Source organism: Peromyscus leucopus, chromosome 10, assembly GCF_004664715.2.
Source record: "Peromyscus leucopus breed LL Stock chromosome 10, UCI_PerLeu_2.1, whole genome shotgun sequence".
Classification (NCBI taxonomy): Eukaryota; Metazoa; Chordata; class Mammalia; order Rodentia; family Cricetidae; genus Peromyscus; species Peromyscus leucopus.
In genome coordinates, this window is record NC_051071.1 from 54,660,560 (window position 1) to 54,732,648 (window position 72,089).

Here is a 72,089-nt window from a genome sequence, read left to right on the forward strand (position 1 = left end):
TGTTCTGTGACAACGTCTCATGTAGCCCAGGCTGGCCTTAAATTTTTGATGTAGCTAAGGCTGATCTGAGACTTCCGATCCCCCTGCCTTGATCTCCTCAGTGTTGGATTACAAGTGCGCACCACCGGTCCCAGTTTGTGTTGAACCCAGGGCCGTGTGCATGGTAGGCATGAACTCCTCCATCCAAGCTCTGCCTCCATCCCTGCAGCTGTGTGACAGGTGGGGTGAGTTGTCAGAAAGGGTATATGGCCCATTTTGGAAACTGAGTCATCTTCTTTCCATGTGTATTCTGAATCGCCATTGGTAAAAGTTTTCTGCAGAATGTGGTATCTTTCACAGAACATACCATTTTAATAGTCAGCTATCAATTCTTTCTTTTACAAATCATCTTTGTTGTCATATCTAAGAAGTCATTGCCAGGTGCAGGAGCACATAGATTTTTGTTATCTTCTAGATGTTTTATAGTTTTGTGTTTCCCATGCAGCTAAGTTAACTTCCCAAAAGACTGCAAGGTCTCTGCTTACACAATTTTTTTTTTTTTTTTTTGGTTTTGCAAGTTGGATGTCTAATTGTTGCAATACTCTTTATTGGAAAAAGATTTTTCCCCCACTGGATTTATTCATCTTTCTGTCTTTTGAGGGCTGGTACCACACTGTTTTGATCACTATAGCTTTATAATACAATTTAAAATGAGGTTGTATCAATCCCCAACGCCACAGTTAGATATATCATACCACCAAGTAAGACCTCCAGGGCCTGGAATGAGTTACATCATGTTGAGTCATTCACCAAAGAGATCCCATGGACCGCCCTTCCCCTGAAACTTCACAGGCTATTGCCAAGGTTACTCTCCTATTGCTGAAGACAACACTTGCCGAGAAGTGGAGCTGGTACCAAACTAGAAGCTTCCCTACTGACTATTGTTCATGATGCTGGAAGCTGTTGTGGCACTTGAGGAGAACAGTAATCATCACTATCACCCAGATGCAAACACTGTGATGTACAACAACGTCTTGCCTGCAAGACATACTAGAACAATCGTGGCCCAAGTCTGATCGGAGCAACCAACCACTTTTTGATTACCTTCAAAGCCCTCTTCATGAGATGGAACTCATACCTGACACTGTAAAGAAGAACCTGAAACCAGATCGATCATGGGTCTAGTGCAGTGGTCTTCAACTTTCCTAATGCTGCAACCCTTTAATACAGTTCCTCATGATGTGGTGACCTCCAACTATAAAATTATTTTTGTTGCTACTTCCTAACTGTAATTGTGCTACTGTTTTGAATTGCAATGTAAGTATCTGTGTTCTTGGATGCTCTTAGGTGATCCCTGTGAAAGGGTGGTTCAACCCCCAAGGGGTCATGACCCACTGGTTGAGAACCATTGTACTAGAGGATCATAGCAACAAAATGACTCCTAATGACATTGTTATACCCGTGGATCAGTGCATCATTCAGCCCTCATCAGGGAAGCTTCTTTTTTTGCTGTGGATGGGAAATAACAGAGAGACCCACAATGGTCATTATGCGGAGAGTGAGAGACTTTGGAGCTCGCTGTCCTAAATGGGATGTCTTCATCAAACCCCTTTCCTGAAGGCTCCAAGATCTTGTGAAAGAGGAGTCAGAAAGATGGTAAGAGCCAGAGGCCAAGGAAACAGTGTCTTCCAGACCCAACAGACCTGATGCACTCATGAATGTGGAGACTACGGCAGCATGCACAAGACCTGCAAAGGTCATGAGGGGTCACAGCGCTGAGAGGGTGATACAGCGGAGACCGGCTTCCACCCCAACCGAGAGATTATTTGCAATTGATACCTGATGGGCAAGGGGAAATTAGTATTCTCCAATGGAGTCACTAGGTATATCAACCACACTCCAGGGTAAGTTCCATGCCCTGGAGTAGGTGGCCAACACAAAACAAACTCTAGTTTTTGTTTGTTTACTTTGTTTTTTTTTTAGAATTTTTTTTGGTGGGGGAAAGAACGTAAAGTTGGGTGGGTAGGGAGTCAGGGGAGGAGCTGGGAAGAGCTGTGGAAGGGAAATATGACCAAAATATATTGTATGAAAACATTTTTGAATAAAAAGGATTTTATTTTATGTGTGTAAGTGTTTTGCCTGTATGTGTTTATGTTTACCATGTGCATATCTGGTGCTCGAAGAGGCTAGAAGAGGGCATTGTATCCCCTGGAACTGGAGTTTGGGATGGTTGTGAGCAGCCATGTGGGTGCTGGGAACAGTCCATGACAAGTCTTTATCCATAGACTCCACGGGAGAAGTAAACAAACCCACACTCCAGGTGCTCTATCTGAAAAACGGGTGGGGGACTATTTAAAGTAATAGTTTTTAAAATTTATGTATGTATGTATGTGAGCACGTATGTAGGTACTCAGAGGAGATCAAAGGAGCATTAGATCCCCTGGATCTGGAGCTACAGGCCTTTGTGAGCACCTGACGTCGGTGCTGGGAATTCTGGTCCTTCGAAAGAGGAGCCGAGTGCTCTCAACACGGAGCCATCTCTCTAGCCCTGTAGGGGTTTTGTTTGTTTATTTGTGTGTTTTACTATGAGTATGTGTCACTTTTTTTGTTTTGTTTTGTTTTGTTTTTCGAGACAGGGTTTCTCTGTGTAGCTTTGTGCCTTTCCTGGAACTCACTTGGTAGCCCAGGCTGGCCTCGAACTCAGATAAAAGTACTTCCTCCGTGAATGCTCGCTCTCAAAAACCTCCACCAGCATGATATACAGCTGCACCCCTTCCAGAAACATCCAGGTGAAGGCTGCCAAAAAGAAGAAATGCAAAAGGGCTGCAAACACCGCACAGGGGATTGGTTGGTTTCTTTTCTTTTCTTTTCTTTTCTTTTCTTTTCTTTTCTTTTCTTTTCTTTTCTTTTCTTTTCTTTTCTTTTCTTTTCTTTTCTTTTCTTTCTTCAGTTTTCAGGGCAGTTTTAAAGGCATCTGGTGGTGCACGCCTTTAATCCCAGCACTCGGGAGGCAGAGGCAGGTGGAGTATGTGTCACTTTTTAAATATGCCATTTTTATTTAAGCCTTTGAGAATTTCAAAAGTGCATACAATACATTTTGACCACATTAACCCCCTGCTTCCCAGATCCCCATTCATATTAACCCTCTGCCTTCTCCCCCAGCCTCTTCTAGGCTGTAAAGTAAGCTATAAGCAGTACAACTGCAGTCTATGGTGCGCACTGAGGCACTCTTGCATTAGCTATGGGCTATTCAGAGAAGAAACTGAGGCAGGCCTGGCACCAAGACTCGTGTCCCTGGTTCACTGAGACCTGACCTTTGCCGAGTCATTTGATTTTCTCCAAGCAGAGGCCTCAGGGTTGAACCCCGTGACCAGGTATAGATGGTTAAAAGGCCTCCTGTGCATTCTGAAATGGTTACAGGATTCCCCCTGTATCCCATCCATCATACTCCTGGCCATAAGCATCTGGATCCACAGGACCGGGCCAGGAAGTAACCACTTGCACAGACGTTTAGAATAAAAAGATAACAATTAAATTATTGTATGGTTGTTTGTAACATCTATTTATATAGATGTAATATATATTTACACACACACACACACACACACACACACACACACACACACACACACACACGCACAATTTGGTGGCCTGAGGTAAAATTTTAAATAGTCCCCCCAAGCATTTTCCTGGTTAGGTTCTGACTGCTTAGGCAGGGAGACATCTGCTCACAGAACAGATACCACTGCCCAGAGTGAAAGCTCAAACAGTTCCATCTGCTTTCCTGATGGGAGGGGAGGGAGGGAAGGGAGAGAGCAGAGGCCACACAGAGCACGCAGGGAGCCATGGTGGCAGTCTGCAGTGGGCTCCTGCTTGCAATATAAATGGGCAAGCCTGTCTGGCTAACAAAATGAGAAGGATGCTCCTAGCATGCAATAATTGTCCTTTAAAACATTCCCTTGCAAGTATTTTTTGTGGAGGGGTACCAACCTTTTAATACAAGCAGTTCTCTGAGATTGAGACGTGGCGTACGTTTGAAACAGTCTCTGTATTAGAGTTTAGGATTATGGGGGGCCGGCAAACTGCTTCCTTTTTTTTTTTTTTTTTTTTTTTTGAGACAGGTTTCTCTGTGAAACAGTTCTGGCTGTCCTGGAATTCACTCTGTAGCCCAGGCTGGCCTCAAACTCACAGAGATCCGCCTGCCTCTGCCTCCCGAGTGCTGGGATTAAAGGCGTGCACCACCACCACCCAGCCAAACTGCTTTCTCTTGATGATTACAGTACACTACTGTGTACTAGTTGGATTTCTGCTTATGGCGCGTCTCAGCCATGTTTTTCTGATGCCCTCGTTCTGGACAGCACTGTGGGCATGCCATCGTAACGTTCTAGAGCAGCCAGCATCTTTGGCGGTAATGCCTCCCTATACTACAGCCAAAGGCTGGTAGAAATTAAACACCGTAGAATTAACATCCCAAGGAAAGCGACTGTGGCTGAGCATTTGCCTAGTGTGTGTGAGGCCATGGGTGCAAGCCCAGTGTGAAAAAAAATGGCACTATGCAGAGAAGGTTCTGGTAGCATTCTTAACATGGCGACATGAGTAAGCCTTTAAGAACCCTCAAAAGGGCCGGGCGGTGGTGGCACACGCCTTTAATCCCAGCACTCGGAGGCAGAGCCAGGCGGATCGCTGTGAGTTCAAGGTCAGCCTGGGCTACCAAGTGAGCTCCAGGAAAGGCGCAAAACTACACAGAGAAACCCTGTCTCGAAAAACCAAAAAAAAAAAAAAAAAAAAAAACAACAAAAAAAAACAAACCCTCAAAAGTTCTTGGAGAGCCGGGCGGTGGTGGCGCACGCCTTTAATCCCAGCACTCGGGAGGCAGAGCCAGGCGGATCTCTGTGAGTTCGAGGCCAGCCTGGTCTACCAAGTGAGTTCCAGGAAAAGGCGCAAAGCTACACAGAGAAACCCTGTCTCGAAAAACCAAAAAAAAAAAAAAAAAAAGTTCTTGGAGAACCCGGCGTCTTTTTTTTTTCAGATAGGGAAAGGGGCTTGGCCCTCAAAGTTAGAATTAGCCTCCCAATATTTGTCAAGTGAGACTAACTTCCGCTTCCACAGCAAACCTGCCTGGAGACCCTCAACAGCTGGAACCACAGCTGTTTCTCCCTCTTCAAGTTGCTTCCTCTCTAGCTCCTCAGATGACATGGATTTGGCCCAAGCCTTGTTCCATCTCAAGGCCCTGAACCAGGGCGTGTGTGTGTGTGTGTGTGTGTGTGTGTGTGTGTGTGTGTGTGTGTGTGCAGACCCAGCACCTCCCAGGCAGGTTCCTAGACTCTACTTTATCAATAGCTCAGACTCTCCTCATCCCCACAGACAGGTACAGAAGCCTTGTGGGAAAGCGGCATCGTGATTGACAAGACAGACTCACATGAAGAAGCTGCAGAAACAGTTGGAGATGTCTGTGTTAGTGGCTTAAGAGCTGGGAGTGGGTAGCTGGCAGGGGTGGGGAGAGATCTCACTTGTGAGGTTAGTTCAGGCATCAGACTACTACAACAACTTCCGTTCTAGAAAGCATTTGAATATACTTCTAAGGAAGCACAATTAAAACAAACCTGCCTAGATGACTCCAAAGAACAGGTGTGAGGGGCAGACAGAGAGTTCCAGCGCTCTAGACAAGTGAGGGGAGGTAACTGTTGTTGGGATACTTCAGTTGGCTTCCTGGGACCCAAGGAAAAATGGGAGATACTCAGAAGAATTTAGTCAGCTGGCTCTCAGGGACGGGCTGAATCGTTTTATGTTTGTTCAGCTTAGTGTATAGCATGAACTTGGGCAGGTTCTGGAATTTTATGAGTCTTGTTTTCCCATATCATAGTAACTTTTTTTAAATTAGAAGATTGCTACTTTTCTTCCAGTGTAATTTCCTGGTCAGGCTAATGATGCTTGGAAGAAATGGCTTCCTTCCTACATTTTACCAGTGTCCTTATCAGAAAAGTTATAGTATCATAGATTTAGGGGACTCACGAGACCACCCTCCATTTATGTCTCCTTAAGGAGAAAGGTGGGTTTGGAAAGGCCCCAATCATTAACAATTTTTAACTATCATATTCCACATAGTAAGTATCTAGTTTGGGCTTTGACATTCTGTAACTGAAGTTTTCCTGTGTCCTGCCCGGTCCCCAGCTGTTCAGACCCAGGTAAACACACAGAGGCTTATATTAATTAAAACTGCTCAGCCATTAGCTCAGGCCTACCACTGACTAGCTCCTACACTTAAATTCAGCCCATTTCTGTTAATCTATATGTTTTACGTGGCTTTATCTGTGTGCCATTACATGCTGCTCCCTGGAGGGTGGGCTGGCATCTCCTGACTCAGCCTTCTACTTCCCAGAATTCTCCTTGTCTGTTTATCCCACCTATACTTCCTGCCTAGCTACTGGCCAATCTGCTTTTTATTTATCAACCAATCAGATTTATTTATTTATCAACCAGAGCAACACATCCACAGCATACAGAACACCCCACAGCAACATTCTTCTGTAGTTGCAGGAAAAAAGATATACCCAAAATTTATCAGAAACCAAAAGGTAATGAGCACAAAACATTAAATCCCACAATCAACGCAATTATTCACGTTTGTGATTGAGTTGAATGTGCTTCTGCTTTGCCAGCTGGACACAGACATAGACACATGAATATACACAAGCAGTCAGACACACACAGTGCAGACACACACACACACACACACACACACACACACACACACACACACGAGTTCAGCCAGACACACAACCACACAACCACAGTGCAGTCAGACATACCACCACACAGAGTGCAGACACACAAATATAGACACACACACACACAGAGATACACTTACACATATTCACACAGACCCACATAGACATATTCATACACACCAAGACACACATATAGACACACGTTCAAACACATCAACAGTCACACTGATACATACAGACACATACCCACACAAGACAGACACATATATAAACACATATTCACATATATAAACAGACACACTCACACAGATACACACATTCACACACATAAACACTCTCATATGTAATAGACACACACAATCATATACACAGATGCACACCCACATAGAAACACGAACATACATGCAGACACACATTCTCACACACAGACAGATAAGCAGCCACACACAGACACACAAATGCATATACTCATACATTCTCACCCATAAACGCACAGACAGACTAGAAAACACAGTAGGCATCCGCACCGCTGGGCTCCCCATCTCAGTCAGATCTGAGTTTTTCCCTAGAATTGGATGGAAGCGAACGTGCCTTAAGCCTCACTATGAAGACTAAATCTCTGATTACTAGAAATATCCATTGTACAGTTCCCCTGGTTTTGTTCTTCCTGCTTCCACCCACTCCATCCCACGTGCATTAGTGATACCGATTTTGAGGCAGTCTCTTTGGCACAGGCTGTCCTCGAACTCACCATGTATGGAAGGATGCTGAGCTTCTGATCCACCTGCCTCCACCTCCTCAGTGCTGGATTGCAGGCATGCACCATGAAGCCTGGCGTATGCAGTGCTGGAGCTCAAACCCAGGGCTCCCTGCATGCCAGGTGAGTACTTTGAGTGTACCCTGGTCCCTCATTAGCGGGATTCTTAAACATTCCTGTGTTTTGACAGATATTTATTTTTATACCAAGAACAGGGAGGGGAAATGCCATGAAACAAAATTAATCTCCATTCCGTTGTGTGTGTGAAAGGAGGATGAATGTGGACATCAAAGCTGTGGCTTGAAACCATGGTTTAACCCAATTTGTTAAACATTGACAACTGTTAAATACAAGGATTAGGGCACTTTATTCCAGGCATGTTTTATCCCACCCTGCTTATTTAATCAAAGATGCAAGCATGCCCCCCTTTCCATAACAACTTTACTTACTTGCATTTTTAATTGACAAAACAATGCAAGTCTGATGTTTTCTGTGCATGTGTTCCTGTCTGTGGAGACGGAGGTCAGCCTTAGATGTTGTTCCTCAGGTGCCTGCTCTTGTTTTGAGACAGGCAGGGTCTGTCACTGGCTTGGAGCTTGCCAAGTAGATTAGGCTGGCCTGCGAGCCCTGGGAATCATCTATCTTTGCCTCTCCAGTGCTGAGATGACAAGCATACTCCCCCATGCTTGGCTTTAAAAGTATTTTATTTTTGTCCAGCAGGGGTGGTGCATGCCTTTAATCCCAGCACTCAGGAGGCAGAGGCAGGCGGATCTCTGTGAGTTCAAGGCCAGCCTGGGCTACAGAGTGAGTTCCAGGACAGGCTCCAAAGCTACACAGAGAAACCCTGTCTCAAACACACACACACACACACACACACACACACACACACACACACACACACACAGAGTTTTAAAAAGTATGTGTATTTGAGTGTGTCCATGAGTGGGTGTGTAAAAGTGAGTACTGTGCCCACAGAGCATATCAGATCTCTTGGAGCTGGAGTTACAGGTGACTGTGAGTGGCCTGATGTGGGTACTGGGAACCAAACTTGAGTCCTCTCCAAGAGCAGCAAGCACTTTCAAAATCTTTCCAGTTTGTCCCACCCCCAGCCCCCTAAAGGCAGGGTCTTGCCGTGTTGTATGGCATATTTCTTTAACATTGTTAGAGTTTCTATTGCTGTGAAGAGACACCATGACCACGACAACTCTTATAAAGGAAAACATTTACTTGAGGGGGTGGCTTACATTTTCAGAGGGTTAGTCCATTATCATCATGGTGGGACATGGTGGCATGCAGGCAGACATGGTGCTGGAGCTGAGCGTCCTACATCTTGATATGCAGGTAACAGGAAGTGGTCTGAGACACTGGGTGTGGCTTGAGCATATGAGATCTCAAAGCCCGCCTCCACAGTGACACACTTCCTTCACCAGCCATACCTTCTAATAATGCCACTCCTTTTGGGGACCATTTTCTCTCAAACCACCCCAAACACGAAGGCCACTTCTTTCCTTGGCCTCCTGGTATGAACACAGACTGTCTATGAACAATAACCTCCCCAATACTCATACACGTTTGGAATTTTTGAGGTCCAGCCTTGGGGGAGACTTACAGGTAGGTATTGTTTCACCAGCCTCATAATCACCACACCCTCACCTCAAGTGATGAAAGTCTTCAAGAGAATATCGTTGAGGACTGAGGGGCCAAAAGCAGCCCAGCGGAGTCAGTCTCCTGCCTCCGCACACTGGAGCTCCTCCAAGCACCAGCTTCCTCATCCACACAACGGGACCAGGACATGAATTAGGAAGACTGAAGGAATGATGAAGACCCAATGATCCAGAAAAGTCAACCATTCCAATGACTAAAGGCCAAGCGACTCTCGGGTGCAGAAACCTTTGAGTCACCTGCCTCGCCTCTTGTCTGTGTCTTCTTTTTCCTCTGCCTCACTGTGTTGGGGGGCGGGCACAGGGAGGGTGGGGCGCTGGCCGGATACAGCGGGCTGTTCACACCGTGAGGTTTCCAGTGCGTTCAATTAGAGATGGGAAGGAAAGGGTGGTTGCGAGTTGATCCCCAACCTGGCTCCTTCCTCGCCCTTGCTCCTCAGATGGCATGGAGATCGGATTTCCCAGCAGGGAGCCCTCTACAATTTCAGCCCCACCGCCAGCCTCGCCCCTTCCAGCTGCCGGTGCCCTCCCAGTCTGGCCAGCGAGTTGTGAGGAGTTTCAGGCCACCCCGCGCTCACCCTCTACTAAAGTCCTGGATTCAAATGTTCTCTGTGCTGCCGGTTGAACACCAGGCGTGGTCTCACTAAGACAGGCTAGGTGAGGTCTGACCCACAGATTTTGAAGTGGAGAGAGAAAGGTGAGGAGAAAGTGACCCAGCCAGCATTTGGTAGCACACCACACCATACAGGAAGCGAGGACGTAAGTGGCCGGGCTGTGGCCATGTTGGTCAAACTTAGCTTGTCTCCGACAGTCCCAGACTTTTATGACTCCTTTCCCCTGCTCAGGACAATTTCACCTTTGGAAACAAGTTACCAGGGGAACAGGGGGGCTTTCTCATCATTAGATCCTCATCATTCTTAACAGTTACCCAGCCATTGGCTTACACCAGTTTGCCAAGTTATCCTGAGGCATGTCGGGCTCTGGACAAATACGCTGCGTGGGTGTGTAACCAATTTCAAAGGGATTGTATCGTATTGGGTTCCTTCATTGGGCCAATGGTGTCCTGAGCAGCACTAAGCTGTGCCTGTCCGGAATTTTGACTATTCTGGGCACTTCATGGAAGTGTCATTGTGTAATAACTGGTCTTTTGTGTCTGACTTTGCTCACTTACTGTATTTTGAAGGTTTATCCATGTAGTACAGTGCCGTCAGCGCTCAGCCTTTAACTAACAGTCAATGTACGGAGACACACACATTTACTGCGTCACTTGGGCCTTTGTATTATTTCTACTTTTAACCACGGCATACGTAACACTAGGAACACCTGTGAACCTATTTGATTTTCTTGGGGTCTGTGATGGTTACTATCAACTAGAAACACCAAGGGAACTAAGTTCTGGGCATACCCTTGCAGGCAGTTCTGAGCTCCCCTCCAGGGGTTAGATACTGGGATCCCAATTCATCTCTGCCGGAGGTGGCTACCCTGTTTGTCCATGTCACTTGCTTAAGGCTCTTCTTCCTCCAAGGAACCATTTCAACATGTTAACTGACAATTACCATAAATGTAGTCCTCATCCTGTTGGGTATGGGGGGGGGCTCTTTCTGTTCCCATGAATCCTAGGACCCCTTGGCAGTTAGCCTGGCGGCAGCTGCCTACTACTTGCCAACCAGAGCTGGGCTCTCTGCATCCTAACAGTCCACTCCTTTATTGAACCTTTAAGTCTTAAAAGTTTCCTGTTTTATAGTTCGCAGTGTCTATATTTGTTGTTGTTGTTTTTCGAGACAGGGTTTCTCTGTGTAGCTTTGCGCCTGTCCTGGATCTCGCTTTGTAGACCAGGCTGGCCTCGAACTCACAGAAATCTACCTGCCTCTGCCTCCAGTGCTGGGATTAAAGGCTTGAGCCACCACCACCTGGAGTGTTCAGAATTTATTTTGTTTAAGTTTCAAGTATACTATTCTGCTGCTACTGTAAGGGGAACTGCTTAATTTTCTTCTTAGACTGCCTATTGCTTGTGCCTAGAAGTAATGCGTATTTGTACTGGATTTTAAAACCTGTAACCTGCTCTGTTTTCTTTTAATCAGGTTTATCCACAGATGTGCCGCTATCTTCCATCCTTTCAGTGCTAGAGAGCACCTTTCTCCCCATTTTGACCCATGTTCCAATTCTAACCAAAATTACTTCGACTGAAGCATTGTTTTTCAGACAACATTATTGGCTAAAATTTTGAACCTTAAGGGCAAAAGTAAAATGAAACTTTAGCTTTTGACATCATCTGGCTCATGAAATAACACTTGTCCAATCTTGCATTTCTGTAATGGTGGTCAGGCCTACTTTCCGCAGTAACTAAGGGGGAAGCCACCACCATGTCCCTGTCTAGCCACAGCCAATTTGCTTCTGTGCTCCGCGCACTGTTCAAATACCACGCACAGGAAATATCTGCAGATTCGGAGTTGTGAGTTTCAGCTCTACGGGCTTCCTGAGAGCATGTGTTCTTTCAAATCACACGTCACTTCCTCCCTGCCCTCCCACTTAGTAGGTCAGATGAATTTCTGGTTACTTCCCTGGCATAACGGACTAGAGGACGTTTTAAAATGACATTTGTTTGTTTATTTAATGTGTGTGGATATGCACATGCTACGGTATGCATGGAGGCCAGAGGATAGAGATCATATGGGAGTTAGCTCTCTCCCTCCTTTGTGCAGGGCTAGAGGATCAAACTGGATGTTTTTTAGGCTTGGCATCAGTCACCTTTACCCGCCAAGCCATCCTGCTGGCTTTTATCTAGGTGTTCAGCATAGGACATTCCTTGCAATTAGAGACAAGCAGGAGAGCCTTAGCTTCAGGGGGAAGGGACTCTCAACAGGCAACCAGGAGCATTTAGAATAGAACAAAATGAACTGTCAAGAGGCAAACAGCAAGCCAGGGGCCGGGGTGGTGGGGGTGGGGTGGGGCGGGGTGAGGGGGGTGAAATGGCTCAGTGGCCAAAACATTGCTGTGCAAGCAGAAGGATCTGAGTTTAGATCCCCAGACTTCAACACAAATGCTGTGTGTGTGGTGGCTTGCCTGGAATTCCAGGTCTGGAAGGCAGAGGTAGGGGATTCCTACAGCAATGGCCAGCAGGCAGGCCACATTGATGTGCTCTGGGATTGACTGTGAAACCCTGCCTCAAAAATAATATGATAGAGACCCAGAGGAGGATTCTTGAGATGCATACAATGTTCACACACGCCCACACACGAGGACGTCTACACACATGCAAACATACTACGCACACACAGCCAAAAAGAAAAAAAAAAAGCAAGTTAAAACATCTGACAGATAACCTGACATTTATTGTGCAATTTTATCCCCAACAGAACATGTGGCATTCTAGAGGTATATGAGGTAAGAAAATCAATATTCCAATTAGAACACCTGAAATAATTAGCTCTAGTAACAAATGTCTCTTATAATTAAAAATATTGAATGCTTAAAAAACTCTTATAACATTTTAAGTTCCTAAAAGAAATGGCCTAACACTTAAAAAACAACTTACTCTTCTATATAAATTGTTCACAAAAGATTTTTGCTATTCTATATTATACTATGTATTTTTAGCTTTATTCACATATCCCTAGTGTGTGAATTCTACACAGTACCATCCAATAGAAAGTATTCAGAGAAGCCACAGGACTCCAACAATAAAAATATCAGGATCAATGGGTTTATCACAGTTTCTCCACAAGGATTCATCATAGAAAATAGAGTAAAGGCAACTGGCCCCAGGGTTAGCTGCTACATGCCATTCTGTGGGGGAGCAACATGGAGTCGAGGCAGGGGCAGGCTGGACAGTGACCAAGTCCCTGCCCACCTCCAGCAGGCCTTGCTCCCAAGAGGCACACGCCGGGCCCCTCGTGGCTTTGGCATGCTCTCAGAGGATGTTAAAGCTAAAACTTCGGGGGCAGACTCAACAGGTCACTATATTCTTGAGACAGTCTCTACAGTTCTCACAGTGGCATCGTCAGTTAAAGCCGCCCGTCCCACGGAATCACTGAGTGTCCCCAGGAGGCTGCGAAACCAGCCACACACAGAAATACCCAGGGCCATCACCAGGCACTCCCCGAGATGCTCTAGTGTGTATGGGGAACCTAGAACACCAGTGGAAAGGAGCCAGACTTCTGATGTGTCCATTTCCTTTGAGTTTCTGGTCTCCCTCACAGGATGTTACCACGACTCATGCCAGCCCTGCAAGAACTCCTGGAGGCCTGGGCTCCACATACTTGTTATTTAAGCACCTGCATGCTTCCAGTGTAGATTTAGTGATATAAATACCAGCTTTTCCTCGATAGCATCAGGGAAAAAAAAAAGTTCACTCCCAAGTGTTGGCACACATTGAGAGCAATGCTTGATTAGGGCAAACAGAAAGGGTCATTCTGCTTACTGAGCTCAGAGTGACCTCCAGGGAGCGCCCTGGGCAGCTGTGCAGGTTATAAGGAAGGATGCATTAAAGTGCTTATCGAAGCTACTAGCACACAGGAAATCAAGAGTTACACTTAGGTCGCTGTAGTTAACTACTGCCAGGGGAGTGCTTTCCAACGGGACCCAACCGCTCTACAACATGCGGAAGGAGGCACACCGGGCCACCTGCACCGGCGCGACTGTTCCGAGTGACCCAGGTGTGAGCGTGGGTCTCGCTAGCAGATGTCCTTCCGTTGCCATTTGGGAAACCGTGATTCAATAAAAGCACAGCCCTTACAGCAGCCATGGAAGCTCAGAAGCAAAGTTTTTGGTAATCTACTGCCTTCAATAGTCAAGGGTGACAAAGCCAGTCACTAAATATGAGAATTCCAGTTCTCAATATTTCCCAAAATTCAATACACTATGGAGAGTGTGCAAGAGGCCTCTAATGTGTAAATGCATCAGCTAAAATTTTAAACTTCACTTTTAAAAAAGCGGTGATGAGTATTATTTTTGTCCTCCATGTTGCTGATGTCAATTCTTCCCTCTCCTGTAAACACACACACACACACACACACACACACACACACACGCCCCCTGGCTGATAATGCAAGTAGTTTTGTGATCAGCTAAGTGACATTTTCCTCCAGTGTTTCAAGTGTTATTTTTATCCAGTACTTATACGACTGAAAGAAGTCACCACTGTGTTTACAAAAATACATCATAATGACACACACTGCTGTTTCGACACATTTGCATTGGAGTTGTGACTCAAGCATCCCTCCTGACGTGTTTGCCAAGCAGCTTTGGCAAGCGTCGCCACAATAAACACATACCAGCAAGACTCACTCCGTATGTGCAAAACCATTTTCTATTACATTTCTCCAGATTCACATGTGAAAGCTGTCACAAATGAACACAGACCTGTACTGTGAGACGGTACAGCACTGACTGAGGAAACTATACATTTAAAACCTTTTCTAAAAGTCACCAAAAAAAGGACCTTCAAACCAAAAAAGATAACTGTCTATACAGAAACTAAGGAGGTAGTCGGTGGGTGTCAGGGTTAGACTAGCACACTACTGAATGTTTAACCCCCTTCACCAAAAAAAAAAAAAGAAAAAGAAAAAAAAAAACAGAACTCAAATGAGTGAACACTTGTGTTCTGGACGTGGTTCACATCTTCCCACGGAGCTCCACCCACTTTCTCAGAGGTACAGAAAAGAGGCACAAATCATTAAATGGCAGAGATACGTAGAAACCACAAGCCTGCAGATTCCTAAGTTTGAGTTATTGTTTAGACTTTGTGTAAACATCTAATAGTTCAAGAATCACTACTGGACTGAATAATGATAAAGTCCTATTGCTATCAGGGACCATAACCTGATGCCAGGTAGAGTAGCTGTGTCAAATACAATTGCAATTACATGTCTCCTTATCATCCTGATGGGGTCAGGGATGACACATGGACCACCCGCTGACTACAGCTGCAGTGGTGACATGCATCCCTCAACACCTCACCAAGAGAGGACAGCACTCTCGGGCTCCTATGTTCCCCGCTACCTTCTTAGGGAAGCCTCATGAAACACATGGTCAAAGTCCCCCAAATGCTGTGATGGACAAGGAATAGGGTTAAGGCCCGGCACACACACTTTCAAGCAAAAAAAAAAAAAAAGCTACAAATTGAAACGCTTCAGTTTTTTTGATACCATGAGAGGCTGAACAGTGCACCCACAAAGAGGCTGGTGAGACAATGTGACCTTATCAAATCCTTGTAGAACACTGCTCCCCTCTACAGGTTCTTGGTCCCAGTCCCTGACAGGTCATCCCAGGGTCAGCCTCCTCTTGGCAAGATCTGTGCCTGGGGCATCAATCACCGAGAAGCAGGCATTTTAATTTGGAAAATGAAGAATACACCATGACGATGTCACTATTAACTACGGAGCTTCTTCTGAGAGCCGGGACACTGGACCTACCTCATCACTGACAGGAAACGGCACATTTAGTCACGCCAGCCTGGCAACCACATTCTTCTCACCGATGAAATGGCGCAGCTGCATCCTGAGCTGTTTTTAACTCAAGTCTCCTTCAAACCAACACTAAATGACTCAGGGTAATTCTAAGAGTCGACAGAGGGCTAAGTTTTGTGTTGGGAGAGCAATGTGTCTGACTGCCAGAATGACGTGGAAAACCAAACCAAGTTGACAGACAACCTCCTCAGACCTCCAAACACTAAATCAAAGGCTTGCGGAAAATGAGAGCAGCCTGATCCATGGTGAGTTCTGAACCCCTGCCAGAGATGGCACCTTTTGCAGGCTGATTTAACACTCAGGTGACCACCCAGGAAACCATCATGACCTGAGTAGCACCCCAGCCTTAAATGGAAGAGGCCAGCAGAGTGTTGAGACAGGTCTCAGGGACCACCTGTTGGTATCAGGCAGTGGACCAAGCTAAAGAAAACAGCAATTGCATAAAGAGAGGCAGGAAAAACAGACACCTGACTGGGGCTGAAGACTGACTGCAGGTCCTGGGCCCAGGATACACATGGAAACTGGCTGCAGATGCCGAGGAGGTCAGCGCTGCGGTTCTTAGCGTCCTCATGCGCACAATGGCCGGCATCACGCCACCGTTTCAGAACTGGTTACTTGTGGGCAACTGCTGACAGAGCGTTCACTGGGAGAACGAAGCGGCTCAGGAGCAAGGGCGCCCTTTCAGGTGGCAGAAACAACAGCCTGTCTGGAGGTTCCCGTCCCGGCCCCACAGCTGCGGTGAGACAAAGGCTCAGAGGTGCCCCAAATGCTCCCGTCACCCCTAGTGACAACCTGCACCACGGCGGCGGGATCCAAGACAGTGCACAGAAGGTGTGTATGGATGCCTCAAACTCACAGGGGAAAGATACAGCCTGCAAGTGTGCGTTCCTTAGAAGCAGCTGCTAACCATGGCTGCTGTAGCAAGGATCATGTACCCAGGAGGAAAAGGAACTGCAGCCCAGTGCAAAGGGGAGATGGGAAGGCAGATGAGGCGATGGCGGCCTCCCCCAAGGCTTTATGGCATTGGGAGTTTCCTAGGACAGATTTCCCAGACCTCTGATCACACATTAAGAAATACCCCCTTCTCTTGGACTGCCAAAGACACTGCTCTCATCCACTGTAAATGTCAGCTCACTTGCTCAGTTTCTTTTACTTCTAAACTGCTCAGCTGATTTGTTCAAAATCTGATGCTAAATATTGAATAGAAAAGATATGTGATTTATTTTGGCAAAAACAGCCTCACCAAAAGTCCTTTTCTAAATGGATACAGACTGAATTTCTATCCCCTTTTCAAAGCCGTTCACTGTGCTTGTAGATGACATTCACAATCTTCAGTGAATGCTGCCCATTTAGCTCTTGGGTCCACTTGTTTGGTAAAGTGAGTCCCACCCTTATCAGAAAGGATTATAGCACCTCTGTAGCCTTTGCTGGGAAGTGGTTCCCAGGGTACCACTAACCTCGCATACATTTCCACAGATTAACCAGGGAGGCAGAACAGTAACTCAGAGCTTAGGCTGCAGAGGACTCGTGGGGAGAGGAGAGGCACAGCTGGATGAGGCGTTTTCATCCATGACAACGGAAACAGAAGTGTCACCTATTCTAAAGCTCCACTCAGTCCAGAAAGCAAGTTTCAGAGAAATCCCGGACCAGCCATTGCAGTTGTCAGAACGGCCTTGACGCTGCATGTCCACAATGCCAGACCCCTGACCAGCAGCAGATGCCATCAGTCATGCCCTGTGCTTGAAGATCTTACCAAAGGGCTAGCTAGTGCACATTCTCACTGAACCCGCTACCCTGGCATTTTGTCGACCAAGTATGACTTAAGGCTATGGATGCTGTGCATCAAGGGACTTATGAAACGAGGGATCTGAAAATGGTTTAGATCCTTTGGATGTTTCCTAAAGATATAAAGAAAATCTGCTTGTAAACCACAGAAACCAGGCTGCCTTTCTGATCAACACAGTGAGTTTTGTCTATAAGATAACAGAAAAATAGCTGACCTCCACTTAACCATCCATAGACATGGCCTCTGTTCTCTGGCTTCTAATCAGTAAGTTGTGATATATGGAAGCTTACAGTGTCATCAATCCTGTGTCTTTGGAAAATCGAAACAAGACTTACTTGAACTAAGTGAGAAAATGCTTGTTGCTTGTCCCTTAGAACAACTCTGTGTCTTCCCTTCCCCCATGCGCAGGGACACTAACTGAACCTTCCCAGGAGACCAGCTCTGCTCAGGAGGCCAGGCTGACCTGAAGACTCGGGACAGAAGACATCCTCAATGTCTAGCGAGTAAAGACTTTATGTCAACTGTACCTTTGCCTCTGTGATAGAATACACCCCAAATCTACTGCAGGTGCCAGAGACTTCCTAAAGACCCCTCAAGTGGCTTTCTATCTGGGAACCGTGGCAGTGGGTCACAGTCTTAAGCTCGAGACTTGTGAAGTATGACAGAGGAACATGCTGTGGACGCTAAGGTAACGAGGAAGTGCACATTCACCACTGGAACTGAAACAGAACAACACGGAACGCCGCTGCGCGGGTGGGAGGATTCTGTCCGCTAGTCCCCCGATCCATCCTGGGAACTCTTGTTGAAGACCTCATCTTGGGAAGCCTGGTGATCCATTCCTTCATAAAACGAGCCGCCGTTGTGCAGGAAAGTCCCCACTGCCCGGCCCTGTCGGGCGTGACCCACGGCGTCACTGAACACTTTGTTTATTTGCTCCTCGGAGGGCATCCACCAATCGGGGTTGGAGGTACAGTGCATCCTAATGAATTCTGTGGGAATACAAACAACAGTGAAGGAGAGAAGGAAACAGCTGGCTGTTCTGTTGACAGATGATGACGGACAGAAAGGCTGCTGAACCCATATGAGGAGTCCTATCGGACAAGTTACGTGGGGTCCAGGGCAATGCCAAGACTGTCACTCGCTACAACCAACCTACAACACCCCCACCCCCACCCCCGCCAGAGCTCCCCTGTGCAAGGGCAAAAGCCACCCTAAACCTCTAGGGAATATCTGCTGTTGAAGACAAAGGTATCTCCCTTAACTGCTCTTTGCCCAGCTTTTGATACGGATCCCGGGGATGAACTCGGCCCCTCAGGCTTGTGCGGCAAGCGGTTTCCCCACTGAGAACCATTTCCCCAGAAGGGATATGGTGGACCTGAGTTTGCATCGCTTTGGCTGCACAAGTAAGGAGCCCAAGCCCAGCACCGCCTCTTGGTGAGCAACTCCACCACCTTTGATGACGCTGGGGAATGGGGAATCAGCATCGATTAGCTAAATGACAGAGATTCTGGAAATTTCCATCAGCTGGTCACGCTAAACAAGTGGGATTTTCCTACTAAAGCCCACGGCCTTGCTTTACAGCACAGATGCTAAGTCAATGGTGGTGGTCTGGTGGCAGTGACGTCCCCAAGCAGGGGGCCCTTGCATAGGAGTCATGTAGGATGACTGAGAGCCATGCATGCACCAACCCTTCAGTCCCTGCCCAACAGGAATCTGTGGGGTGAGCCAAGGATGCCTAGCTGCCTCCCAACAGGAAGTGTATACTTTGACAGCAGGGATCACAGAGCTCCAATGTCTAAGAGAAGGCTGTGTCCTGGGGTGAGTAGAGGCAAGCCTTCCAATCGTTAAAGCCTTAAGAGTGATCTATACCTACCTACCTACCTACCTATCTAATAGACTGTGACTTTCATTAGGAAAAATTTAGATTCCTATCCAGACTAAATCAACACGTCTTTCTAGTCAATAAAATTAGTCCTCAGCTATGAAGGGTCTTGTGGTGTGTTTTTGGCTCTGTGTTGCAGGACAGACAGTGTTCTGGTGACCCTACCATGTTTCTACTTGTCTGTGTCTGCTGAAACCTGTTCCATCCACTGCTAGTCCTCCAACCTTTGCCTGACCTGCAACTGTGGAGACCAAAGCAGTCACCTAAAATACTGACAAGACTGTGTCAGCGAAGCAGAATTTTAACAGACGCTTAAAAAAAAACCTAAAAAGGGTTTATGGGTAAAGTCTACTTCTGGTATCCTTGGCATGTATTACTAGAGAAGCCAGTCAGATGACGGCCCGTGGAAGCAAAATGCCCTATAACCCATGACAAAATGGCCCATCTTCTCTCCCTGGGCCTCTCTCCCTATGCTCCAGTTTGAATGTGGCCTTCTCTGGCAGCAAAGCAAATCTGAACGGAAAGCGTGAAACATGAGGTGCTATGTGATGCCTTTGTACCATTATGTGAAGACGAGGCGAAAGGAAAGAGCCGTTCACAGAGCTTTTCAACACCAAGGAGATGGGCCACATGAAGCTTAGAAGGTCTTGGTGCAAAGATTTAAAAAAAAAAAAAAATCAAAATACAGTAAGGGCTGCAACACTTGTGTGGGGAGCCACAGCCAATGCAGTGAAATGGGGTCACGGATGATGGACACTGAGGGGAAGGATGCGGTACCTCGGAGGCACGTGACTTTAACTGGATCCAGAGGGCGTCTTTCGGGACCTGTCTCTCCTGACTGCACTGACCTTTTCCTTTTCCCAAGGCCGCATGAGTACTTAAGCTCATCGGTTGTGAAAACAAATCTGATGAGGTATCGGAGGAGCCGGCGCCCATCTTTCTTGGAGGAGTTCACAGCCTCGTCCCACTGTTTGCTCGTTATGTAGACGGGATAGTTGTTCAACAGCTGCTTACTTCCCTGGAAAAGGAAAATATTTTCTCATTACCTCCTGAGCCAGCCAGCCAGCAGCCAAGTGATCTCCATTTCAAAGGCAAACATGCTTTTAAAGCAAGGGGCTCTGCCGACAATGAACCGGGCACTGAAGAGCACGAGTAATTGCTCACACTCAGAACGGGCACTTTTCAAATTACATTTGCATTTTCTGTAACAAGAGCCAATGAGGTATAATGAACACCTTTGAAAGAGGAGCTATTTATAACTCGCCTTTTAACAGGTAGGTTAAAATGTGTCAAGATCCAATGACAGGGAGCACTCTTTAAATATAACCTGCAACTTTCCCTTTCAATCTATTAGCGATGCAGAAATGACTTTGAAGAGTGTGATCAAACAGGTCCCCGCATCCTCCGGCTGCCAGTTACGCTCTTGGAGAAACGGTGCCGAGCGGTCTATTTTAACAGGCGTTACTTGTGTCTGAGGCACCTAGCACACGACTGCCGTGGTCTAACAGTGCAGACGTGGAAAGACCGGGTTTAAAAGGAGGAAACTGGGGGAAAAAATGAATGCAAAACAGCTTTTCTCAAACTGCAGCTTCTGCAAATGCCAACGTGTCAACTAAAAATTTCCTTACTTTTCACCTTCATAATTTATGTCTGCTGTGAAATTCCCACACTAAATGGCTGCAGGGGGACTAATTACGGGGACTTCTGTAACATTTATAAGCCGTGTTTAGTCAATTGCACCCAGGCAACCATTACTTTGGTTCTGGCTGTCCATAAAATTCTACAGTCCAGGACAAATTAATTAACCCATGATCTCAGTTTTAATAAACTTCTTCCCCAGTAATTAAGGTGTACAAAAAAAAAAAAAAAAAAAAAAAAAAAGGGAAACCCATTCAGTTTTACAACTCTGAAAATTTACTGCGGGTTATAAATTCCGTACTGTTTGGATCTGACAGGGTTTTATTTCAAAAACCGCTTGCTTAGTTAAGCATGGAGCAGGTATTGGCAAGAATGCCAGAGCAGGACAGCGAGGACTGCATCTGACTTGGAGGCAGTCACTGGACAGTGCACACAGAAACTCTTCAACGTTCTCCTGCCGGGGACAGTGGGACTTAGTTTCCTTTAAGGGAGGCAGCTGAGGTCATGGTTTGTGCACTGCATTTAGAAGACAGGCTAGCTTTAAAATGAACTGGGTCCCATGGCTTACTAACTTTGAGGAAGCTACCTGAACTTGCTGGAGTGGCCATAGGTAGTCAACAGGTGGTGGCAACCAAAACCCTGGGCTCTGGGACCTTGTGCACACGTGTGATCAGAAATCAGGAGCCCAGGGCTGGCGGGTTCTTTCTGCTGTCTTTCAGCAGGAGGAGGTGAGAGTTGGACATGAAGGAACGGGGGAACCAGGCCAGCAGTGTGGTTAACCAGCCTGTAGACCACAGAGTCCTACTTGAGGGAAAGGGTGGTGAGCCACATGGCCGATGCAGAAGGGAAAATGATCCACTGCTCCTCATGGACACAGGAAGGGGCTGAGTGGATATCTCCAGCAAATGACCTTTCCACCCAGGCAGCTGGCGGAGCTTGAGGTGGGTGGCCTCCCAATGGCCCAGGACCACTCCTTCTAAAGCATTTTACAGAAGTCCTTCACTAACAGCTGCACTACTTACTGAACAATTAAATTAACCATAGTCTAAGGCAAGGCCCCAGGTAGCGCAATTAGACAGGAGGGGCCGGGAGAGCCTGGGACTGGAGAGGTGGCGCAAATGTTAAGAACACTGACTGCTCTTCCCGAGGGCCTGGGCTCAATTCCCACGGCGGCTCACAGCCATTTGTAATTCTAGTCCCAGGGCCTGAGGGCACTAGGTAAACACGTGGGCCACATACACGGGTGAAAACAAAACTCCCCTTAGCGGAAGCAAACCCAAACAACGCAATTATAAAGTTGGGCCGTGGGTTCAGCCTCGGAGAGACTATTCTCAACTTCAGCTCTTTCCTGTCAAAAGCGGGCCAACAATACCACAGTCACCAAGCACGGTGGCCATTCACGTCTGTAACCCCAGCACTCTAGAGTCTGAGGCAGGGGATCTGTTCAGAGTTCAAGGCCAGTTTCAGTTATATAGGGAACTCTAGGGCAGTTCTGTGAACAGAGTGAGATCCTGTCTCAAAAGAGATAAGAAAACAAAGGGACAAGGGCAGATTCCCAGTTTCTGTTGAGGTGTGTCCATCCATCTCCCACCACAGACTCCGAGGGCTGGGACGTGCGTGCTCCATGCAGGAACCTCTCCGAGTCACGAAGCAGGTGCAGCACACTGGTCAAGTGAGTGATGTGGCCCAAGGATTACTGACGTGACCGGCACAAAGCAGGTGCCTGGCAACAGTGGCTGTAGTGAAGGGTTTAAAGCCAGGGGCTGGAGAGATGGCCCAGTGGTCAGAGCAGTGGCTGCTCTTCCCCAGGACCTGTATTCAACTCCCAGCACCCGCATGGTGGCTCACAAGCATCTGTCGCTCCAGTCCCGGGGAATCCAATGCCCTCTTCTGGCCTCTATGGGCCTTGTATGCATACAGTGCAGACATATGCAGGCAAAATACCCATACATGAAAAATAAAAATGAAGGTTAAAAAAAAAAAAATCAAAACCCCTCCTCTTACAGTCCCTGTGAACACATTCATCATTAACCTTAGAAGAAAACTCCACAGCTACTTCTTGAACGGTTTATTTTCTATCATCATCATCCTTACCACCACCATCATCATCATTGCCATCACCACCATCATCACCATCCTTAATCATCATCGCCATCACCACCACCACCACCACCATCATCATCATCGCCATCACCACCATCATCACCATCATCACCACCACCACCATCATCACTACCACCACCACCATCATCATTGCCATCATCACCACCACCACCATCACCACCACCACCATCATCACCACCACCATCATTGCCATCATCACCACCACCACCACCACCACCACCATCATCCTAATATACCTGTTTCCCTGGGGTTGGGGTGCTTACCCTCAAGGAAAAGTTATGGCTATTTTACCAAGGCTGTATCCCTTCCCAAAGAGTCACAAGTTCTTAAGTGAGGTGGGATGGGGGAAGGCTGAGTTTTTCACTCATCCCTTAATACTGAGCTGTGCCCCTAAACTGTGTTCATTTCAAGATGAGGGTGTTCGTGATTAGGGAGCTGGTAATCTAAGACAGGCACTTTTTCAAATCTTTGAGAAAATCATAGCAGAGTCCTATGCAACTCCAAACCACAGCAGCTCAACATAAAACATGGATCTCATAAAATGCAGAATTACCATTTGGAGGTAATTTTCATCAAGAAACAGAAGAAAGAGAACCAGTAATTTATAGCCCCAAACACAACCTAGGAAGCCCTGTGGGTTATGGATGAGAGTTGTAATCCTGTTTTAGCATAGTTAAAAGGAATAAAATGTGATAAATAATAAAAATGAGAAAATTCTCAGGTGCCTGAGATGACAATAAAAACAGTATAGTAATGATGATGATGACAGGCAATGAAGTTTAAATGGCCCTATTCAAGGGAAACACAGGCAATCCTCTGTCCTCATCTACTTGTGTGGGGGTATGCATGCACTTTTATGCCTATACACGGGGAGGGCACGGTTCGATGTTGGGGTTTCCTTTAAATGACTCCCCACCCTGGTTTCATTTCTTTCCTTTCTTTTTTGAGGCAGAGTCTCACTCTGTAGCCTCGGCTGTTCTGGAACTCACTCTGGAGACCAGGCTGGCCTCTGCCTCATGAGTGCTGGGATTAAAGGCTTACAGCTGTGTGCTACCTCGCCCAGCCTTTCCACCTTCATTTTTGAGGCAGGGTCTCTCACTGAACCTGGAGCTCACAGACCGGCAAGGCTGCCAGGTTAGCAAGCCTGCCCCCACCCCCCAAGTGCGGTGGATTACAGCCGCACGCCCTGACCACACCTGCTTTCCACGAGGGTGCTGGAGCACCCCACTTGCACTTTATCAGCTGAGCCATTCTCCCAGTCCCTCCTTCTATTTTGGGGGCTGGCTGTGCACTTCAGTTAGCCAGAGTTACTAACCCTCACCCATGGAGTCACACTGAAAACGGCCCTCGCTGCACAGGTTTACAATGTGCTCTGAGCACAGGCAGGGAGCGGCAGCCAGAGACACTTCCTGGACAAAGTACAGATTTCACTTGTGTTTTTATACCATAAAATGTCAGGTTAACAAATGTAGTCTTCAATTGTGGATTTTAATTTAGGCTCGATCTTTAATTTAGAAAGATAACTTTGTTTTGTGCAGAGAAGAGAGAGGTAAAAGGTGCTACAAGTGCTCAGACCAGAAAGGAGAAAATGAACATGGAATGTTTGGGAATAAGAAGAAAGCCAGTGACAGGGAGGAGCTTCTGCCTGGGTTTGGTGAGGCCTTTCAATAAGGAAAGTGGAAGGACGGCTGGAGACGGGAGCAGGGTGTGCAGAGTGAGGAGGGTGTGGGCCGCCCACCGACAGCCCAAGCCATGAAGGGTGATGTGGACTTGAGCTGTGGGTCCTTTTAGACTTCAAGTGGCAGAGAAGGGGGAGGGGAGGAGGAGGTGGAGGAGGAAGAGCACCCCACAAACTGACTGAGACAGTAGAGAGGAAGGAAGGAACCCAGGAACAATGGATGACAAAGTCATGGGCATCAAGGACGAACAGCCAGACGATGATGGCCCTGACACAAAGCCCAGGAGGGAAGCGTGAGCTTGAGCGACCAGGCTTGAAAAGGGCTCCTGGACCAGACACCCAGGAAAGGCACAGGGGTGGGGGCGAGGGGGGCCCCTGCAGATCACTGGGGAGCAGTGAGGAGAGTGAGATTATGGGGTAGAAAGGGAATGAAAACAGAGTGGAGATCACTGAACAGTTCTGAGACATGTTTAATCATTTTAAAGTGAGTCATCATTCAGAAAGCATCAACTGAGAATCCAGGGTTCTCAGAATCCAAGAGGCACTGGGGTGCTAATGGGGGTGAGGAGTGTTTAGGAGATGCGTGGCCGCGGGGCATGGGATTGCTGACAGGGCGCTTTGGGAGCATGCTCTGACGGAAGATGGAAGGAGGCACGGTAACTGAGGAAGGCAAGGAGACTCAAAGCCATGATCTAAAGTCTGAAAACTCGAAGGTGGGAACATTCTCCAGACCGAGCTTTGAACATCTTGTGAACATGTAGTCTGTTCAACACCCTAGCATCAAGGGACCACTGTCCTATACAATGGGAGACTGGTTGCTTCTACCGTGGCTCAGAGAAAGAAAACTGCTAGTGTGTGCTGTCTGGGATATAATGTCAGACACCCCAGAGCAAGACACATGGAGAGCAGGGCTCTACCTGAAGGCATGCTGGGTGCTATCTCCATTTCCGACTTCCCTGCTCCAAAGGAATGGGGAGACTTCCCTATGCAATGTAAGCTGCTGGCTCCCCTTCCTTTCGAAGAGCAGATGACTCTCCGTCAATTAAATCCGCACGTGGTCGTTCTCCACAGAGTATGAGCCCACAGTAACAGACCCACCGGCTCCCCACAGTCAGCAATGTGCTTGGCCTGCCCTCTGCTCCAGAGAGACTGGAAGCTGTGAGCAGGCTTCCCCTGGGGGCATTCCAAGCCTGCGCCCCTCTTCCCCAGGGCGACTCCCCTCTTCCCCAAGGCGACTCCTACCTCGGTGGGCTGGTCGGCGGGCTGCGGCAGGAGCTGGCTGTGGTGCAGCAGTACTGTCTTTAGGTAATCTAGGACGGTCTGGCAGGGCACTGTGGGGAGGAACAGCAACGGCACACGTTAGCTCGCTTTCAACACGGGGGCGAAAACCTGGGGAGGGCAAATCCGTTTTCTCCAATGGCGTCTCAGTGGGTATACCCAACCAACACAAACAAACCCCATGTTGTTGTTGTTTTTTTTTTATGGACTTGCTGTGTCATTTTGTTTTTGTCTTACTGGTCTTTTGCTTGTTTGTTTTGATAGTTATTTGTTTACTTACTTACTTTGGGCGGGGGATTGAGAGCACAAAGCTGGGGAGGTTCTGGGAGGAGTTGGGGGAGGGGAAAAGATCAACACAGATTGTATGCTCATCACATAATCTGAAGAAAGAAAAGGTGGAAAGGGATGGTGTGGGACAACAGGAAAGAGACCCCTGCCCTACCCCTAGTCTCTAAGGGAAGACAGCTAACTACCCAGTCAGGGTCCTTCCCACCCTGGAAGACCACAGCAGACCACGCTTCCACAGTAGCCGTTGGGCACTGCTGCTTCGGGTGTGCTGAATTCTGACTTGACTTACGCAACCCCGGGGCAAGTTACCTGACCTCTCTGAGCTCCCGTGCAAGCCTGTCCGACTGGAATGATCACTCCGCATAGTTACCGTGAGGAACAACTGAGGTAATGACGTGAAGCAGAAGCAAAGCCGACCGACCGGGAGCTACCAGTGTTCTAAGTGCAGCCGTCCAGTGAGCTCCTCAGAGGCCTCGTAACTCGGCTGCTCCCTCAGTGCCTGGACTGGGTCAGCCTCTTCTAAAGACACTGTTACAGTTTTGGTTTTCCCATATTAAGGCTGAGAGGGTCTTCTCAGTGTACCAATATTATTAGCCACGTAGCCTCGGCTGGCCTGGGTCTCGCCACCCTCTTGCCTCAGCTTCCTGAATGGACTGGATTACAGGCCCGTGCTACCACACCCAGCTAAAATCTTGGTCAGTTTATCTCCTCTCCTCAAGCACTATTTTATCTGTCTTTCAGTCAAAGACTTCAAACTCCTCAAAATATTACTCAATCGTTTTATAGGAAAGTTGAATTTTTTTTTAAATTGCTGACAACCCCAGCTGTTATGTTTAATAATCTTCATGTAGCCTAACCATATTTATTTTAGTAACATATAATAAGCTCCTCAATAGAAATATCGCATACCAAATGGTCGGCAGTAAGTATTAGCCTCCTACAGCTGCATGGCTGGAGTTCAGATAAAGACAATGCCCTGTTCCAACTGGGACAGGGACATCAAGATGATAGGTGTCCTCTCTGCCCTCAAGCACCGTAGTAAAGCCCCTTATCAGGAGAGTCAGGGTAAACACAGGCTTGAAAACAACTTTAACAGAGGTATGCATGGTGTGCTTGGAGCTTAAAAAAGGTCTCTCACAAGGAGGAATGCCTTGTTTCAACTGGGGACTGAAGAATGCACAGGAGTTTCTCAAGAAAAAGACAAGCATATTTTGGGGGTGAAAAGAGCCGGGGGTCAGATAAAGTGTCTGGTTGCCCAGAAGTCACAACTGACCAGTGACATGTGGTGTACTGTGGGCACTGAAGGTTGAAAAGTCTCTTAAGAACGTTCAGGAAGAAAGCCAAGCACCGTGGTGCCCGGCCTGTAATCTCAACTCTCGTGAGAGGCAGGTAGGAGGACCAGTTTCAGCTACACAGGCAGTCATAGGGCCCTATCTCCCCCGGACAGGCCCCCAGAGAAGTGAAGACTGACTACAAGCAGCAGACACCAACCTGAGGCCTGCTGGCCTCTTTCTGAAGTCAGACACCACTTCTAATCTGGAAAACTAGTCTCTGGATGGCTAGGCACACAAGTCTCACGCTTCCTTTCTTGGTTAAGATGGGGGTTCACCACGTATCTATCACACATATCTATCGCACAAGGGTCTTGGACTCCTCTCGTGTCCAAGCCTTTTTGGCTCTTGGATTACAGACATGCTCTATCAACGTCTAGAAACGATTGTTCTTGCTCCTTCTAAGATTTGTTTTATGTGTCTGAGTGTTTTGCCTGCTTGTCTCTATGTGTACCATGTGCATGCCTGGTGTCTTCAGGAGAGGATACTGGACCCCCTGAAACTGGAGTTATGATGTTTGTGGGCCACCATGTGGGTCCTCTGGAAGAGAAACAAGTGCTCTTTTTTTTTTTTTTGTTTTGGAGACAGGGTTTCTCTGTGTAGCTTCGCACCTTTCCTGGATCTCGCTCTGTAGCCCAGGCTGGCCTCGAACTCACAGAGATCTGCCTGCCTCTGCCTCCCGAGTGCTGGGATTAAAGGCGTGCGCCACCACCGCCCGGCGAAACAAGTGTTCTTAACTGCTGAGCCATGTCTCCGGCCTCAGGAACAATTGTTCTTAGAGGTGATGCTGTGTTCATGAGAAGACTTACTGAGTCAAACACTCCTTATTCCTATAATTTTGTTAATTTTGCCTTCGAGAAGGGCCACTGAGGCCCAGCACAGGCAAATGACGGTCAGGATCACAGCCATCAAGCAGCACCTGTCTACGGCTGCAGCTACTCTTGGGGGGCTTTCGTGTGCTCACAGTCCCTTCACCCCTAACTGGTAGTGGTTACCTGTTTAGTGACCCAGGGAACTAGTGGGGTTAGCTCTGCGCCTGCAGCTCAGTGAGTCACGACTCCTTCTTGGATTCTGTATTCCCAGGTTTGCAAAGTTGCTTGCTAAAGGTATGCTTGGAACTCCCCGAACTGGAACTTTCACCAGCCATTTGCAAAGACGTTTGGAATCTGAGTCGCCTGACAAATGTCCCAGCTGTGACAGTCTTGTTTCAGTTCTTATGCTGGAAGCAAGTGTCCCTGTCGTGGTTTATTTAGGGATGTTCCTTATATTTCCGTTTGGGAATTCCTTTTTAAAATGGCCCTCCACCGTAGTGCCGAAGTGCCAACACCCAGAGCACAGAAGAAACGAGGTCGCACACTTGTTAGTTGACGGCATTGTACAAAAGGCCTTCAGAGGCCTAAGCTTTGTATTTCTTCCAGAAGTAATGCCAGTGTTCACTAACTCCTTGGCTAACTCCGGTTCACAGGGTGCTCAGACAACGTTAACTACCCCGGCCGTGAGAACTCACTCCAGGCTGGAGGGTTACAAACTGGACACCCAGCCAGAAAGCCTGGACTACGTAACTCCCATCTACAGCTGCTCTCCCATCTCCTGAACCCCAGCTTCCTTGTCTGTAAGATGAAGTGGATGGCTGATGTGAGCCCAGAGTTAGAAGAATACACCATAATGACGGAACTTCGGCAGGGGCAATGGCCTGTGCCTATAAACCTAGCACTCAGGCGGGGAAGGCAGAAAAATCGGAAATTTGAGGGCTATGTACTAAGACCTTGTCTCAAAAAGGATGAAAGTAGGTTTTTCTTTTGTTCACATAAATGAAGCCTGGGCTGGCCTGGACCTCGATATATAGATCAGGCTGGGCCTGAACTAAGAGGTCCACGTGCCTCTGCTTCTCCAGTGCTGGCATTAAAGGTGTGGGCCACCATATCTGGGAGAAGTAGAGGCTTTTATAAAAATACTGGCAATATTAATCCCGGGAAAAACTGAATTTTCTTCCATATTTTTTAAAGGCTTATTTTTATTTTGTGCATGTGTATGCACCTGAGTGAGTAAGCACATGGGTGTGCTGCAATGTCTGGGCGCCATGTGTGTGCTGCAATGTCTGGACGCCGTGTGGGTGCTGGCTGCAGGTCAGGAGGGTGTTGGACCCTCCTGGAAATGGAGTCACAGACAGTTGTGAGAGGCCCCGATGTGGGTGCTGGGAACTGAACCTGCGTCCTCTGCCAGAGCGCCAAGTGTTCTTAACCTCTGAGCTCTCTCTCCAGCCCCGGAAACTCAATTTTTACATGTAAAAGAAAGAAATTAGACTGAAAACTTATATACAAAAATCAACCACCAATTTATGTTAAGACTATAAATATTAAAAACTACAGAGGAGGCCTAAATGTAAGGCCAGAAACTACAAAATTCCTACCAGAGGAAGGCAGCTGGGTCAAGGAAACATTTTCCTTACAAGCATGAGGACCTGGCTCCCATGTAAAAGGTTGGTGAGGTGTCGGAAGAAGGATCCCTGGGCTGGCAGGCTGGCCGGCCTAGCCTAAATATGAGCTACCAGCCAGTGAGAGACCCTCCCTCTCCCTTCCCCGCCCCCTCCACATAACACAGGCAAGAGCCAGGCACAGTGGCACACACATATAATCTCAGAACTTGGGGGCTGACTGTTTCAAAGAGGGGGGCAGGTAGGGACCCAACACATGTTTCTCCCAAGACATAAAAATGTCCATAATTCTCGCTCATATAAACCCTCCTCTAGCAAGAATTGTTGAAACCAAGGTTGGATAAAGCACAGGGACAAATAGCCAAACGAATGGAAACACATGAACTATGAACCAAAGGCTGAGGGGCCCCCAACTGGATCAGGCCCTCTGAATAGGTGAGACAGTTGATTGGCTTGATCTGTTTGGGAGGCATCTAGGCAGTGGTACCAGGTCCTGGGCTCGCTGCATGAGTTAGCTGTTTGAAACCTGGGACTTATACAGGGACGCTTGGCTCAATCTGGGAGGAGGGGACTGGACCTGCCTGGACTGAGTCTATCAGGTCGATCTCAGTCCTCGGGGGAAACCTTAATCTGGAGGTGGTGGGAAAGGGGGGTGGGCTAGGGAAAGGGGAGGGGGGCAGGAAGGGGAAGAACAAGGAAATCTGTGGCTGTTATGTAGAACTGAATAGTATTGTAAAATAAAATAAAAATAAAAATTAAAAAAAAAATGTCCACAATGCTGTCAATGAAAGGTGTTCGGAAGTCATTAACAAGGAAAACAAAACTCAATCTCATAACCTTTGGACGGACAGACATCATCAAGTCCAAAGGTGACACGTGTGGATGAGGGTGTGGAGAGAAGCAGCCCTTGTCCACTGTTGGTGACAGTGACCACTGTCCTCTCTATGCAGACTAGGGAGGTTCCTAAAGAAATTCAGCGCAACACACCATGTGACTTGGAATCAATCTCCCTTCTTTGAACACATTAAAAGGAAATAAAATTGCCACCCTGTGATGACATCCACTCTGTGTTTACTCTGAAACGGAAACGACTTGACTTTCCAGCAACAGAAAACCAGGCAGAGGGAAGTGTTCAGGGGACATTATTCATGTCTGATGAGTCTGTCTGTCTAAATTCTTATTTTGTATGTGTTCTCTTCCATTATTGTATATCACGTGTGTTCCTGGTGCCCATGGAGGCCCGAAGAGGGAGTCCAATCCTCTGGAACAGCAGTTACACTTGGCTGTGAGCTGCCACGTAGGTGCCGGGAACCAAACCCGGGTCTTCTGCCCAAGCAGTGAGTGCTGTTCACGGCAGAACCACGTCTCCAGCCCCTGTCTGATCTAGCCTATGTGTGGCATCTTAAAAAAAAAAAAAAAAAACAAATAAGCCAGGCATGGTGGCATACACCTTTAATCCCAGCACTCAGGAGGCAGAAGCAGGCGGACCTCTGAGTTCAAGGCCAGCCTGGTCTACAGAGCAAGTGGCCAGCCAGGGGTATACAAGGAGACCCGTCTCAGGAAATCCATTAATTTAAAGTTCTTTTATGTGGTGCACTTGGTGATCTTAAGACAGTTTTTCAGGCTGAGGATACAGTGCTTGCCTAGCACATGTGAAGCCCTGCGTTTATTTTCCAGCACCACATATAACTGGAGGAGAAGACAACCCTGGAACCACTCCCCAGTACTCCAGGGGCAGGAAGGAGGAGTTCAAGGCTATCAGTGGCTACACAGTGAACTGGCAGCCAGCCTGAAAACCAGGAGACTCTGTCTTAAAAAACAAAATAAAATACAAATATACAACCCCCATAGGTGTTCTTATTTTGATATCTATGGACTTTGTATTAAAAAATAATTATAACAGACAACTGTGATGTATGGTGGTATTTCTTCTCAGTGGGGCATAAGAATGGGTGTGACTCACATTTATTTCTTTCTTTCCTTCCTTCCTTCCTTCCCTCCCTCCCTCCCTCCCTCTCTCTCTTTCTTCTCTTTTTGCTTTTTTTGGGTTTTTCAAGGCAGGGTTTCTCTGTGTAGCTTTGAGCCTTTCCTGGAACTCACTCTGTAGCCCAGGCTGGCCTCGAACTCACAGAGATCCGCCTGCCTCTGCCTCCCAAGTGCTGGGATTAAAGGCCTGCGCCACCACCGCCTGGCTTACATTTCTTGGCATGTCAGATTAACATGGGATTTTTATATTCATTCCCCATGGGCACTCTTAATTCCTGTGACTGGGAGCTCACTAGATGGTACCCCACCTGACACCCTCTCCATTGAGAAGCTCCACCCACCACTGCCCCCTCATTAGCTCGCAAGCACTTCACAGGCCTGATCCAAGCGGCTCTATTTATTTATTGTAGCTGTTTCTTTTTAACCTGTTTTCATCTCTTACTAAAAAACTGAAAAAAATTTGGACACACTTCCAAATTCCTAGCGGAATGATCCAAAACAAAAGGAAAAGCGCCAATGTCCCTTCTTTGGGGTGAGCTGCCGGCACCCGAAAGGACCTCTGGGAGTGTGAGCACCTCCCAGCTTCTGGCTGGCAGACACTTCACCAGCAACACACAGCACTGGTGGACCGCCCTCCCCAACCTGCCCTGGGTCGGATCCAACACCTTCCCTTCCTCTTGTGACCCCAAGTGAATGATGACGGGCGGCCCCTTTAGTTCACTTATGCTCCAGGCTTTCCATCAGGGGAGACAATGAAGCAGGAACCTCCCCGTCCTGGCGGGGGACCCCGAAGACACTTGGGCTATCTGCAGCGCTAGCTCAACTGCTCTCAGCCTTCCTTACCCTCTGCTGCCTGCCCCGGATGTCCGTCTGTCACAATCTGTCAAACAGGGTAGAGTGTACAACCCGGCCCCAGGTCCTCCTACGGGAATGCGCTGTTTCTAGGACAGTGCCCCCCCCCCCCATTAGGGAGCAGGGACAAATACAGAAGCCACTGCTTGACAACACACATGGAACCACCTATCACTTACTGTACTTGTCTTCAAGTGGGTGTCTGGAAGTGAGTTTTCCTAAAACTGCCGTCACTAAGAGTCAAGAATGGGTTCTTGAATGATCCCCAACTTGTTGCTCACCCAACGGAGGCTGGGAGGAAGGCAAGAGGGCAGTGCCACCCTTGCCCTTTGGTCAAGCTTCTATCTTTAGGTGACACTTTCAATCTCTTTCTCTGGATAGTGACCACATTCGACAGGTCATCACCAATCAGCTTGATGGTCTTCATTTATCTGTACATAATTCATACCTTCATGTGTATTGCTGGGTTTCCACAGACGTAACGATGACAGGGTCTCACGTAGCCCACGACAGCCTCAAACTTGCTATGTACTTAAAGATGGCCCTGAACACTGACCCTCTGGCTTCTACCTTAGTGATGTACCACCATGCCCAGCTCTCCATACATATCTAATGTAATCACAGTTCTGTGTGAAATGGCTGTTGGTTCGAAGTTCATGGAAAATTCCTTAACAAGCCTGGGGTAACCACAGTAACTCTAGTGACCATTAGACTACCTCAGCCAGCGTCAGTTGGTATCTGATCATCAAGAGTGCTCAAGAAATTGTAGCATTTTCGCCTTCCTGGGAAGTTCAGTGACTAGCAGGCCACCAGCACCTGACCTGGATGAACCCCAAATTTATGATATGTCAAGAACTTGTCCACATGTTTATGACTAGAAATGACTAATATTCTGGACATTGACGTCACCTCTTCCTACACTCCGGAACGTGTAACCCAGGAGGCTTAGCTATGGTTCTGATCGGCTGATGCCAAGCTCTGCAGAGGCCCATCTCTACCTACGACATGCTTTTCTCTCTGCCCTGAAGAGGGATGGGAATGAGATAAAGGCTGGAGGTAAACTTCTAGTGAGTGGACCACATCTGTGGGGCTGGCAGCATGTAAAATCACAGTGAGCTAGCTGTGACCCCTGTCCCTGACCCGGGGATCCAAGTGACAGTGTGGCTTCACACAGCTTCCTAGGTTCTTCTGGGGTCTCCTGAGGGCAGGACAGCCGGCTGGGAAGATCAGGCAGATTGACTCCCCTTGCCTCTCCTTCCAAGACAAATACACAGTCAGATCCCACAAGGTTCTGAGCCCAACCTCTGCTCCAGTGGGAAAAGTCCTTTAATGAAGCAGGGAAAGGATCTTTAATTTTTAACTTGGCTCTCTCTATGCATATGTGTATGTGTTCATTTTCCAGACAGATTTTCATGTAGCTCATGCTGGCCTCAAATTCCCATAGCCAAGGATGACCCTGAACTCCTGATCCTCTGGCTCCACCTCTCAAGTTCTGGTACTGCTGGTACTGGAGCTGGGCAAACCCTAACATTTGTTTCTGGTTTTCCGTCCTATGTGTCCTAATAAACTGATGGGAGCTTTCTTCCGCATTTCTCTCTTTCTACACGAGCTACCAGTAACATGGCACGCGCGTGCACGCGCGCGCGCGCGCGCGCGCGTGCGCACACACACACACACACACACACAAAGCCAAGCTTTAACGGAAGACATAAGCAGTTTACATGTATTTTGCATTTTGAACATATAAGTATAGCTGTCTGAGTATACAGTTAACCATAAACGTGAAGACTGTGGGGATGTGGCCCTGCCTCTATCATCTTGGAGGGGTAAGTGATTAAAACAGCGCGGAGATCTTGATGTAGCTGACAATCTGGGTGTCAATCTAAGTCTCCTCCACACAGGGATGAAGTCGAAGATGCAAGTACAATTAGTGCTTTTCTTTTTCAGAACAATTTTTAAATGATGGACTTATTGCACTGGTGTTTTGCCTGCCTGCATATCTGTGTGAGGGTGTCAGATCCCCTGGAACTGGAGTTATAGATAGGTGTGAGCTGCCATATGGGTACTAGGAACTGAACCCTGGTCCTCTGGAAGAGCAGCCAGTGCTCTGAAGTGCATGTACCATGTGTACTTTTCTTAACAGCAGAAGAAAAAGCACTAACAACAAAAACTCAGGTCTTGTCCTAAGAAAACTCCAACCCTAACACTATGAAAATGGAAGGTGTTAGCTGGGCGGTGGTGGCGCACGCCTTTAATCCCAGCACTCGAGAGGCAGAGGCAGGCGGATCTCTGTGAGTTTGAGGCCCAGCCTGGTCTACAAAGCAAGCTCCAGGAAAGGTGCAAAACTACACAAAAAAACCCTGTCTCAGGAAAAAAAAAAAAAGAAAAGAAAGAAAAGAAAAAAGAAAATGGAAGGTGTCTAAGAGGCAGGGACTGCTTCACGTCAGGGTCACAAACAGTTTAATTAATGGTTTATCTTTGACCTACTAGTTTACAATTTCTAAATGAACTTTGTGGGAAGGGGGTTGGACACTGAAGGAGGGGGGCCAGGGAAAGGGCTGGACAGAGAAGACCATGTCCTTTCTTCAGTCCCAAATCCCGCTAAGGTAAGGGCGGTTTTGTTCACATCTGTCCCAGGGGACACAGGCCGTGGTAAGTACAGACCACTTTAAAGGGCTCTCAGACTTCTAACAGCTGATGCACATCAGTGTCAAGGCATCGCATCCAGGAATCACTTACATACCGAAGGAGACATCTTTCAGGACTATGGGCTTCGGGGCTTAACCCAAAAGACGTAACTTAACACAGACAAGACAGGTTAGGGCTTGTCCTGGAATTTCTGCCTGGACTGGGCAAGCCAAGGACATCTTATACACCCTGGTCCTACCCCCATCACCAAAGCCGCACGCACATGTACACACAGAGGCCGTCAAGACAACTATGGATTCGAGCTGCTGCTGTCTGCTCAAAGTGTGGCTGCGTACCTGGGATGCTCTCTAACTTCCGTCGGAGCTCTTCATTTTCTTGTTGTAACGAGATAACTTCCTGCTCCAGCTCCTGGCATCGAGGACAGTAGCCTTCCTCTTCCTCCTCCTCTTCCTCCTCCGGCAGCGTGGAGGAGGATGGGTGACCATGGGACTCGGACGTTGCTGGGGAGGTCCAGCCACCTAATGTATGCACCGGGGAGGTTGAGAGAGGGTCCACGTCAGCCAGGTGCCCATACTCACTGACTGACGAGGTGTTGGGAGTTGGGAAGCTCCCCGAGAGCAGATAATTCTGGAGAGAGTCAGTGAACACTCTCAGAAAGGCAGAAGTTTGTTGTTTTCTTTGCATATATTGCATCTCTATGTCTATGTTGTCAGAGGTCTGACTCTGGATCCCTTTTGCAATGTGACACTGGTCCTGTCGTTCGTTATAACTAGGGCCTTCCTGCTTGACGCAAGAAATCATGGATTGAGAATGGTTGGAGTCCAGAAGCTTTCCTCCACAATTTAAGAGACTAAGAACACGGCTGCACTGCTGGGCAAAGGCATCCAAGATCATGCGGCTTTCTGGAAGGGAAGGAGAGAGACGTGAGTGACCAGCAGCCAGGCACCGAAGAAGCAAGGCCCTCCATGTCCAGCTTAACCTCCCAACACAAAAGGCCCAGTGAACCCACCACAGAAGGGACACACAGCCCCCCATTGTTCCGAGACCAGTGGGTGCCTGAGCCACCCCAACCCCTAATTGTGAGAAAAGGCTGCGGAGAGGGCCCTCTCTGACCTGCCCGGGTCTGAACTCACACCTCTGGCTTCATTAATATCCTTACTCTAATGAATCGAGTAGGCCACCGCGGACTCAATCCCTCATTGATAGGAGGCCACACCGCAATCATTACTGCTATTTTTGGAGTGCCCTCTTGCCCTTGCTATTCATCAGCTGATACAATCCCTGCCACGACCACGAAGCTCACAGACGCAAACTGGAGAACAGAGATTAGTCCTTGTGAAGGGCTCACCAGAAATCTGAGGTAACCCAGAGGGCTCTACAGGCCAGAGGATGAGCGCGAGGCAAAAACGGTCACCCGACACCTCCACTCAACGGCCTTCCTAATCTGGGACTCATGTCAATGTGTAGATTTGTGATGTGGCAGCACCATCTGAAAATGGGCTGTCTCTCCTCTCAGAGCCATTCACTGGCCTGTCGCGTCTCTCCAAAGGGGCAAAAAGTGCGGGTGCCACGAGGCCCACAGACCTGAATTCTAAGCACACTGTCAAGCAGTGGAAAGTAAAAAGTGAAGAGAAACCAACCAGCTTGCTACAGAGACAAGGGAAAAGCCTCTCCCAGATCCCGAAAGCACTATTTAATGTTGTCCAGTGCATCTGAAATGTGATCGAAACAGGGGGCCCCTCCTGTTCGTCACCACGTAGACACATCTCCCTAGTACAGAGTGACACTTTTCAGGCCATGTTCAGCGGATTTCTTCTCCTTACTCAGAATAATGGTAACAAACAAAATATTGGAGAACTCAGGGGCCAGAAACTTACTTGTCATAAATATGTAGCTAGCTTTCTCTGAAAATACTGGCTAGGTATTTTTGTTTTACTTGGCCTGGGGGAAAAAAAAAAAAAAAAAAAAAAAAAAAAAAAAAAAAAAAAAAAAAAAAAAAAAAAACATTTCGAGACAGGGTTTCTCTGTGTAGTTTTGGAGCCTGTCCTAGATCTCACTCTGTAGACCAGGCTGGCTTTGAACTCACAGAGATCCGCCTGTTAAAGGCATGTGCCACCACCACCCGGCTGGTTCTTTTAAATGAAAAAAAGTGAGATGCTTAGGTCTTCTTTGAGGTTGAGAAAACAGATGCAGTAAAACCCTCCAAGAAAACTCAGCATGTATGGAGAATGAAAACACAGCTCTAGCAGTCTGTGTTAGCATTGCCCAAGCTACTCTGGACCAAACAGGAGGCTCATCTAAACCTAGGAATTGGGGATCAGCCTAGGCAGCACAGTGAGGCCCCTTCTCAGGAAAAATGGGGTGGTGGGAAGAGGCAGGGGATGACTCGGGACATGGACAACATACACTGAGACGTCTGTCCAATAAATAGTCAATGTTCTACCTTTTTTTTTTCTTAGCACATTTTCATGAAGTGAGTAGGTATTAGGGAAGGGTAGTCCAAATGTCCTGTTTCAATTACTTAACTGGGAGACATAAAAAAAAAAAAAAAAAAAAAAAAATCCCAGCAGTGCCCCCAACGCACAGGAAGTATCCATCCCCCAAGTCTGTACAATGCTCCCATTCCGGGGAGTCCTGAGCCAAACTCTCCTGTCCAGGACAGGATAAACTATACTGGGCTGGGAGAGTCGGGTTATTACAGTGCTTCAGATATACCCACTCAAGAGTGGATCGATACATACCACTGATGACAGATCAATCGGTAAAGTGGCATACACAAGGGTCCCAGCTCTGTCTCCAGCATCCACATAAAAAGATGGATGTGGGGGTTTATGCTTGTAATCCCAGCACTAGAAGACGGAGACAGAACGGTTGCCCCGGGGCTCCCTGGCCTGCCAGCCAGCCAGCCTAGCCTCACGTCTAATCAGTGAGACCTTGTCTCCAAACAAGGCAAAGGCTGGGGAGACGGCCTTTGAGGGAACAGCTTGCTGCAGACGCAGGAGGACCTGAGTTCCGATTCGAGCACCTGTATAGGAAGCCAGCAGGGCAGCAAATGCCTCTAATCCCAGCACCACCGGGGAGGCACAGACCTGGAGCGGACTGACTAGCCAGTCTAGCTAAACAGTAAACTCCAGGTTCGGGAAGGGACCCTGGCTCAGGCAAATGGGGTGGCTGTCTGTACAAGAACTTCCGGACTCAGAAAGCCCCAGCCTTAACTGAGGAGCTACTGGGAGTTGATAGGCTGATGGAGTGTAATTCTGGGGGCAGGGGGTGGACACTAGCACACTGGCCATTCTGCAGTGAACTGCCACATCCCCACGCTCACGTGGACAGCATTAACCGGACTTAGTGGGTTATTACAAAAGAGAAGACACTAAGAGGGGACATACTCATGTGGGTCAGGACACGGGGAGGATCTGGGAGGGGGGAAGGGGGGGAGATGCGGTCCTATTTCATTGTCTATACCTGAGTTCTCAGACCTAACAAACAGGATGGGACAACTGAGGAAGACACCCAATGGTGACTTCTCTCTGGCCTCCCACCTGCCCCCCTCCATGGTTGTTTGGGAGGCCGATAAATACAGAACCTTTCCTTTTTATGGTGTTTTCAGATTTACTTGATCGGGGCTGGAAGTGGGCAGAAGACCACCACCACCTTTGAGAGACTGAAATCCCAGACTGCTTTCTTCTTGGTATACTTCCTTAACTTTCTCTTATAAACAACAACACCACCACCTGTGTTGAGGTGCGTGCCACATCACATGTAAAGGTCAGAGGGCAATCTCAGGTGTTAGCACCTCTACCTTGTTTGAGCACTGCCCAAGAGCACCCAGAGAGTCTCCTGCTGCTGTCTCCTATCTTCTATACAGGGGTGCTGGATTACAGGGGTGCTGGATTACAGGGACGTGCTACAGCATTTGGCTTCACCTGGGTTCTAGAGATGTAAACCAAGGTCCTTACACTTCCAACCCACTGAACCATCTCTCCAGTCTACTTCCTGTTCCGGAGAGCAGCACTACCCTACCCTTCCTCAGATTCTCCTGTGACAAGGTCAAGACCTAGGAATCCTTCCCCAAACCTCTCAGAAGGCCTACACCTGAGCTCTCTAGTCAAATACACACCATGGTGCCAGAGCTCCGAAGTGTGGACCGTCTCGGTGAAGATCAAAGGAGAGTTGGCAGACACCACGGGGCACCTCAAAACCCTGACACAAACCTGTCACTGAGGAGGTGCCGAGTCCTGATCTGTACCTATGTCCTCCGTCCTACTGATCCTCGGGTGCCAATTCTTCACTGACCAAACTAGGAAGCCACCAGACCCACACAGGTGGAGAGGTGTTCCACTCTCCTTATTTTACTTCCGTGTTTTTGTTCTTTTATTAGTAAAATCAAAGGGTGGTATTGATCGGGAAGGCTCAATTCTAGCACAAGAACAGTTTTCATCATTTAATCCTATAATCCCACACAAGACCTTAAGTTGTATTTACTGTTTGCATTTTAATCAGCGCAGTCCCAACTGATTTACAGCCCATACACCTTTAACATAACCTTGACAAAGGGACAATACAAAGGGAAAGGCTTAAATAGAACTGTCCAGAAAGAGCTGCTTAAATACATTTGTTTAGTGTCCTACAAAACACTGAGTAGTTTTAATCATATTGATGAATCGCATTACAGCATAGATTTTAAGGGGAAAAAAAAACTCTGACTTAGGGACAAGCGTGATTTGTTTTCTTAATTGAAGGATAAACTCATAACATGCTGAGAAAAAATCATTATGTAATATACTACATTATGAAGATAATCTATTAAAGTGCACTCAGAAAACCCGAGAATAGCGACGGTCACCAAATAGTTCTTGCCTGCAGATCTGAAAAGGCATCATTCTGAATTTGCTCTCAGAACTGATCCATAGAAAAACGGCAATTGTAAACCTTTAAGGTTGAATTTTCCCTCTTTTCAAAACCTTGAACTATCCCGGGCAGTATTATTTTAACACCATCATACAAAAGAGTGTGATAAAAATATCACCACTGCCCAGGGGGTCGGGGGTGGGGGGGCACAGTGTGTACCACGATCAGCAATACTTTAGCTTTCTGGACAGACTAAGTCAGAAATGCAGGAACTGTGCAAACCCCTTACCGCTAAGAAACGGAGAAAAGTTCTGTTTCCTATGAATACTGTCTTAAGTGAGCAAAGCATAAACATGGATTTTGTTAACTTTTTTTTTTTTTTTAAGTCTCTTGTCATTGAGTGCCCCACACTCAGGAGATAGCAGAGAAAAACAAAATCAAGAGTGGACAAAGGGACTTTAAAAACATCTATCCCTAACTTCCCCACAATGTTTATAAATCACAGTTCCACAGCCCTCTGAATGACCACTAATTTGGTATGCTTTACTGTGTGCCCACTGAGAGAGAACACTACGTTGTGTATTGTGCCCACCCTGATTCTGAAGTCTAAACTCATGGTTATTATTATTATTATTTTTTTAATTAAGACTTTCATTTCTTGAAATTCTTCTGCACTTGTGTGATCTGAATCCAGCCTAAATCTGAGAGGTGGCTAGGAGGCAGGATGGGAAACAGGCAGTCAAACATCGCCCCTTCTCTCTACTTTGACGGCCTTCTTCATAGGGAAAGCTGCGCACAGAATGTGTCCATCATAGCCGACCCCTCAAGAGAATTGTGTCTCTGGGAGGGAGATCACAGAACTGAAGATTAGTGGCAACCTTTTGATTTTAGCTCAGCCAAGGGTAAAATATGTTAATATTAAAGATGTAGGAGCAGAAAATTTTTAGAGACCTATTATGTATCCACACATTACATCTACCAAAGGACTCCCAACTAGTTCAGAATAGAGGATTCCCTTAAAACATTATCTTCTTCTTAAGTGGACTACATGGTATGGTACAGGAGACAGAAGTTAGGAAATTAAAGTGTCTTGGAAAACAGCACCCTTGTCTTAAATCAGTGAAGGATGTCTTTAAAAAAAAAAATGCCATCCATTTTTTTTCATAATGGCAAACGTCAACACAGCAAAACAGGATGCAATTTTTCTAAATAAATAAATCAATGATGTGTCAAAAATTAACAGATGAGTTAATATACTTGGTGCTATCAAAAGCAGGTGGTGCTTCCTAATATTCATCCTGCTCAGTCAATCCCTGAATATTTTCTGGACCATCAGTATATAAAATAGGATGCTGCTATTTGTGACGGCAAACAAAAGCAATCATGCCTGCCAAGCACATACTAGAACAGGCAGCATTTCAGCTCTGCTAGACAGAAAGTAATTAGAATGCTTTTAATGTCCAAAAGAATGATGCTGATAGGCTGCCACAGATGTGTAGATTTATGAATATTTATATGGTGGTTTATGGCTGACACTTTTATCAGTTGAAGAAGATAAAATATCTGCCTGACTCAAAAGCTTGACAGTCAGGTTAATAAAATCTCATTAAAGAGAATGACCTATGCAATTATATAGGATTTATTGTAATTCATTTTTGATTGTACTCTGCTTAAAGATGCAATTTCCCATTTCCTGATGCCAAATTTAGGCTGCATATCAAGATCTACGTGGGTTTTAACTCTAAGCCTCCCACAGAGGAAAAAAATATGCTTTTAAAAACCATGGTGTATTACCCCTTTTAAGGAAAATTATACTCTTCGTGAGATTTTTTTATAAGAATGTCGAAAAATCTATTTTTAATCACGTATTTCTTTTCTCAATGGCTTGCAGCATTTAATGGCAGATAAGATTCACTTCAACCCTTTGGTCTTCTCACATTTACCCTGGACAGTCAGTCATCCCTCTTCTGTCCCGAGCTCACACATCACACTGCTGCTGGACTATTTTCAGCTGCCAAGGTGGCCCCGAACCCTCACCACAATTCCAGGGCTGTGAGACCGCAACAGGCAAAGCCCCACCGGCCCCGCCCCGCGTGTTTAACCGGCCCGTGGTGAGCACACAAGCTCATTGGCTCAAAGTGGCACCATTAGTTCCTCGAAGAACCAATCAGCTCTCCACGTGGCTGCCCCTCAGATGGCCACTCACATCACCGTGCCCGTTGAGAGGGTCCTGTCCATCAGTGATTAATAGTGCCTTAATTTCTACGGCTCCCCCCTCTGCCTCCAGAACATTCTCTGTGACACACAGAAGAAACCTACGATCCAATTCCCATCTTTCCAACACACCACTAGGTAGACATCCAGCACACGCTCCCATCCTGTCGACCTCACCCTGGAGACCTTTCTAACAAACAAAAAACAAAAACAAAAACAAAAAAACCTCCCCAAGAAAAAAAAACCCAGACCAGAACAGCCCTGAGAAAACTGGGAATATGGGAAAGTTTGGGGGGGGGGGAAGCCCCTTCCTATCTTTAGATTCAGGGACAATGGTTTCTAACTTGCGACAGAGATAAACTAAAATAGGATACTATAAAAAATACTCATAGGAGGAAAAAAAATCAAAACCAAAAAAACTCCAAATGAAGATGGCAGAGAGACTTCCGGAATGAAAGCAGCCATGGAAAGGACGATAAGAAACTGAGTCTGAAAGAAATCGCCCGGCCACTGTGGCAGGGAAGAGCGACATATGGATGAAAACCGTAAGGAAGGAGTCGGTGGACAGTGTTCTGGAGGAAGGAAAAGACCGGGCAACCGCCTTGAACAAAGTGCGTGCCCGAGGACTGAAGCAGGCAGATAAGGGGTTCATCCCCAAACATGTGGTTGGAAGCAACCTCATTACCAGAGTGTAAAATACGGTCTATGGGAAAAGGACCCAAACTACGGAAAAACAACATGCAAAAAAACGCTGAGCTGGGCTAATGGGCACACTCAAGTAGTACAGAGATTGACTGAGGCCTGAGAGCCCCTAAATAATGAGTTCCAAGCCAGTGTGAGAACAGCCAAGACTCTTATTTCAAAAACAAAAACCAAACAGAACACGACAGCTGGGAGGGCCTAACTGAATATAAACACAATGGGATACTAGGATAAGGGCAATGAGGAAAAAAATACCCCAGAAACAGTAAGGAAGCCATGTAAGAACCCCAACACAGAATCTCTACCATCTCCAAAGCATGGGGGGATATGACAGGAACAACTCTTCACTGTAACCTGTAATTGGATTTTCTCTCTCCAAACCAATCCTTCACACGTCAAAATATTGACAAACAGCAGAGCTCTTAGCATGGGCATCTATAACTCCTTCAGAGACAATGCCCGCCTATTGTCACTAGGGGAAAAAAAAAAACAAGCAAACAAACAAACAAAACACACCACCACCAGAAAGTCTTGGATTCGCTGACAATCAGAAGCTGGGAGGCTCTTAAGTGCCCTGAAAGGCCTGAGCAGGGACTTCAGTTCTGATGAACCATAAACGCGGCTGTTATGTCCTTCCCCCCAGGAGCAGAGCCTGCGCAGGCCATGCTCAGTGCTCTCACACTCCCTGGAGGAGATAGCAATCTCGACCTCTGGATGGGCGAGCCCCACGCGACTCAGCGACACAGAAACCAGCGTCTCCCGGACTGGGTGGGTGGGGACTGGAACTCTGCTCTGGGGATGCCCTCGAATCCGCGGCTGGAGCAGGAGCGACCCTCACCAAACAAAAACAAACAAAACTTCACACACACACACACCCCAACCCAGCCGAGCACCAGGTCCACGGCTGACTGCGAGTGGAAGACCTACGTGTCTTCGCCACGGATAAAGCGAGGGGTGTGCGCCATCAACACCGGAGCGCACAGAGTAAAAGAAACCCAGAGACCTCCGGAGGCGACCAAGTGGCCCGGGTCCGGCCCAGGGAGGCGGGGATCTTCAAGAGGGCGAAGGACAGGCCCTTCTGGGTCAAAGAACCGCCTAGAAGGAGAAGCAGGCGGCGGGCGGGAAAGGGGAAGTGTGGAAAAAGTCGAGTGGCGGGGGATCAGATGGGCGTCTCCGTGGAGGCGCCTCGGCCTGCTGTCCCGGGGCCTATCCCCTCCCCAGCATCCACCACCCCAGGGCCTGCAATCCCCGCGGCCCCCCGCACCCAGCCCTCCCGCCCGCGGCCCAGCTTCTGGGCCCGAACCCGAGCCCGCACCCGGGAGCCACCTGTTAGGCGCGCGCGCGCCGTCGGAAGCCCGGGCCCGCAGCGGCGCCGGCAATCTTTCCGAAGTTACTCCTGCCCGAGCGCAGCACACGCTCCGGAGGCCTCCCGAGGCCCACCGACCCCCGCGTGCACGCACAGGCCTCCCCGGACCCCTCCACCCTCCCAATCCACCCCAAGCCCCGATCCCCACGCCACCGCCGGGGCTCCGCAAAGTTGCGGTCGGGGGACTCGGTACTTGCAACGGACCCCCCCCACCCCATCCCACCCCAACCCCGGGGCCCCCCCCCCACGCCACCGCCGGAGCTCCGCAAAGTTGCGGCCCGGGACTCGGTACCTGCACTGAGCTCCAGGCTGGCGCCGTCGCTACCCGCGCCGCGGCCGCCCGCGCCGCTCACCGGGGCCGGGCCGTACCTGACGACGGCGGCGAAGGACGACGACGACGAGGCGGCGGGGCCGTGGGCGGCGGCGGCGGCGGCGGCAGCGGCGGCGGCGGCGCCGGAGTCCTCGGGTGGCTCGGGGGCGCGGCGGGCGTGCAGGACGGCGACGACGACGAGGCGGCGGCGGCGGCGGGGGCCCGGCCTGACCCGGCCGGGTAGGACGGCTGCGTCGGGAACGGCGGCTCGCTGCTGCTGATGGGCACGGCGGCGAGCGGCGCGAAGGGCGGCGGCGGCGGCGGCGGCGGCGGCCGCGCGGGCGGCAGCTCCAGCAGCGTCGGTCTGTCGTAGCGCTTGGCCAGCGCCGGCCGCCGGCTGCTGGGAACGTCTTGAGGACGCTGTAGGGGCCGCGCTGCTTGTAGATGCGGGGCGCGCTGGGCCCTCCTCCGCCGCCTGCATCTCGGGCTCCATGCCGAGCCGGAGGCCCTGCCCGCCCCGCGCGCGGCTCCAGGGGTGGCGGCTCGGCCGCCCGGTCGCCGGCTCTGCCCGGCGCGCGCCGGCGGGAAGGCGTGTGTCTGAGCCGTGGCCGCCGCCGCCGCCGCCGCCGCTCCTGCCTGTCGCCGAGCCTGGCATCTCCGAGCCCCCGCGCGGGGGCTGCCGCCCAGCGCTGATTGACAGCCCGCCTCGCCAATGCCTGGAGGGAGAAAGGAGGTAAGGAGCAAGTGTTTAGGGTAATATCTGCTAATGATGATGGGGGGCGGGGCGGGGCCTGGCGCCCCGGCGGCCCGCGCGATCGGAGCCTCGGACGGGGGTCGTGGTCGTGGTGGTGGTGGTGGTGGTGGTGGTGGTGGCGGGAGGGGGGGAGGGGAAGGGAGGCCGCGGCCCCCAGGGGGACCCGGTTGGCGGGGAGGTGGCGGTGGGGGTGGGGGTGGGGTGGGAGGGGGTGCAGCAGGAGGGGGAGAGCACGGAACCTGGAGGGCGTCCTGGTGGGGACAGGTGGAAGAGGTGAGGGTGGTGGGGGAGTCCCGGGTCTCTCGGCTGTGGACGTGAGGCGGCCGCGATCGCCTGGGCCGGGTCCGAGCTTTGGAAGCGAGTTCCCGGCGCCCTCCTGCGTGACCTCCCAACTCTCGGAGTGCACGAAGGGGGTGGTACCTAGAAGTTAGGGCGGGGTCGCCAGAGTGCATGGGTGGGACGGTAAGTTCTTCTAGAAGGAAGCTGCACTCACTCTCTCCCCCCCCCTACCCCGCCCCCACCCCTACCTTCGGAAAAGAAGATCTTGAAGGACTTGGTGTGGGCTGCTGGGAGGTTTGTCCTGCCTTAGGGTCTCGCTGCTTGCTGTCTGGCGGCTGAACATGAAAGCGCTCAGGGCCTGGTGCTTGCATACTGTTTCGCTTGCTCTCCATAGGGGGCTGGGAGAGAGCCAGAGGGGGCGCCGTCGTTTCTCTCCATTCTACAGATTTGAAAGCTGAGGCTCCGCGAGATTAAAGGGAATTACCCAGATCCACACGGAGGAGGAGCGTGTGAGTGAGTTGCTCGGATGCAGGCAGGTCTTCAGAATTTAAAAGAGCTGGTAGACCGTGCGATGAAAGGGAACAAAATGACCTCACGCTTCCCTCGGGGATGGCGACTGCTTTGAACATTATTATTATTTATGCATATACTTTGCAAGACCAAGGTGGCCTGGGATCTCGCTTCCCGCGCTGCTCATTCTAACTGGCGCCACCAGGCTAGGGGTTCTGGGGAGCACGGGATCTCAATACTTGTTGGAATGAAGAAAGACCCCAGTAATTTGCAGGAGGAGCCTCAGAAGGTCCTTGAAATACAAGGAAGGGTTCTGGCCGCTGCCAGTTACTCCTTTCTATCTCAAAGGAAACATCCTTCATTTGGGCCTACTCTAGTCCCAACATCCCCTCCTCCCAAGCTTGGGTGCCAGCCTCGTTCATCATTATCCAGGTCCTTGATGGATGACCCTCACCCCTCCAATCTGGGAATTACTTTCTTATTCAGAGCTCTCTGTTTAGTCTTGGGAAAGTGACCCATTTTCTTCCCGGGTCCGGGTCTTTGACCTCTCATCTCCCAGATTTCCCTTCCTTCGGAAGAAGTCTTCCTTGCTGTTTCAGGGCCTGTGTTTCCCCCACCCCCGTAGACTGCCTTCCTCTCCTCTGCAAGCTCCTCAGATGGTGCTGTACCCCTCCTCCATTTATTAGAGATGAAATAAATAATGCCATAAATAAAAGTATTTGGGAGTCCAGGAACTGTCAGGGCTGATTAGGGCATAGAGGACATTTTCTTTCTCATTATGCAAAAGCATTTCATGGGGAAATAAAAGAGGTTTCATTGTAACTCATGCATGTCATATTTCAAGGAATTCAAGATATTAATCATATTTAACATTATTTGCAACGTTTCTTCTCCCTGGCTTCAGAAAACTGCTAAATGAGGACACGTGGATCACCAGGAAGAAAGGGAGAGGGACAGTTAAGAAATAATGAAATGCTGGTGAAAGACAGAGGGAGATGCCAGGGAGATGCTTCTTAGGCACATAAGTGAGAAATGGGGGAGTGACTTCTGAGACGGGAGGCAGATGAAACTGAATGATAGACGGAGGAAATAAACGATAACAAGCCTCCCCACACTTTCCTTTCTATCAAGCAGCTCTGGATTTTGTACTGAAATCTTTCCCCTCCCGCTTCGCTCCCTGATAATTTGCCGGTAACTCCTAGCTTTTGAAAAGAAGTTAGGGTGGCGATGGTGGCGGTGGTGGTGATGGGGGTTGGTGGGAAGAAACCCTTCAGCCCTCTGGGAAAGAATTGATTTCTTGTCCCTGGGGGTGGGGGTGGGCTATCTCTTTGATGCAGATTTATTTATTTATTTATCTAGGATTTGTTAATTTTATTTGCACGAGTGTCTTGCCTGCATGCGTGTGTGTGTGTGTGTGTGTGTGTGTGTGTGTGTGTGTGTGTGCACCGCATGGGTGCCTGGTGCCCGAGGGTCTGGAACTGGTATCACTGATGGTTGTGAGCTGCCGTGTGGGTGCTGGGAATCGAACCTTAGTCCTCTGCAAGAGCAACAAGCACTGTTCATCACTCAGCCATCTCTCTGTGCCCTTAAGTATATATTCTAAATTTATGTCATCCTTGCCACTCAAACAGCTGGAGAGACTGGGAGCGATAGTTGCTTATGTTTTACTGACTAAAGGGACCATCTATCCTTTATAGCCCAAAGTGGCCATTTCTATAAAAGCAAATACTGAAATGAGTGGTTGCTATGGTTGGGATCATCTCTAAACATACATGTTGGGAACTTAGTCCTTTTAGTCTAGGGAGGTGGGGCCCCAGGGCAGGCATTTATTACAGAAGGGCTCTGTCAAGCCTGGATTAGTGCCTGCTATAAAAGAGAATGGGGTTGTGAGTTTGAATTCTCGGGTGCTCATGTAGGTGATGCCTCTGCCACATTATGATGCCTGTTACAACAAAAAGTTTCTAAGCAGGTGTTGTTGCCCATCAACCCTGGATGTCTCAGCCTCTGGAATGGCAAAAACAAAGCAAAGCAAAGCAAAAAAAAAAAAAAAATCTACTTTCCGTTCTTTATAAATTGCTTAGCTTATGGTATGCTGCTATAACAGCACAAAGCAAACCTTGTAAAAGTAATGAGAAGGGAATTGTTGTAACAGCAGTTTCTTTACAATGTAGGAATGACTAGGTAGTAGGGTATGACAGAATTGGGGAGCAGAAACGTGAAAAGGCCTCGGTTGGTATGAATGAAGCATTAATGGTGATTCTGGTGAAAACTCAGAACTATAGAGACAGCATGGGATGTTTACAATGAGTTAAGCAGTTTTGATCAATGGTAGAAAAGTGAGGTTTGGTGGCTCGTACCTGTAATCCCAGCGCTACCCCCCTAATCTAGCACTCATTTGGGGGGCACAATCAAGAGGCCTGACTTGTAATACATATCCACACCCTATCTTAAAAAAGAAGAGGGAGGGGAGAAGGCAGGAGGGCAGGGCAGGCTGATGGCGAAGGGCATTCTAATGATCCCCAATTGGAGTGGGGATCAAAGCTTTAGAAGCTGGAGTACAAGCCATCTTGGTTGTACAGAACTCTGCCTTCAGAGTGTGTGGAAGGCAAAGCTTCTCCATAAAGAACAATGAAGTATGATGTCTGGCAGAATAAATATCTAAGCAGCCGCAAAGCCTTCAGAGGGCTGCGCGGCTTCTTTTGGCTGAGAGACCAGAGAAATGATTTAACGATGGAATTTATAATTAAAGGGGATGCAGAGCAGAAAGATGGGGAGATTTGCAGCCTGGCATGGTAAGAGTGAAGAAGCATGCCCAGGAGAGAATAATATGGGTATAGCCGGTAACCCTTTGCTCAAGAGATGATGTGGGTTCCCTTGCTGAGGGTCATCAGGATAATGGGACAGGGGCCTTAACTGTCTGAGATCTTTGAGACAAGCCAGCACCCTGAAGACAAAGTTTCCAGAAAGGTGTCTGTTGCCCAGAGCTACCTTGAAAGGCTCCTGCATTCTGGCGCAGCATTCCTGGGCTACTTCTGGTATGCCTCGAGCTGGACCCAGTTAGACCAGAAGGGCGGAAGCGGTGAGCTTTGGAAGTAGCTGTGTGTGCTGACTCAGTGTACAAGCTGCGGGACCAGTGGTCAAAGATATGTTGAACTGTTTGGAGCTTCAGGCAGGGACTTGTCCCAGGGGCAGGGTTACCGCAGAGAGCCCCGACTCGGGCAGTGCCTAATGCAGGCCCGGGAATAAGGGCCTCTTAAAACTGTAGAGTCATTGGTGTCCAGCCCTATCCTGGGAAAGCTGAATAGGCTGATCCCAGCACAGGCTGAGCAGTGGGTACCTGATGCTTTGGGGGCCAAACAGTTTAGGGCATCTAGGAGGTGGCAGGTGGCTATTCTGGAGTTTTAAGATTTAAATGTTCACTGGGCGGTGGTGGCGCACGCCTTTAATCCCAGCACTCTGGAGGCAGGGGCAGGCGGATCTCTGCGAGTTCAAGGCCAGCCTGGCCTACAGAGTGAGATCCAGGACAGGCTCCAGAGCTTACACAGAAACCCTGTCTCAAAAAACAAAACAAAACAAAAAATTTAAATGTTCACCCCTTTGGATTTGGATTTGCCGTCTCACCATATTTGTGGTTTTGGGGATAGGGTCTCACTGTAGCCTGGAATGGCTCTGAAAGTCACTGTGTAGCAGAGTTCCTGACTAAACTTTGAAGTGATCCCCTTGCCTCACCCTCCCCAAGCACTGGGATTACTGAGTGCTGGGGTCACAGACCTTAGCCACCATTCTCGGCCCATAGGTTGTATTTGGGAAGTCGATAATACAGTGTTTGAGTTCACTGACTCCCAGCTGGAGAAGAATTGGCCTCGGGATGAATTAAAGTACCCGATTTAGGTGCCAATCTTGGACTTCGGACTTTTAACTTGACACTGGAATGAATTTAGACTTTGGGGGCTTTTGAGATGGACAGTTGTAATTTGTATGTGAAAATAACTTGCATTTTGGAGGACAGGGGCAGAATTACTAGTGATTTGAATGTGTCCCCAATATCATGTGGTGGAAGCAATCCCCAGTGTGACAGGATTAAGGGACGGGGCTCAATGGGAGGTGGTTGGTCCTCGGGGCCGTCCCCTCATGAATGGGATGCATGTGGAGTAAAGGTCTAGAAGCTTCCAGGGCATCCGTTGCTTTCCCTCACCCACATGATGCTGTCCGCCATGTTACAACGTACGAGGGGAGTTCTAACTAAGAGACCTGTACCCTTGGACTTCCCAGGCTCCAGAACGGGAAGCCTAACAAACTTAGAGTGTTTGTAAACTACCCCATCTCTGGAATTCTACTATAGCTTCACAGAAATGAATTAAAACTCTGGCTTAGCTTTGCTTTTTGAAAAAGGTCTTCCAGAAGAAATAATGTTAGAAATGTAAAGTGGTCGCTTTTTAAAAAAAATTTTTAAAATATAATTTATTTATTTTTATTTTATGTGCATTGTTATTTTGCCTATATATATGTCTGTTTGAGGGTGAGTTACAGACAGTTGCTAACTGCCATGTGGTGCTGAGAATTGAACTCGAGTCGTCTGGAAGAGCAGTCAGTGCTCCTAACCACTGAGCCATGTCTCCAGCCCCCAGTCTTCACTTTTCATATCCTCACACAAGGCAGTTCCCTAGCCAGCGTCACAGGAAATGGCATTCTTACCTGAGAGAGAGCTCCAGAAAAGAATCGTGACAGGTCCTCCTGAGTTCAGCCCTCAGAAGAAAAGGAGGGAGAGAAGAACAGTCAAGTTCTTATTAATTACCCCTAGAAAGTGAAATGGACACTCACTCCCAAGGGTGGAGCTGTATACCCCTTTAAACGTGGGACTCCTGCTTCTCCCGCCTGGGTATTCTGAACTCAGAACTGTGCGTGAAACATACAGCAGAGCTCCCCGAAGAGGAGGCGTCTACTGTATTAAAGATCCTCAGACTGCTTGACCTTGGCTGACTAGAACACTGTGGCTGTGGATTGATGGACACTCAGGGCCAAAAGTACTCCGAGCCTCTTTAGGATCCTTCATGGCCATTTACTTTCAACCCCTGCGTCTGGCCCGACATCCTTGTGACCAGATTAAGCTCTCAGTGTATCACGAACCTTCGTGGACCTCTGGCTTCCGCCAGTCTCTTAAGCTCAGGAGATTCTAACATCTCAACCTGTAGAAAGGACTTCCTGCCTGGCAGGGACTTCTCTACAGCTGTCTAGTGGTCTTGTGTATCTGTTTATCACCTTCCTCGTTCTGTGACTGTGACTACCCTGGAACATGTTGTTCAGAGAAGACCGAATCTGTGTCCTGGACCATGGTCACTCATCTTTGGCTAAGAATAAGCTGTTTTCTTTTCCCCGTGAATGCAAAGTCGTTGCTTTACAACTCTTGGTACAAATGTAATAGAGCCAAGCACTTGCACAGTCCTTTGTAAGTAGCGCTCAGTAAACACGTTGCTCCCCTCCGTGGTCTACATCATCGGACAGTGACTTTGCTGCTGTCTGTTCTTGGGTGCCTTACAGAGTCCGCTAGGATGGCAGTTACATTCCTGCTTTAAATCTTTTTAGATATTTACTCTTATCTCAAAAATAAGAGATGGTGAACTTTTGAAAGCCAAGGGGCCGTATGTGGGCAGGGTACATTTTTGATTGGCAGGATGTCAACTCCTTGAGCCATCCAGAATATAGCTTTTAAATAATAACTCAGCCATGGGAAATGCTTTTTATTGCACCAATTTCAATGATATTTAATGAGCTTCTGATTGACTGTTTGATCTCCCAATGTTTTGTGCTACTTTTAATTCATTTCGTATAATAGAAAAAAAAGTAATTGGAATAAAATTTTGTGACAAGATAATGACCTTCCACTTTGAAATTAAATGTCTGATTAGCTTCAACATTTTAATGCTGAGATGCTGCCGCAGCAGGCGGAGTGTGCATACTGTCTTTCCATGGAAAGGGACTGAGGAGTGGCTTTGTTTATTGCAGAGCCAAAGGGTGTGGTGGCTCTGGAATCTTAGACACACAGGCCTGGCAGGGAAAGAAGGAAGGAAGCAGTCTGACTGAACCGGTGTCTGTGGTTTGTAACAACTCTGACACGTGGTTGTTCAAACTATGCTTGGCTGCCAGTGGTGGAGATCTCACTATCTCCAGATACATCATCTGTTCACCTGGGTGTTAGTCAAAACTACTTACTGTGTGTCTACTGTATGTAAGGTGTCTTTATAGGTTCTGAGGGATGTAATAGTAAAACGGACTCTGGGGGCCACTGAGGGAATGTGGAGCAGGTAATAAATTAGTCACCAGGTTAAAAGTATTTATTGAGAGACATAATTATTGAGAAGAATAGGGTAAGAGTGTTCTCATTCATATTATCTCTATTTCTCTCATGTTACCCAGGGAGCCTCAGACTTGCTATGTGGTAGAGGATGACCTTGAACTTCTGACTCTTCTGCCTGTACCTCTCAAGTGCTGGGATTATGGTTGTGAGTTTTTGTACTGATGGGGAGTCGAACTAGGGCCTTGTGTTTGCTACGTAAGTACTTTATCACCTGAAGTACACCCAGAAGCCTGTGTGCTGATTAGTTTTATGTCATCTTGACACCAGATAGAGGTGTTCCAAGACAGGCTCCAAAGCTGGGAGCACCTAATAGGTGCAGTTTCTAGATTATAGATTGATGTTGGATGGCCCAGCTCACTGTGGGTGGTGCCAGCCCTGGTCCTGTGGTTCTGGGTGCTATAAGAAAGCAGGCTGAGCAAGCCACAAGGAGTAAGCCAGTAAGCAGCACCCTTCCAGAGCTTCTGAATCAGTTCCTGCCTCCAGGTTCCTGTCCTGACTTCCATTGATGATAGAATGTGATGTAGAAGTATGAGCCAAATAAACCCTTTCCTCTCCCGGTTGTGTTTGGTCATGGTGTGTTATCAGAGCAGAGGAAAGTAACACCCCAGCTAAGACAACGGGTGTTACTTTGACAAATGGCTGATAGTTCACTTGGGAGAAAACCAAATCCATAACAACAATCCATGCCAAAGGAAACGGGTACCACAGTCGTTAGATGGGGTGATTTGAGGAGCAGAAAGAAAGGCAAGAAAGAGGTTAGGAGTGTCAGGCAAATGGCAGACTGCAGGCGGGGCTGAGAGCAGGTGCAAGCTGATCAGAAGGACACCAGGACTCGTTCTAACTGTGGTGGGGCTCGGGAGGGCGGAGTTTTGCTGGGGAGTGACATGACCAGGTTCATGTTCTTAAAAACTAACTTTCAGGAAAGGTACAACCATAACTCTTATACAGACACAAAAGCAAAGGTGTTAAAGATTTTATTTGGCTTACTTGGTAGCCTTATGGTTTCAAAGGAAATTATACATTAGTATAGAATAAAGGGAGGTTAACAAATGTGTAGATTCATTTTCCAGGGGAAGTGGGCAAAGGAGGGAGCCTTTTCCGATGCCCAACAGTTCTCTAAGCTTGAAAAGTTAAAAACAAAACAGCGAAAGACGTTGGGAGAGTACCGCCAGGGGACTACAAAAATGAGCGTCATTCCACGTGACAGTGTCCCGATGAAACACAGTGTTTTTTTTTTTTTTTTTTTTTGCAGTGTTTTTTAGAAAAACAAAAGAAGCATTTTTAAGATTATTTTAGATTCACAGGAGGTTGAAAAGATGATATAAAGAAATTCCAGGTACCTTTCATCTATTTTTTTTTTGCAAGGAGTACACCTTGTGTTCCTCCAGATACGTACTTTGCATGAAATCTATGTCCTTTTGAGGTTTTTCACTTAGTTTAATATCCTTGAGACCGACCCGAGTGTGTTGCATGCATCAGTTGTTGCGGGATGTCTTTCTGTACGCTGTGAATATGTGTTACTCCCATTGACTAATAAATAAAGCTGCATTGACCTCTGGCAGGGCAGGATGGAGCCACATGGGAAAATCCAAGAGAGAGCGTGTAAGGAGAAACTAGAGTAAAGGGAGATGCCAAACCACCCCACCGTCCAAGGAGCAACATGTAATGGGATGCCACCGAGCATGTGGAGATATATAGATGGATAGAAATGGGTTGAGTTAGGTTATAAGAGCTAGCTAGTAAGAAGCCTGAGCCATAGGCTATATATAGTTTGTAAATAATATAAGTCTGTGTGTTTACTTGGGACCAAGTGGCTGTGGGACTTGGGTGGGAAAGATTGATCCCCACCATGGGGCCAGGTGGGACCACAGAAACACGGGACCTCAGACCAGGTAGGACTGGAGAAACTTCTAGCTACAATCAATAGCGTGTTCCTTTTCACGACTGAGTAGTAGTCTGTAGTGGGGATGTACCACAGGCTTTTGGTCTGTCCTCTTTTGAGGGATGTTACGACTGTTAACAATTTGGGGCGATGACATGTGCGCCCGCTCTGAACAATCAATCGTGTGGGGTTTTTGCGTGGAGGTAAATTTTATTCTCCGGGGCCAAGTGGCTGAGAGTGGGGTGTGGGTGTGCTTCACTGTGTCTTCTTACTTTTTACAGGATCTGACTGGCGGGAGAGACAGTTCGTTTCCAAACCAGCAGCTTCTGGGTGACGGTGCTTCTGCCGGATGTTGTGACACACGCCTTTAATCCCAGCAGAGCCGGGCGGATCTCTGTGAAGTTGAGGCCAACCTGGTCTACGGAGCGAGTTCCAGGACAGCCAGGGCTACATAGTAAGACTCTGTAAGACAACAAACATAACAAAAAACCCCACATATATAATCGGCTTCCATTCTCCCCTCCACTGTCTCCCCCGGTCTCCAGGGTGAAATGCAGAGTTACAGTTGCTGACGGAAGGTCCTCATGATCTGCGGCTGCCACCCCTGGTCTCTCGAGGTCATTCCTTCTCCCTCTCTGTTCCTGTCCCCACTCCAGTCTTACCGGTCTTTTTGAACAGGGTGAAGATATTTTACCGGAAGTGCTCTTTCCCAAGGTGACCACATAGCTCTTCCATATCTCCTGTAGACTCCGCTGTGGCATCCCTGCTCAGTGAGGCCTTCATCACTAGGTTCCCTGCTTACAGCTGTAACCCTGCACACACACACACACACACACACACACACACACACACACACACACACACACACACCTTCTGGTACTGGCACTGTCTGTCATGCTCTCGAGAGGAGATTATAAGCCCTTACAGGAGGTTTGCCGAGTCCACAGTGTGTAGAATAGTGCCTTGCACACGGTAGAGGCCTGGTGAACTTGCTGTGTGAGGGAATGAGTTTAAGAGCTGTGGAAGCAGTTGGAGGAAGCGCTAGGTTGACCTGGGACCGAGTGGCAGTGGTCACGCGAGGAGGAAGAGAACACAGAAGCACGCGTTCGGTTGTGTTCAGCTCTGAGCAGTGGAAAGGTGGTCTCTGTTTTGAACTTAAATTATCTCGCTTGCTTCGCCTGCCTCGTTGGCCCTACCGATTACTCAGGGAGGCTCAATCTTCTCCTCATTCTCTCTTCCGAGTGGAGTCTGTGGCAGTACCCTCTCCTTTCTGTAAAGAAGGGTCTGTAGAGCCTGTTAGGGAAAGTGATACCTTTTAAAAGAGTGCATAAGGGCAGTCGTTTTTAAAAGTCGAATTACTGTTTCTTTTCACTAATAGTATTCTAGATTCATGAGAGAAGCCCAGGTTCCGGGATCCCCTGAGAACCAGAGCCCAGGCCCCGGGTTCCCAGAGCCTAGGACCCAGGTTTCCCTGAGAACTGGAGCCCAGGCCCCAGGTTCCCAGAGCCTAGGACCCGGGTTCCCGTGAGAACTGGAGACGGTCTGGTGCAGAGTAGACATGCATGCTCCTGAGATGTTATGAGCCATCTGCCTCCATGTTCCTTGTGCCTGTTCAGTTTTTGTGTCCATTCATCCTGGTGGAGCCTGCCTGTTCCTTGCTAGTCGGCATGGCCCCAGAGGTTGTCAGCTGTGTGCAGAATGTATTTTTTTTTTTATCAGATTCTGAAGTGTCGGCATTGATCGCCATTGCCTAATTGGGTCTTGATGATGGATCGTTTCATCCATGAACACCCCCAATATTACAGTGTGAGTATCACTTCCCTTGAAGCAAAGAGGGCTGGCGAACAAAGAGTTGAAGAGATTTCTCTACACTCACAGCCAATTTGAAGAGTTTAACCAAAAATTCTTCTATTTAACCAAAGTAGCCAGCATCCCTGGTGAAGATTTGTAAATTTAACCTTTTAGTCTCTTATTCATTACTTTCCTTCAGGTCTTAAAGAAACATCCCTCTACCCCAAGAGCAGAAATCACCATGAACAGAAATATTAACTGTCTGGGATATTTAAGAAAATAAACGGGATGTTGAAGCGTAGCAAAGAAAGAAAAAAAGAGAGTTTAAAAGATAGATAGCAGAGTGACAAAATGTGTGTGAGCCAGTTCTCAAGTTACTAGGCAAGATCAGTTTCCCTTGCCTCTGCTAGCTCTCTCCCCACCTAAGGACTGTATCGTAATTGAATGGCCAGGTCATACTCAGTTGTAGTGTTTAAGCCAAGGTTTGATCTCACAGTAACAGAGGAGCATGACCTTCCACGGAGAGGGTCCTGGGGTGAAGCAGTGAAATACATTCCTAGATATTGGCAACTTTTGGTTTTATGATAACACATAGAATATATAAATTAATCCATGCCATTTGTCCCCCGGCCCAGAAAGCAACTGGGTTTTCCTGGCTGCTGGGGTATTTCATAGCTTGCTAACAAAGCTGCTGTGGAAACCAATAGAAATACGTTTTTATTGCAAAAAAATTAATTTTGTTCTAAGTAATTTTTTTCACTATCTAGGTTGCTAGATGCTTCTTCGGGTCTGCCTTCAGGGCTAGGAAATACTCTGTTTTGTTCTAAATCTCTTCTCTGTCTTTGTAAAGCAGCTGGTGTTGACTTCACGAGTTGCATGAAGATTAAAAATGACTTACTAGGCAGTGAGATTGCTCAGTGGGCAAAGACGCTCGGTGCTAAACCTGATGACCTGAGTTCAGTCTCCATGGCCCGTGGGACAGAAGAAGCGAACCGACTCCTTGACTCCTGCAAGTTGTCCTCACACACTAAAATAAATAAATTAAAAAAAAGAATGACTTACTGTTTCTTGCCACTCAGACTCCCGGGGGTTTCTCCTGACCATTGTGACATCTATGGTGACTGTTGACAAGGTCTTAGCTGCTTTGTTTTCTTAGCCACTTAAAGAGCTTCCTAGGGCTGCTGGAGCAAAGTACAACAGATAATGTCTTGAACAAGATTTATTTTCTTAGGGTTCTTGGGGTTAGAAGTCCAAAACCCAGGCTGCATGCCATATTGTATACATGTAGCCCAGACACCCAAGTAGGCCGAGGCAGGGTCACTAGAGACCATGAGATCAAGGCCAGTATGGCGAGCACAGCAAGACCCTATCTGTATTATTGACTTTTATTCTTGTTCTGAACACAGTGCTTGATCAAAACATTTTAAAAGAGGAGGAAGGACTTACCTGGTTCACAGTCTTAGAGGGTTTGGTTCGTGATTACTTGATGCTGTGTGCTTGGGCAGGGCAGCATGGCTCCAGCAACAGGTGGAGCATGTGTGAGAAGAGAGCTGTAACTTCATGCTGGACGGGGAGCAGAGATCCATACAGGAAGACTCAAGAGCAAAATAAGACACCCCCCACCCCGAGAACGTTGACAGACTTCACGCAACCGGCTCCACCTCCCATCCTCTGACTCCTTTCAATAATGCCATTATATCAAGAACCCACCAAAGAATCAGCCCACTCTTCAGGTCGGCACCCTTATTATCCAGGCTTCTCGGGAAACCCACTGCAGACCCAGCCAGAGGCGCGCTTGACTTGTTTCTCAGTCTAGTCTGGTTGGCAAGAGGACCCAACCAAAGGGCCTCAGCAGGACTGGTTCCTTGCTCTCCCCTACCTTCTGCTGCCTGGATGCTGGCAGTCTCCGGGTTCCCTACCCTGGCCTCTGCCTTTACCTTCACTCGGCATTTCACATTCCACACTGTACTTATCTTTGTGTCCAAGTTTCTTTTAAATTGTTTGGTTTATAGTACTTTCTTACTGGAGTCTTGGTAAATTAATACATGTGCCATAGACTATTTAGGTTACACCGATCTTTGCTATTTAGCAGAATGAATCATGGCAAAAAAAAGGGGGGGGGAGGTCAAATCTCGATTTTTTAAGCTTTTCACAATGTTTATAACTTAATCAATGTGGACGGAAGACTTAAAGGCGCACACAGCGTGGGCACAGCTATGAGCTCTCAGTAGGCTACAGAAGACAAGGCCAATGTGCGTGCCCTCCACAAACAGACGTCACCACACATCTGGCAACATTGCAGGGAATGCTAAGGACAGACAGTTCCCTGCTTTTTCCCAGCCCCACCATCAAAAATCATGGGCAGCAAAGTTAGTCTAGTTTGGGCCCTTAGAAAAATCACTAAAGATAGGCTTAAATATAATGAAATCAGCCAGTCTAACTGTCTGGGAAAGAATTTTGAAAATTGGACCTCTTCTCTAGATTAAAATCAAATCTCTGGGATGACACCTTGGCATTGGTAGTTTAAAAAATCTCTCTAGGGAGCTAGGTATGGTGGCTCATGTCTATAATCCAAACAGTTGGTAAGGGTAAGGTGGATTGCCATGAGTTTGAGGTGAGCCTGGGCTACAGAATGAGACCTGTCTCGACAAAACAAAACAAGAACCCCTTTAGTCTGGCTGGCTGTTCTGGTGTTCACTGTATAGCCTAGGGTAGTTTCAAACTCATAGCTATTGCCAGCCTCCTGCCTCAGCCTTCTCAGTGCTGAGGTTATAGGTGTGTGAGCAACCATGCCTGACTACACAGTTATTTTCAGAACCACTGTTTGAAGTAACAGCATTGTACACATCCAGGTATGGGCTGATCACTAGGAAGACCAGGATGCACTTGGGATAGCTGGGCACGTTGTCAGTTGTGACTAAATACACATCTCTGAGAAGAAAGGTACTGACTGCAGTTAGAGAACAATCACATTTTCTTCATGTCTGTGCTAGGGGCAGAGCCCAAAAGAAAGAAATGAGTTCAAGGCAGAGGACCGAGGCTCTAAGGCAACATGTTTATTGGTGTAAAAGAAGCCGAGACCTTTCTAAGAGAGGGATATGCATTTGGCACAGGTGGGCACCTTCCGTGGGAGGTCAAGGCAGCCATTTAAACTTTTAGTTCTTTATATTATTACACTTGGTTGCAAGGGACAGAGATCCAAGTCAAACTAGATTTAAGGCAGAGGGAATTTATTGAGTCCTTCCATTCTCAGGGTTTCTAAGGAAGGAAGGAAAATGTCCTTAGGATGAGAAAAGGCTCACCGATTGCAGAATTCTTTCTCTCCATCTAATTCTCACCTCTCAATCTGCAGGAAAGATGGTTTTTCAGCAACCACAATCCACAAGAGAAAGACAGCTGCCCCAGCTGTCCTGGAACCTTTCATTATTGCCTGAATCATTCCATGGGTAACCTGGGGTCCCCAGGACAGCCTTGGAACTGCATATGGGGAGATAGGATTTCCTCACCAAGGAATCCTGGGTAGACAAACAGACCTGCTTTCTCCCGTGTCTTTGAGAGAAAGGAAATGAAGTGTTTCTCGGTCAAACTTGAATAAAAACCATTTCCGAGGGTGATAAAAATGTTCCCTCAGCCAAGTAGATGGCCTCTGGTGCAATTGTAAGGCAGAATGAAGGGACAGAGGCCATGGATGTCAGAAGTGGCGGCCAGATGAATTTTGGCTTGGCTCTCTCTAGTTGGAGGAGTTCAGAGGGGTTGATCCAGACTAGTCTGTTCACAGACACAGCAGTGCACACAGACTGTGTTCTTTACACTCGGGCCTGTCACCCAGGCCAGGCTGTCCCTGGAGGATGTGACAGCAGCTTTCCTTAGGTCTCCTCTCCTTTAATGAAAGAGCCTAGTTTTCACGCCCCCTTGGGTGTCCAGGCTCCCAGGAAGGCCGTCATCTGTGGACTCAGAAGATGAAGATGGACTTGGTGGGTGTTACTTCTGTCTCAAGAGAGCCCGACCCTTGAACTTAGGAGCACACAGGTCTTCAGAGCTGAAGCTAGTGTGGGTGTTCCGGACTTCACAGACCTCCTTTCAAATACGGATTTGTTTTCCTGTGGAGTGAGGTTGAGAGCACCCCCACTGGTATGAGCTCCTAAACTGCTGCCTGCAGTGGGGGAGTGAAGTCCAGTGGTCGAGTCTGGAATTCGGAGGTTGTGGACTGTGTGCTAAGCACTCTAGGGAGAAGCAGTTCCACAGAGAGAGAGGTTAGGGGCCAGGCCTTCTGGAGCCACATCGGCTGCTGCACGCAGCAGGTTTGGGTTCCTGTGTCTCTGAGTTGGTGTCCCCCTCTGTGGAGGGGACAGTCCTAGTGTGCTCTGGGCAGCCTTGTTCTGAGGAACTTAATCAGCGCCCAGCATGGCTCTGAGAGCAGTTAGCAAAGATTAGCTCTTCCTCCTTCCTCCAACCCCCTCCCCTGCTTCTCCCTTCTCCAACCCCCTCCCCTGCCCCTCCCTTCTCTAACCCCCTCCCCCTGCTCCTCCTCCCTCCATTCCCCTGCCCCTGCCCCTCCCTCCTTCAACCCCCTCCTCCTGCCCCTCCCTCCTCCAACCCCCTCCCCCTGCTCCTCATTGGCAGATTCAGATTAAGTCCTAGGTGTGCATCCCAGGGCTTCTGACCGTCAGCATGTGCTCCTGGCCCGTTTCCACCAGCCGCACAAAGTTCTTAAACTTGGGAACCAGATCCCCGGATGCAGATTCTCATTCCACCCCGTGTGTGATATTCTGCGTGGGTTGTATAACCCTAGATGGGTTAGGCCTGACACTGCGTCCATTTTCCAGGCGGAACCAGTGACCCCCTCGAGCCCCACTCTTAACGTGGGACGAGTAGGTCCATGATTGCCTGCTGTCCCTACCCCCTGCCCGAGGGGGACACAAAGAGGAGGGGAGGGGAGGCCACTCAGAATCCACCCCGGTCTTTCTTTGCCCTGATGCCTGGCAGGGTTTCAGTAAATGAACGACACTGCCCCCCCCCCCCCCCCTTACACTGAGATTTCTGAATCTCCTAGTTTGGCCCTTGTCTCGCTCCCAAGTTTTTGCTATTCTGGATTTCAGAAAATAGTTCAGTTGCCAAAATGGGTTGAATGAGCTACTTTTAACCGCTTTGCAGGGTCGTTCTAACAAGTCTCCTTCACAGAGGCGTCCTGCAGGACAATGTTTCGACCAGAGCTGAGGGCTTGCAAAGTTGACATCAGGAGACCTCTTCTGCCGTCCCCTCCCAGGAAAACAGACATTCCCTAAGTCTCCCCCTCCCCCCCAAACTGGAGGGGCAAGATAAATGAAGGCTTAGATCTCCGTCAGGGATTCTCACATCCAGGTATCCAGAAGATGGAGACTAACACCTCAGGTCCACAGTGAGGTCCTCTGTGGGCTGCTGGTGTAGTCCTCTCTGGATGGCCTGAGGCTATAACCTTAGCTATTTAATTTAAAATTGGTTCAGGAGCTCATGTTTATGGATACACGAGTAAAACAGTAAAGATCAAAAGCAAAAAATAAAATTACTATGGAATTCAATATTTCAGAAGCCCGAGCCCAGTGAACGTTAGTGAAGTGCGGTGTTCGGGACAGGGGCCCCCACTTATGATAATGCGCCTAACAAGGAAATGAGATCAACACCGCGATTCTCCGTTTCCCTGTCCCCCGAGGTTAGAGATTATGCGGTGCATGATGTTGCTGTTTTTAACTGCTTTGGTAATTCCTATGGTGAGAGACACGACACTCTGCTCATTTGTCACGTCGCTCTTCTCTCAGGTGCCAGGGTCTGTGAGGTAGCCCGGAAAATGCTGTTCTCCTCTGAGCGACCAACTCCCTCCCTCCCCACCCGGTAGCTGCCCAGTGCCCCTTTTCCCAGGGCTCCTGTCTTGCTTTCTGTTCAGTTGCTAGGGAATTCCATGGGTCTGTCTAGCAGCCCTCGGTGTCGGGTGAGAGGCTGTCTATGGGAGCCTGGGATTGATAAAAGGTTTATCTTCGTTTGATGCATCTTGCATATCCCAGGCCTCTCAGCAGGCAGAGAAGGTGGAATTCACTGCAGGGAGCTCAGCAGGAAGCTGAGTGAAGAGCAGGCTGGGTAGGCATTTTTATGACAAGACATAAAAATGCTTGGGACCCAGCGCTTTGACAACTGATTTTTAGAGCTGGGGACTTGGTAGCAAGTGTCCTCAGTGAACCCAGCTGTTATTAGTCAGGGTTTCCCAGAGGAAGGGAACATCAGTAGAGAGACAGGTAGATCTGACAGGGTTTTATTGGCAGTTTATGATGAAACAAGAGAGGCCTTAAGGGCTTAGCACTTGTTGTTAAGGAGATTAGAAGATACATTCTGATCCCCAAAGCCCGGGCTGTGCTCACACCCGTCCACTTAGGGTTTGAGGGATGTGCTGGCTGGCTGCCGTATATTCCAAAACCCAAGGCAAGTTGCACACCTGAACAGTGGTCCAGGAGCTGCTTCCAAGTGTGGCCAGGAGTATGCAGTCTACATCATGAAGCAGCTCACAGGAACTTTCTGGAAAGTGAGCCGATTGTATTAGAAACCATGTTACACTTCCATGCTTTAAAAAGAAACCTTCAGTAGTCCAAGTTCATTGTGGAAAAGCCAAAAAGAAAAATACAGTTTAGCAACAAAAATATTACCCATAATACTACTATCCACAGATGGTGACTGTCAACACTTTGACTCACATTCATCTTGCTGCTCTTTTTTTTTTCCCTTTTTTTTTTTTAAAGAAATGTGTTTACATGCTCATTAAGTAAGGAATTCTGTCATACAGCTTGTCTAAAGACACACGCACCCTCCCCCCCTTTTTTTCTCCTTTCTTCCTAAAAATGCTAGCAATGACTTAGGGGTGTGGACAGGGAGCTGGCCTTTTTGAGTGATGAGGTAGTGTGGAGTGTTTTATTTACATGGCCTTCCCAGTCAGGACACCAGCCCAGGAAGCCAGCAGCAGCAACAGTCTCAGGCCAGACCCCCCCCACCCCCCACCTCCCACCCCCCTCCCACTCCCCTACCCCCCCACTCTCCCCGCCCCACCCTCCAGAACTTTTTCTGTGCTCACTGACCTTCTTCATCCATGGAAACTCTGTTCCTTGTTTCTTCATTGTCTTCTCTGGCAGGTGCCACAATGTTTTTAATTTATAGCTTTGTGGGGTTTTATCTGGACTCTTGTTTCTCTGAGAGAGGGGTTTGTTATGTAGCTCAGGCTGGCCCTGCATATGTCCTCACAGGCAGGGTGTGTTTCAGTCTGGGGAAGTAGTGTTTGGTTATTTTATGACGATTCAACCCTAGGAATCATTAGGTCTCTTCCTCTCATTACTTTTCCCCCCATGTTTTCACTGTATGCCCCCCCCCAAACTCTGGCTGGACTACAACTGATTTCTGAATATGGTTCAGGGTTGTTTCTAACAAAATCTCAATTGTTCAATTTTTACCAATAAAGACTCGGGAACCAGATGCTGGAGTGAGAGCTTGCTAGCTCAGAGAGGCAGAGAAAATACCCAACTGACCTTCCTCCTCCACCGACGTCCCAGAAGCCCCCTTTCCCTACACCAACCAAAACCTCTCAAACTCAATGTCCCTCCCTTCCACTTCCTCTGTGCCTATCTATCTGTCCTACTGATTTCCTTCTACTCTCTGTGGTTTTTTTTCTTAATAATCCTATGTTCATTTCCTGTTAACTGGTTGCTTGCTTCACCTCTTGACCTATGGTTGACTTTATTTAATCCTGTTAACAATATTCAGGCAGAAAGCTCTTGGATTACAGGTGTGTGCTAGGGCTGAGCCACACCACAGCTAGAAATAGGTTTTTCCAGTCAATAACAGTGTGATCAAATATCCTGCAACAGCCCAGGATCTGTAGTCCCTAAGATCCATGTGCAACCTCACATTGGGAAGAGACACTCATTTTAACCTGTGCTGTCTGGCCATCTCTGTAGTATATTTAAGTGACTGAAATGCTGTTTGGGCATTTTTGGAAAATGACCTCTCAGCTCAGCTTTGAAAACTTCAATGGGAATGCTAAAGATGAGCTGATGGGCATGGAGGAACATTTTGGAAGTCCTTTTTTTTTTTTTTTTAACGGTCTTGCTGTGGATATCTTTCTGTATGCTGTGACTGTGTGTTGCTCTGATTGGTTGATAAATAAAATGCTGATTGGCCAGTAGCCAGTCAGGAAGTATAGGCAGGGTAAGCAGATGAGGAGAATTCTGGGAAGAGAAAGGGCTAAGTCAGGAGTCACTGGCCAGACACAGAGGAAGCAAGATGACAAGGCAGAACTGAGAAAAGGTACCAAGCCATGTGGCTAAACATAAATAAGAGTTATGGGTCAATTTAAGTGTAAAAGCTAGTCAGTAATAAGCCTGAGCTAATGGCCAAGCAGTTTAAGTAATATAAGTGTCTGAGTGATTATTTTACAAGTGGGCCATGGGACTGCAGGGGCTTGACAGGTCCAGAGAAAACTTGTGGCTACATAGTTTCATTGTGTAGCCCTGGCTGTCCTGGAACTCACTATGTAGACCAACTGCCATTCCAAAGTTTCAACCAGACAGTAAACAAACAAAATAGAAAAAAGAAAAAGAAATGAAAAACAAACAAACAAAAACAAAAAACAAAACAAAAACAAGACACAAAACACAGAACAAGCAATACATGTGACCGCCCAGAGGCACTGGGCCATCTCTCTACATGTCACTTCTTCCTGGCACTAGGAGAGCCACAGCCTTGGGAGAATCAAAAGGCAGCAGTACCCCACATAGAAACTGTGGCCGTTTCCAATGTGCACGCCCTCGAGGGTGGTCTCTGTCACGGATCTCAGCTAAGAAGAGCCCAAGCAGAAGAAAAGGACATGGCAGCCAGGAAGCTGTCTACAGCTGGCATGGAACCCTCAGGGCTCGCCTCGGTGGCCTCCGAGGAATATTTGTGAGTGCTGCTTCAAGGTCGAGGAGGACACAAACGTGAAATCTGCATATCTAATGCTGTGACTTGACTTGCATCTGGGAGGTCGTGATTAGCAACTTTTAGATAATAGCACACATTAACTCCAAGAAGAAAGAGAATGGGAAGTTCAGAACACAATGGGAATGGAGTGAAGGGATCTGGACAGTTTTAAAAAAACAAAAACAAAAGCCCTCCCTGGAGACAGGGGTCCCATGAGAACTACCACCACGGGCTCCAAGTGTCAAAAAAAGATCAAGAACTGAAAACGGAATGCATTGACAGCAGGCAGCAGGCCTGACTGTGGCCAGCAGCACCACAGGCTTGGAAGCCTTCCCAATCCTTGTTTAATCTCCTGGGAAAGTTTTTCTCCACAGAAATACATATTTAAGTCCACAATGAGGATGAAGACTCAAACAGATTTTTATGTTCCAGCGACTTTGCAAAAGGCCATCTATTCCATTAGCGAGCGGACATCTGTATTTATATAGGAAGGGTTCCCTGGTCATGGGCATTTGACCCTTGAGGAAATTGCTTCTGGTTCATCCGTTCAACAAATATTTATCAAGCAAGGCACTGTTCCAGGTGCTTGGGCTACTGCAGCAATCAAAACCGTGTGCTTTCCTGGAGTTCACACGCTAGGGAGGAGAAGCAGATCATTCACAAGGATTTGGAGGAAAGCGAGGAAAGCAGGGGGAAGGTTTTGGTGGTTGGGGCATGAGTTGAAGTCATGTCCAGAATAGCCTATGTCATGTCTTGGGACCTATTGCCTGCTCCGACAAAACTTGTGTTAAGAGAATGACAAGACTCTCTCGGCTGAGGGATTTGGGTTTCTGATCTATGTATCTCTCTCTCCCCAAACCTATTTACCTACATACCTTATCCATCCATCCATCCATCCATCCATCCATCCATCCATCCATCCACCCACCTATCATTTATCTATCTGTATTGTGTGTGTATGTGTGTGTTTTGTGACAGAGTCTTGCTGTGTTATGTAGGCAAGGCTAGTTTTGAACCTAAGAGTCTGTCTACCCATAAAATCTCCCAGGTGCGGCTGGGCTTACAGATATAAGTCCTGTCATGTCTGGCTCCTTTGTTTTGTAAATAAATAATATTAAAAATATTAAAAAAAAAAAAAAAAAAGAAAATGTTCCACAGGCCTGCCTGCCTGCAGGCCAGTCTTAGGGAGGCATTACTTCAAGTGCGATTCCCTCTTCTCCGATAACTGTAGCTTGTGTCCAATAGACAGACAAACAAACAAAACCAAGCAGGACATGGAGAGAGAACAGGGAGATGGGAGCATCCAGACTTACACAGGGCAGCCGGGGAGACTGAAGAGACATTTCCATAGAGCCTTGAACTAAGTGTGCGAAGCAATGTGGCTTTGTGAGGGAAGACTGTCCAGCTAGAGAGCAGGAACCTAGCAGCAGACATCTGTGTTCTCGGAGGAATGCTCAGGACTGCCACAGTCCTGGAGTGCTTCATGGGGACAATGAAATGACCCGGCAGGAGCTGTGACAGCAAAGATGGACGGCTATGATCAGAGTAATCTGGGCCAGGTAGGAGTGTTGAGTTTTTGATTTTAATTTTTATTTTATGTAGGAGTGTTTTGCCCTTATGTATGTTATATGTCCTTGGAGGCCAGAGCAGGGAGTCAGATCCTCTGGAGCTGGAGTGACCGACAGTTGTTAGTGAGCCACCGGGAACTGAACCCCGGTCCTCAGAAGGGGCAGCAGGCACCCTTAGCCACTGGGCCATGTCTCCAGCCCCTCCAAACTGAGTTTTAATCTTGTGCAGGAGATGGTTGGAAGGTCTTCCCTGAGCTGTGACAGCCTCCGGTGTGTGTTTTATTTAAGGCTGTCAGGAGTGGCAGGGACCCTGCTTGTTAGGCTGGGGTGGTTGTCGTCAGCAGGGTTACGGTTTCTCACCTGTGTTCGATCTGGGCTGCTTCACTTTTATCTAGTTCACATGTTGGCTTCTGGGGAGTTTTTTTTTTTTTTTAGATTCTCATTGCTTTAGAAACTAATTAAAATTACTCTTTTATGTGATGTTTATAAAAACGAGTGGAAAGTGACAGGATATGAATATCCTCTGCGTTGTGCTCTATTAGGAAAATGTGAACATCGCTAACTGGTTAGTTAGCCTCCCTGACGTCAGTGTACCACCATAGCCGTTGGAGATCACGGAGTGAAAGGCAGGGGGAAGGTTACAGAGAATTCTAACTGTCATTGTGTGAGAACAGAAATTCATCTCACGGGGTGGAGTGTTGGCCACATATAGTGACACACGCCTGTCATCCTAGCACTCGGGAGGCTGAGGCAGGAGGATCTGGAGTTGGAGGCCGGCCTGGGTTACGAAGTGAGTTAAAAGCCTGCCTGGATACATAGCAGGAACCGGTCTCAAAAGCCAAAGCAGAATAAAGTAAAATGTGTGTGTGTGTGTGTGTGTGTGTGTGTGTGTGTGTGTGTGTGTATGTCTCTGTGAATGTATGTATGTATATGTGTGTGTATGCATGTGTCTCTCTGTGTGTGTATGTATGTAAATTTGTGAGTGTATGTCTGTGTGTGTATTTCTGTGTTTGTATGTATGTATATGTGTGTGTGTGTGTGTATACGTGTGTATATGCATGTGTGTATGTATATGTGTGTGAGTGTGTACATCTCTTTCTGTGTGTCTGTATGTGTGTGTATGTGTGTATATGTATGTGAGTGTGTATGTCTCTCTCTGTGTGTCTGTGTATGTGTGTGTATGTGCCCATCTTCAGGGCCTGGCGTTGTGATCCGGAGGAGTGCTGAGCGGAGGGTTAACAACATGCCACATGTTGCAGACAGAACTTGTCCTTTCCGCTGCTTCTCCTTTGTGTTACAGAAGCAAACGGGGGTGGGGAGGTGGGGGTGGGTGAGTGGGAGGTGTAGCGGGAATCTTAAAAGTTCTTATTAATAAAATCAAACCCAAGGCGAGTTATTGGGGTCCATGCTGGTAGATCAGAGAGACAGAACAAGCCACAGCTATCTCACCTCGCCGGATCCTTAGCTGGTCTTGTTTCCTCAGACTGGAGGCCTCTGAGTCCTCATCCCAATGGCTCTCAGCTGATTGCTGCTAGAAGCCTGAATGCTTAATCAGCCACATGCTTAACCAGCCAAATGCTTAACCAGCCAAATGCTTCTAGTTTCTGGTCCTCACACTTTATATATCTTTTTGCTTTCTACCACCACTCCCTGGGATTAAAGGCTGGCTTTCTGGGATTAAAGGTGTGTGTCACCATGCTTGGCTATTTCCAATGTGGCCTTGAACTCACAGAGATCCAGAGGGATTTCTATCTCTGGAATGCTAGGATTAAAGGTGTGAGTGCCACCATTTTCTAGCCTTTGTATCTAGTGGTTGTCTGTTCTCTGACTCCAGATAAATTTATTAGAGTACACAATATTTTGGGGAACAAATACCACCACAGGGAGGGACGTCTAATGACCAATGTTTTCATCAGTCTAAGAGATCTCAGGATGCTTAGAGACTCTTGTCCTGAAAAGGCCTCACTGTCGCCTGACATTTCCTAAATAGCAACCATGTGCGAGCTTCATGGGTCCGAATGTGATTCATTTAAAAAGAGGCAACTCCTTCAGCGCGTGGAGCCTCAGGAGAAAGCTGGGCAGATCTTAGGGGGCAACACACGAGCGTGGGGACCAGAGCTGGGGTGGGTCAGCCTGACTGGAATCCCCACAGCGGGAAGACAGATGGGGACCCCTGAGCAAGCTGTAGGCGACTATCCACACCGGGGAGCTCAGGCGTCAGCTGAGAGGCTCCGCCTTAGTGAGTGAAGTGTTTTCCAGTTAAGGAAAACAGGGTGCAGCCTCAGGCCTTCATTACCCCCCACATGTACATGTGCGCCTATTCATATTTGTGTGCTCATACACATAAAACACATACATGCATACACTACACTCTCCCCCCACATGTACATGTGCACCTATTCATATTTGTGTGCTCATACACATAAAACACATACATGCATACACTACACTCTCCCCCCACATGTACATGTGCACCTACTCATTTGTGTGCACAAACACATACACACATACACATTACACACACACACATTACAACACACACATGTACAAGTGTACCTACTTATATTTGTGTGCTTATACACATAAGACACATACACACATACACAACACACACACACACACGTGTGTACACATGTGCACTAGAGAACAAGAATAAAAAAACTTCAGTGGATGTATACATTTACTTACAGGCCCCCACTTCCTGCCAGGTTCTAAGTCAGGCATTTTGCTGGCCTCCACTCGGTTTACTTCTTTTTCAGTTTACTAGTATGGTGCTGGGGATGGACCCAGGGCCTCATATATGTAGGGCAGACGCTCACCACTGAACTATATTCCTTTCTCCATTCACCACTTAATTTCCAGGTAACCAAAGCTTGGCACAGCTTCACTCACTCCACGGAGAGCAAAGTTGTAGAGCACTGTGAAGCGAAGGAGCCGCAGAGCTGAGCCTGGAGGGGTCTGTCAGCTTCCACCCTGCCTTAGCTCCAGTTTCTACTGCTGTGAAGAGACACCATGACCACAGCAACTCTTACAAAGGAAAGCATTTAATTGGGGTGGCGGCGTACAGTTTCAGAGGTTTAGTCCATCATCATCATGGCGGGACATGGCAGTGTGCAGGCAGATGTGGTGCTGGAGAAGGAGCCAAGAGTCCTACATCTTGCAGGCAACAGGAAGTGATCTGACATTGGGTGTGGCTTGATTATATATGAGACCTCCCTCAAAGCCCGCCCACACAGTGACACACTTCCTCCAACAAGGCCACACCTCCATTCTGTGGGTGTGGGAAGGGTCATTTGTCTAGGAACGACTTCAGGGTGTGTGAGGGTCTGCATGGCAGAGAAAAGTTTCCCATGCTCTTTTCCTTTATTCTGGCAGATGCTGAACCCAGGGTCTTACATATGCTAGACAAGAGTTTTACCATTGAACTAATAAACTTCTATCTAGTTACAGACACATAACAGCGTTGCCTACATTCTCTGGACCTTAAAATGTAAAACATAATATTGATTAAAGGTTATGTATTGACACTAGCTGGGAAGAACCAGACATGTCCTTAGGTCCTAATGCAGTCAACAGTCACTGATGGAATTTGACATTCTTCAGTCGCTGGGCTGACGGGGCTCTGGCATCTGTTTGCTCAATGTTGTTCTCTGACCTCTCCCCCTGTCTCCGCCTGTCTCTGTGGCCCTCCCTTCATCTGACAAGAAAGATAAAGAGTAATCAGCAGTTTTGTTTAAGTGGGGCCTGGGCCGGGCAGATGTTTAGAAGACGCTGTGAAGTTGCAGATGTTTACACAGGGCCTGGGCAGGAATCAAGCATCGGACGATGATGATGACGACCCCAAGGTCATGAGGCAAGCTCCCTTCTTGCACGGAGCTTTACTAAAGATGCCTACAGCTTCTGAAAGGGAGGACTCGTCAGTCCGTTGGTAGGCACAGCTGAGAATAACCACTCGGGTCTGAAGAAAAGACCGTGGTGTGTGACTATTACTGTCCCTCCAAAGTTGCTTTTCGTTTCCATAGAGGCATTTACACAGAACCGGTCAGAATCTCCTAGGCATTCTGACTGACCCTTTCGGGTTGACCTGAAGTAAACTTCACTGCCCATAACACAAAATTTTCTACCCAGAAGACTTCACGTGGACCGGTTTTTGAACAGGCGGTATATGAAGAAGCCGGGCTTTGAACTGAACAAACCCAAGAATGCACCCGTCAAACCAGTGAAACGGCTTGTAGGTGAAGGGACTTTGCTGCCAAGCCTGACGGTCTGAGTTCGATTCCCAGAACCCACAGGATGGATGGAGAAAACCAATTCCAGCGAGTTGTTCTCTGACCTCCACACTAATGCCATGGGCGGGTGTGGCTATGCACTAACGACTTGTAAAATACAGAAGAATGTACCTCAAGAACTCACCCGCCTTGCAGTGGCATTTAGGGGTCTTTCTGCATTAAGATGCATGCTTTTCCCAGTGAAGGCCCCTTTGTTTGCTGGGGGATACTGCGTTGGAATTGTCCCCAGGGCTTTAAGCAATACACCTCTCTTTGTTCTTTTGTTCTGTTTGCGCTTATCAGTTTTGCAGCCACTACCAGAGAAGCCATGGTGTTAGGTTACAGTTTCCCTTAGAGGCCTTTTTTTCATTTTAAACTGCCTTCTTGGGGATGGGACTTAAAAGTATTTATGCAAAGTAAATAACTGGAAATATAGACAAAAATCTTTATAGAGAAATGGAATTAGCAATCAAAGCTACTTAATGTTACAGGAATTTCCTCATTATACATAAAGCTATAAGTAACCAAAGTTGATCATAATTTTGGTTATATATCAATAAAACTTTTTAAATGAATATGGACAAACACACACATATGAATACTAAAAAAAATCAAAGTATTTGTAGTGATTTTCCCTGACATTATAGGTGATTTTATTTCTATCATTAAGTGTTTTGAAGTTCTCTGAAACTTCTACGTATGTTCTCTATACTCTTATTTTTTTTTTAAGAGAAGATTCAGTGAAAAAACA

At 47.8% G+C, this 72,089-nt stretch overlaps 1 protein-coding gene and 1 long non-coding RNA gene across 2 annotated transcripts; one reads left to right on the plus strand and one right to left on the minus strand.

Moving 5' to 3' along the window:
* Positions 1 to 12,427: 12,427 nt before the first annotated feature.
* Positions 12,428 to 45,509, minus strand: Bend4 (BEN domain containing 4). The gene is given in 8 exon segments (XM_028882274.2): positions 12,428 to 18,367; positions 20,038 to 20,278; positions 25,943 to 26,031; positions 35,854 to 36,420; positions 44,944 to 45,064; positions 45,067 to 45,360; positions 45,363 to 45,415; positions 45,418 to 45,509. Coding segments are annotated over 8 exon segments (1,620 nt in total). The 5' UTR covers positions 45,455 to 45,509; the 3' UTR covers positions 12,428 to 18,149.
* A 9,656-nt stretch (positions 45,510 to 55,165) lies between these two features.
* On the plus strand, positions 55,166 to 58,598 carry LOC119088649. The gene is made up of 3 exons (XR_005092336.1): positions 55,166 to 55,205; positions 56,461 to 56,547; positions 57,386 to 58,598. It is a non-coding gene; the product is annotated as an uncharacterized LOC119088649 (long non-coding RNA).
* The last annotated feature ends 13,491 nt before the right edge of the window (positions 58,599 to 72,089 follow it).